This window comes from Podarcis pityusensis (assembly GCF_964106645.2).
Source record: "Podarcis pityusensis genome assembly, chromosome: 12".
Classification (NCBI taxonomy): domain Eukaryota; kingdom Metazoa; phylum Chordata; class Lepidosauria; order Squamata; family Lacertidae; genus Podarcis; species Podarcis pityusensis.
Genome location: NC_138037.1, coordinates 11664552 through 11729350, shown reverse-complemented (window position 1 = coordinate 11729350; position 64799 = coordinate 11664552). Strand labels below are relative to the sequence as shown.

The 64799-nt window shown below is 42.7% G+C and overlaps 1 long non-coding RNA gene across 1 annotated transcript; it reads right to left on the bottom strand.

The window, feature by feature from the left end:
- Positions 1–14074: 14074 nt before the first annotated feature.
- On the bottom strand, positions 14075–53659 carry LOC308459193. Its single transcript, XR_013977882.1, has 3 exons — positions 53460–53659; positions 30639–30760; positions 14075–14240 (listed from the first exon to the last, which is right to left on the bottom strand). It is a non-coding gene; the product is annotated as an uncharacterized lncRNA (long non-coding RNA).
- Between the last annotated feature and the right edge of the window lie 11140 nt (positions 53660–64799).

Below are 64799 nucleotides of genomic sequence, written 5' to 3'. Positions count from 1 at the left end.
CTGGTCCATGGGGTCACAAAGAGTCGGACACAACTAAACGACAACAACAAAGGGGTAGAACACCTGCTTTGTATGCAGAAGGTCCTATAGGTACGATCCCTGGCATCTCCCCTATCTGAAACCCTGGAGAGTCACTCCCAGCCCGTGAAGACAAGACTGAACTAGATGGACTCTGTAAAAGGAAGCTTTCTATGTATATTGTTCCAGAAGGTCCCTTTCATTTAAAAATGCAGGGGGGCAGGAATACCAATATGGCACCCAAACAGAGGGTCCTGTACTTTTAACAGCTGTGTGGCAGTTATCAAGACTGGCAGGTTCTCCACTCACTCAGTATTGCCCAGAGGCTCCTTTGCATCTCCTCACTGACTTCCCATGTCCACACAGGTGCATCCTGCAAGGCCTGGTGATGGTACTGCAGGGTGATCAGTTGTGAAAGAGAGAGAAGGCTCCTGTCACAAGCATTATGCAGAATATGAGATGTAGGTAGGCACATCCTGTCACGAGCAAGAGTTTTCCCTCCTGGTGCCAGGTTTAGCAACGCTTCATAAAGTATGTCACATTCTTTTGCCTGCACCCTTATTTAGGAGTAATTCTGATTAATGGGGCAGTGGTGGGTCTTATTTCCGAGTATGCGTGCATAATATCGTATTGTTAAATACCCTTGTGACCCCTAATACACACACCCACACCCACACCCACACACACCAGGTCACACTGTGCCCCATTCCAGCCAGTGCCCACATTTCTAACTTGTCATGATTTTGTTAACTCAGTCTGCCCCTTGATGTACGTCATACTCTGTGGACGATTCTTGAGGAAAAGCTGCATCTTCTGTGCAACCACTGAAAGAACAGAAATCCTCTTTTTCCCAGATGGTTGCCCTAATGGCAGCAGATTTTCTAAACCCTAGATGACAAACTGCATCTGCTGAAATGCCATGTTTAGCACTCCTGCATGGGAATCCCATTCTCCTTTGGGTTCCCTCACCATGAGAGCATAGAACCCTTTCCAACCCCGCCAACACCACAAAACATTGAACCTTTTCCCTTTTTTTGAGAGTAAGCCAGGGGTTGTCAATCTTTTGGGGCCCACAGGCAAATTTGTAAAGCAGAAAAACTGTTGTGTCACATACACATAACAACCAAGCACATACCACAACCTATTCTACTAGCTGCAGTAGAATGCTTCTTTTAAGCGTGATTTTTGCAAGGGGAAGGGAGAAGGCCTTTGTAGCAAATAGATGCATCTATGGACACCAGGTTGGTAATGCCTGCTTTGAACTGCCCACAAAATGCTTTTTTTTCCAGATGAGAAGAATAAGTGTCAATTTGAAGAGCTGAGTTGAAAAGTTGAGTTAAAAAGAATACCTTGACTTCCCATAACTAAAACATTCAAGTTGCCATTGTCCCCCAATACAGACAGATGCCAACTCAACTCATCAGTTGTTGACTCAAAAGTCCCTTGATAGCTTGGGGCAGAAAGTGCTTTTACAGTTGGAAAGTTCTCTCTAGGCTGCACTAAGCACACTTACTAGTGAGCAAAATTGCACCCAGCTTGGTGAAATTTACTTCTAAATAAATAAGCTAATTTTCACCTTGAAATTATCTCTTTGTAAGGTAAAACCACTGGGTATGGCATGAAAGGCTGGAAATATTTAGCCATGCCTGGATAGCCCAATTGGTTAGAGCAGGGTACTAGTAATGTCAAGGTTTCAGGTTTGATCCCCATATGGGACAGCTGCATATTACTGCATTGCAGTGGCTTGGACTAGATGATCCTCAGGGTCCCTTCTAACTCTACAGTTTCATGTTTCCATGCCTGCTATAACTTGTTAAAAGAAAACAGATAAGTTTCACATGAAAACCTTGGTCAATTCACACAACTGGGGCTTGATTCTCCATCCAAACAGAATCTGCCCCACCTCATTTATTCACCATAGTTTGAGTGATGGGCCCATGATGGGCCGTCCTCTTTTTTGTGAACAGTCTATTACACACTTAAATATATATATTCAAATTACTATATCTTCACAACATCCACCACTTCATATTCCCAAACATCTCCAGAGACAATAGTGATTATGAGAATATTCAACAGAGGAACTACTCATAAACAAGGGGGCTTTGTCAAAGCCTTCCATGACTGTCAATCTCTTCTGGGAAAGTATTATTAGTTTCAGTAATACCCAAGCAACTACACTTTGACCAATAAATCCAGTGGTGGGATACACAAACTGAAAGACTGTGCCATAAATTTGGCGGTTCCTCCCTTCTTTGTACACAGTGTTGTCGAATCTTAGTTATCTGCCATCACCCAAGATTTAAAGTATGCTGCTCTGGACTCATAGTTTAGTGGTTTGGTATCCATACTTTACTGAGCAAGGTGGTTACGTGGCAGTAAATCAAGCCACAGGACTTTGTGAGCAGCACGTCTTAAAAAAAATATTATTTGGTTGAGGTTGTTGACCATGAAGAAGCAAATACAATATGCCTTCAAGGGCGGGCAGGATAGCCATTATGGCTGAGAAAATGAATTCGCACTTAGCGCTCTGTGGCTTACTCTCAGCTAAATGGGGTTTGCTTCTGAGTAGGTATTTATGGAATCAGGCTGTACATCAGTGGTAGGGAATCCCGTGGCCCTCCTGGTGTTGTTGGACAGAAACACCCATCAAATCCAGTCAGAATGGCCAACAGCCAGGGATGATTAGAGTTGTAGTCCAGCATTTTCTGGACAGCGAAAGGTCCCCCATGCCTGTTGTGTATGCTGGGTTAAGTCATAAGGCTACAACAATCACAATAGGAAATGAGAAGCTGAACAAGGCCTTGCCCTTGATGTTTAGAATAGTAGCCTTAACTCTGCAATGTGATATGGGACAGTGAAAGACAGAGGTAATGAACCTCAGCGGCCAAATGTGGTCCTCAGGACTGTGCTGAGGCAACACACCCCACTGGCTCTACCCTGGGCCTTTTTTTTGCTAGACAGGAATGTGTCTGTGAACTGTGACAATGGCTCTTTCTTAAATGGATGGAGGGGCTTGTGTCCAGAAGCCAGCTTTTCTGCGACTGGATAGCCTGCTGTAGAAGTCAAGAGCTGTATCCATTGCTCTGCCTACTTTTCACGCTAGCTCTTCCCGTCACCAGCATGCAGCCTCTGGATGGTTGCCCATGAGAGAATGCAGACTCAAAAGGGTCCCCCACACCCCTTCCTGAAAGGAATAAACATTAATTGGCTGGTGTCGTACTTAAGGCTCAGGCATAATTAAATATATCCATGCCTTGAGAGTACATAACGGTTCTCCAATCCTCCCAAATAGTCATAATATTGATCACAACACAATATAAGCTAGAGACAGAAAATGCTTTTAAAAGAGCTGGAAATCGCATTTTTAACCTTGGTGCATGCCGAGCAACACAAACACTGGGTAAAAGAACCCTGCTGTGAGTGCCAGTCAGACAGGTGTTTTTGAAACACTTCGAAACCCTACTATCAAAACCTGTGTGATAGTAGAATGAGGGAATACACTACGAGTAGTGATGTTTTCATCGTGCCACCTCCAATACTCAGGGCGGGGTGTGTGTCTCTCCCATATTTATCATGGGCACCTGCTTTTTAAAATCATCCATTTTCTTTATCTATAGTTAACAACTCCTATAAAAAAGGCAGGTGCAACCAGGGATCACCTTATCCTCATATCTGCAGGCTTCCTTGCTTACACAAGCACATCCTTTCACAGGTTTGTATTTGACTTTGATTTTCTGACAAGGTTCTTTAGCTTTGACTTTGTATTTAGAAAACTAGGGAGCTTTGGAAACTGGAGAGTTGCCTTTTATTAGGAAAGCCAATGATGCTAGACTGCAGGGCATCATGACAATCAGACCACATGCTTGTGCACATGGCAGAAGTCTGCCCAGAGCGCTGTTTAGCTTAGGCACAAGCCCTTTCACACTTTTCGTCACAAAGTTCAAAGGCAAGTCTTGGGCCTCATGAGGCTTCAGGCTAGACAATGTCCCAAAGTCTTGCAGTGTAAGTCTCAATGCCACCTCTCCTCTCCTCACTGCCCTCTTTCTCCCCACAGGCTTAATTATGGTAGAAGCTAATTATTCTGTAGGGAAAAACCCTGCTTTTAACAAGACATGGTGTGCATGGGGTTCAAACATACCATTGCCCCACAGGCAAACCCTGTGGGCAACAGCAATATTCCCTCATGCCTAATCCTACCGTTTTGACACCAGTGGCTGCAGGAAGACAAATGCAATTTAGCAATACCTTCAAGTAGTAGTCAATGAGTAATGACTTTAATCCTATACACAATTTCCTGGGAACAGGCCTCACTCAAAGCACTGGGGTCTAATTCTGAATAATCATGTATAGCAGGCCTGTCCAACCAGTCGATCACGGTCTACTAGTCGATCACAGGATGTCCCTGGTGATCTTCCTTGAGCAACATAAAAAATTTGAACAACTGAACAACTCTGGCCTCTTTCCCTAAGCTCAACAACTCTGGTCAGTCTCCTCAAAAAAAAAAAAAAAAAAAAAGTCCAACAACTTTGGTCAATCCAATGGGTAAATCACCGACAATTTATTTATAGTGGGGTAGATTGCAGTCTCTTGGAAGTTTGACACCCCTGATGTATAGGATTGCTGTTAAAATATATATGCAGATTAAGGGTATAAAGCAAGTGCGACAAGCCATTATATAACTTTAGGAAGTATCAGACATCTTCAGAGCAGTATGAGGAGGTTTTTGTTCAGCTCAGTCTTCCAAGCTTGTCCCTCTTCAACAAGGTTCAATATTTTCAGGGTAAGGAATCTAAGGAGGTGAGGCAGATCCCAAAACGACTGAGCTTTCTCATGAGCCTTTTAGCTCAGTGGAAGAGCAACAACTTCACATGTAGAAAGAACTCCCTTCTATTATATATCATCCAGGCACATTCTCTATTGCTTTTTGGGTGCCTGTGCTGAAAACATTTCTCTTTTAACAAGCCTTGTAAATGGCAATCTTTATTCCAGTTAGTTTCTGGATTGAATATGAATTGATTTTATGTCTGTGCTGTTGTTGTTTTAGTGTGTGTGTGTGTGTGTGGTTTTTAAAAATGGTTTTATATATGCAATTGTTTTAACTGTAACTGTTTTGTATATTATATTGTGAAATGCTTTGACATGCCTCATGGGAAGCAATTCATAAATGGAATTATTATCATTATCATTATTATTGCTATTATTATTAGGAAGAAGAAGAAGAAGCTGAAGTAGCAGCTGCAATTCCCAGCTTTTCTGGGTAGGGCTGAAAAAAACTCCTCTCTGAACACTTGGGAGAACTGCTGTCAATTATGGCAGACAATATTGATTTAGATGGGCAAATGGTCTTCCTTAGTTCCTATCACATAAATATCACTCACAGGTTGCTTGAAAAACTGGCTGTTGTTTGGATCAGCCCATACAGGCAAAAGGAGAAGAAGTAGAATAATTTATCAATTATCACAGGCTGGCTGAACAGCAAAGTGCAAGAGAGCAGAGCAGAAAAGTGCTCTCTAGAATACCTTGTCTTGCAAACATCCTAAGGCATTATATTTTGTGAAAAGGGTTTTACATCGGCTCAGCTAAAAGCAATATTAAAGCAGAGGCAAGGAACATTTTACAAGAGAGAGTTCAAGGATCAGCTAGAATTATATATAACAGCCCCAAGAAAACTCAGAACTTATATAAAAGCAGAGCTGCCTGTTTCATGGGATCCTGGTGAGCTGCAATTATGGTATGAACACGCATGGACCTCATGTACACATGTCCAATGTGACTGGTGGGTATTTGGTGATTTTGCTATCATTTATGGTTTGGATTGATTGATTATGTGTGTTGCATTCTTAATGCATCTTTCTTTTGTTTGAATATATTGCTCACCACCTGGCCTGGGGGCCAAAGGAGGAACATATAAATAAATCATATCATAAAAGAGCACGTATTCCAAAACCTTGAAAGATTTCTGAAGAAAATGCCCATTTCTTTAAATATTTTAGAAAATAACAAGTTAGCTGTTAGTATAGTTTCTAGCTCTTGAGTCATTTGAGTGTGGGTTTTTTGTGGGGTTTTTTAGTATAATTTTACAAGTGATGAGTACTTAGCACTATATAATTTAAAAGGATGAAATAATAGCATAAATTATTACACAATCATAAAACTTTAAAGGAAAAGCAAATCTGTTCCATGGTTTGTGTTAGACTGGAAAAGTCATATTATTTATCATTTAGGGTTAGGGTTTCAGTTTAGCTGGGTCACTTCCAGAACCTCATGGAACAAGACAGCTTCCAGAATCCTTAGGGAAATATAATGAGTGAACTTTCTGAGCGAACTTTCTCAATAGTCTATAGCTGTTGTGGTATTGTCAGGGACTAGACTTGACATCAGGGAGTATAATGATGATGATGATGATGATGATGATGATGATAAATTTATCATTTATACCCTGCCCATCTGACTAGGTTTCCCCAGCCACTCTGGGTGGCTCCCAACAGACTATTAAAAGCACGATAAAAGATCAAACATTAAAATTTTCCCTAAACAGGGCTGCCTTCAGATGTATTCTAAATGTCAGATAGTTGTTTATTTCCTTGACATTGATGGGAGGGCGTTCCACAAGGAGGGTGCCACTACCAAGAAGGCCCTCTGCCTGGTTCCCTGTAACCTCACTTCTCGCAGTGAGGAAACTGCCAGAAGGTTCTCGGAGCAGGACCTCAGCATCCTGGCTGAACGATGGTGGAGATGCTCCTTCAGGTATACTGGACCAAGGCCCTTTAGGGCTTTAAAGGTCAGCACCAACACTTTGAATTGTGTTCAGAAACATATTGTTCCTTGGTGGAACAATATAATGGCACCAAAGCTTCATCTCCCACCAGTAAGGAAACGCATACCCCACTGGAACCCAACAAGAATGGAGCAACAGGATCAATGGCTAGAGCACAAGTTAAACTCAGCCTATATGAAAGCTTTAAAAATCATACACAGATTTGTTTAAAACATGGGCAGGCAAACTAAGGCCCCGGGGGCTGGATGTGGCCCAATTGCCTTCTAAATCCAGCCCGTGGATAGTCTAGGAATCAACGTGTTTTTACATGAGTAGAATGTGTGATTTTATTTTAAATGCATCTCTGGGTTATTTGTGGGGCATAGGAATTCATTCTTTTTTCTTTTTTCTTGTCAAAATATAGTCTGGTCCCCCACAAGGACTGAGGGATAGTAGACCGGCCGCCTACTGAAAAAGTTTGCTGACCCCTGGGTTTAAAATAATGCTAGCTTTCACCTCTGCTGCTGCTGGAACTGTCCCAGGTGCTGAACCGCCTCCTAAATGTAAGCTGCTGTCTTTCGTATATTTTTAAAGAGAAATATGATCCCTAATCAAGGGTTTAGAAACCGAGTGTGAAAACATGCCAGCAGCCCTCAATATCCCCTCCACAGCTTCACCTCTGACCTTTGCTCATTCTTTGGGAGGAGCAGGATGAAAATTAATTGCACTTTTAGCTAAACACATTGAGAACCCTGACTATGGGGACTATGCTCATCTGAATGCACAAATCATTCCCCCTCCGATTGAGAGTGAGGGGATTGAGCCAATGGGAACATTGGGAGCAAGGCTGGTGTGTGCTCCACATGTTCCCTCTACACCAGGTGTGGGGAGCCTTTGACCCTCCAGATGTTGTTAGCCTACAACTCCCATTTCCCCAGCAAGCACGGCCAGGGATGACAGGAGTTGTCATTTAGCAACATCTGGAGTGGCAAAGGTTCTCTACACCTGCTCTAAGCATTATTCCTACTCATATTCTTTGAATGTCCAAATAACCTGTATGATACCTGGGGTGGCATTTACATCCCAAACCAAAACAGCTAGCTTGCCTGTTGAATATGAGTCACAGAGGACTTCAGCCATTTCCTGTTTTTATAACTTAGTTCCCATTTATATTGCCCATAGTTGGAAGGAATCCCAAGTACACAACATCAGGTGCTGCCTGAACCCATTGTCATCCTGCTTTCTGAAGACAAACAGGGAGAGAGAGTATATTTGGCTGATGGCCTCAAGTCTATGACTTCCAGCCATAGCCAAACAGTCTAAAATTTGTTGGTAATTGTCATACCAGGTAGCCCCACATCTAGTCCCACATCTCTTTGGGGGGATACGTTCTTATGCTGTTGAAGATTAATGTGCCCCTGGACATGTTAAGCTCCTGTACAACTGGCCTAGTCTAATCCTGTTTTATTGTTGCTTCTGTGCTGCTTTGGGTGATTTTTTTAACAGCAGGCATGATCTATAAATCAAGAATTTCTGAGCAACTAGTAACTCAGGCTTGAGCTATGGCATAGTTGAGCTGGATCTGGGTTTTTTTATTCCTGAGGGCTTAGTAACTTTGAGGGTATTGTAGAATTATGTTGTGTTTATATATCATGTATTATAGATATTGTATTGAATTATTATTATTCGAACTGGCTTCCATGAGATGTACCTATAAAGTATAGGCACCTATAAAGTCAGCCTACAAATATTTTATTAAAAAAAATACCTATGGAGAAGTTTTAGGTGTTGGCCTTGATATTTGTTCAGGATTTGTTCAGGAATGCCATCAGAACACATTTCATAGAATCACGTCCATAGTGTTAAGAAATTATGGTTAGTCCTGTTTAAGACCTACCTACCATAAAACTGCATTCTTGTTAGATGCTGTTCCAATATATTTGGCCAAATATATTCCAATATTCCATTATATTCCAAATATTCCAAATATTCCAATATATTTGGCCATTTGACCAAATAATGATGGCATTTACTAAGAGTGGGCACAGGCCCCAATATTTTTCTTCTATCTGTGAGGTCCAGTTTGTTTCTGAATCACCCTCTGCTTTCTCTTCCTCAGTCTGTATTCCCATTCACTATGGGAATGAGAATCTAAAAATGGGAATCTAAAAATGGTTGTAACCCACCCACCCCCCGTTGCCCAAAGTGTATGAAATTTGCAGGCATGAGAGCTCATCTAGAATTTCAGACAAGTAGGTACAGGAGATTTTTCAGGAGATTCACTTTCCTCCATTATCCATCATTGTTTCATATCTTTGAGGAAGAGGGGGTTTATCCCTTTCTCTTTCTTACCTTAAAATAATTATTAAGTGGCCAAGTCATGTAAATTCTTGCTTGTGCATTAAAAAAACCTTTGCCATTTCACACCAGCCTTTCCAGTACTAGGCCGCACAGGCTTCCAATAGAGTTTACAATGTGAGACTATCTAGACTGTCTAGCTTTCCAAACTGTGTGTTACGACACAGTGTGTTGGCTGTGGTGTGTGGATGTATCGCACAAACGCTCCCTGCACTCCTTCCAGGGCAGGAAAGGGTTAGTTTAGCCTCCAGTTAGTTTAACCTCCAATAAAACCAAATTACTGTGTCTTGAAATGATGCATGACCAAAAAATGTGTCACCAACTTGAAAAGTTTGGTAAGGTCTGGTCTAGAATGTTTCCTACAGAGAGCTGGAAAGCTCTAGGGATTGTATTATATTGAATTGAATTCAATTGAATTGTACAGGTGGTGACCATTTTAGGATCATCCAACTGATGCATGATGAATGAGACACAGGTCCTTTTGGAGTTGGAAGGGACCACGCAGGTCATCTAGTCCAACCCCGTGCAATGCAGGAAATTTTCGCTCAAGGTGGGGCTTGAACCCACAACCTAAGATTAAAAGTCTCATGAGCTATCCCAGCTGTTTTGCACTATAAGGTACAAAACATACAGGAAAAAACCCCACAGCAACAGAAAGACAAGGCTTTAGAGGAGTCCTGATCTGGCCAGTGGTGGAGTATTGACATTGCACAAGGTGGATAAGACCCCTGAATTATCCTGATTCACCTAATTATTTGGCCCCCATATAGAACTGATGCACACCCCTGTCATAGACATGGATATTCTCATTTGTCCCTCAACGGTTTTGAAACCCAGAAGATTCACTAAAGTCTGAGAATTTTCTGGAAGCTAAGAAAGGCCTTTTCCATCTATTGTTTACACAGAGAATTGAATGCATGCAAGATCATTTCGTTTTTGAATATTTGATGTCTAACCTTTTTAAAATGTAGTAATTCATCCTGAGCCCCAGTGATAGGGTGAGTAATAAATCTAAATACTATACACAGATAAATAAAGCACCAGAGTTCCAAAGCAATGCTCTTATAAAGAATTATTTAAAGCCTTTTGATGAAAACCTAACTTTGATGTTTTGCATTACTGTTATTCAAAAATATGGAGCAGGTTTTGGATTCTTTTCTTTTTCATCATTATCCAAAATGTTATCCCCCCCCCCTTCCCGTTAAGGGATGCATTTCTGCAAGGGCAATCTGTTGGGGGCTGCATGGCAGAGGTGGGTGTGCCCAGAGCCAAGAGTGAGTACTTACAGCGATTAGTAGGTCTCTGTTAGCTGAAGTGGTATATAGCCATCCAGGGCCAGCCCAAGGCATTTTGGCACCTGATGTGAACCACAAAATGGCACCCTCCATCCATGCCAGGTAAGAAGGGGTGAGTGAAGATCTACTGTGAAAAAACTATCACAAGGGGGGAATAAAGATCTACGTTGGTATCTGCTGCCCCTGTGGATCCTGCACCTCCCCTTGCCTTGTGAGCCGGCCTTGTAGCCATCATGATGAGCAGCCACATCCTTTATAAATTTGTCTCATTCTCTTGCTTAAAGCCAGTTGGTGGCCAACACCACATCTTGTGGGAGAAACTTCCATAGTTTAAGCATGTGCCGTGTGAAGTACTAGTGCAAGAGCACAAGCTTTTGCATGTATAAAGTTGCTGGTTGGTACTTTCACTTAAAGGCTCCTATAGAGATGGCTATGGAAAACCCTCTGCCACATACATGACAAAAATTACTGGCAGTTAGAGATGACAGCACTGAACCACACAGACCAGTGATCTCAGGCGCCACCTGGAATTTATCTCAAGCAAGCCCCACTGAATTGCAATAATGTTATTGCTCAGCTTTGATTTACTTTAGTAGGGTTTGCACAAGAAACATTCCCAGCGGTTTGTACTAAATTTAGCTGATGTTCATAGTGTAATATATTTTGCTAATAAAATACCTTTCACTTTATAAACCCTTTCCTGGGGATTAATGCTCAGTCGCCTCAATCCCAAGGCTCACGCAAATTTACTGACATGTAATCGTAAAAGATCTACCAACTAGCTTAACTAGCCCGTGGGACAAATTAGACCAACCCCAGCAACCAATAGGGACCGTGTGACTGTTTTCTGATGACCAATGCTTTTCTTTTAAAGAAAACAAGGTTCCGGTACTCACCATAAAGTTGTTACAGTAAGCGCCACGCTTTTAACATGGGGGGGGGGGAGGTGCCAGTACTGTGAACCCTTGAGTACCCCCAGAAAAAGCACTGCTGATGACCAAACTATGTCCCCCACCTGATAGCATGCGCAGGGCACATAAAACCTCTCCAGGTTAGTCACAGCTGGCAAGGAACGATTGGAGGCACATAAAAGAACATTAGCGTTTCAGTCCAAAAGAATGCATAAATAGCCCTTTTGAAAAAAGACTGAAGTCCTTTTGATCAGCTGTCAGACAGGGAGCAGGAGGATCTGGATGCGATCTCCTCTACCTCTCAAACACCTGATCTCTGTTATGGTTCAACCTCCTTGAAAGGGCTCCATATGCACAGCTCTAGCTGCTATATCAGGAAGGATCCATTTGCACGGTGTTTGTGCGCATGCAGGGCCCTCCGCTGAGTTTGGGGCACATGCACAGAAAACACATATATTGTTTCTATCTGGATTGGGGTATTTATGAAGTGGGTTTCTCTGCTTCTGAGACTAGAAATCTTAATCTCTGATGGAAAGTAAAAAGCAGTTGGGGACTCTGGATCCTGTGTGTGTCATGAATATGATACAAGAAGATATGAAAAAGTCGGTCATAAAATTTGAGAGTCCTAATCCTGCCATCTGCTGGAGACTGTATTTTATCATTGTAGATGCTGTCTTTTTTAAACAAAAAAAGCAAAAAACCACAATTATATCATTTGTTGCCTGGAAAGAAGATCAAAATGCAATGCAACTGCAAGGGCATGTCACTATAGAAAAATCAACTTGATCACAAATATAAGAGCATAAATAGCTGGGAAAGTGCCTTAGAATGATCACCCCTACTGCTTACCTAACCACACCATGCCACACATATACACATCTTGTGGAATTACCTTTATTGTAAGCTGCTCCAGGAGCTAATTGGCTGAAAGGTGGAGTATAAATATACTTAGCTGGGCAACTTAAATAGGGAAGAGTTGGGTGTGTCCAGAATGCCAAGCAAGGTACCTGTTAGCATCCTAGGCAGAGAGGTGTGTGCAGTGCATTCAGTTTCCTTTGTTGTTAAGGTCAGGCTATTCTGTGCAGAATGTATTTTGTATATTTGCTTGCTTGCTTTTTTAATAAAAACATATCACCAAAATGCAACCTTGAGAAGAGAGGTGTTGGGCAGTATCCAGCTAACGTATGTATCTCATTAGCACAAGGATTTTCATTTGTGCAACAGGACTTGCCCATGCCCTGCACTCTCCTCAACACTGTCCCAGGGGGTTTGGGGACAGAACAGATTTGCACTGTTGCACAAGTGGAAAACCTTGTGCCGACAAAACCATGACTTCATGCTGGTTTGGGTACAACCTATAGTCTCATGTAGCACAGACTATCATATTGAATTGTGGCAGTGGTGCACTGTGATTGAATGCTGACTTTGTGGCAATGTGGGTAGGGCAGCTTTTTAAAAAGTCAGTGGGAGGGACTTCTTTTTGCATCAGGTTTCAAGCTACCATTGACAGGGGCACAGCCATGGAGGCCGTAAGAAACAGTGCAACTGTCTTCTTCCTTCATGCTGCCCACATCCCCATGACCACACCAGGTTTTAGCTGTTTTGCTAACATATCTTTGCCAGCATGTCTTGAGTCTTGTCTTGGAGGGATCGTCAGAGAAGCTTGGAAGAAGAAGAAGAAGAAGAAGAAGAAGAAGAAGAAGAAGAAGAAGAAGAAGAAGAATAGTTTGGATTTGATATCCTGCTTTATCACTACCCGAAGGAGTCTCAAAGTGGCTAACAATCTCCTTTCCCTTCCTCTCCCACAACAAACACTCTGTGAGGTGAGTGGGGCTGAGAGACTTCAGAGAAGTGTGACTAGCCCAAGGTCACCCAGCAGCTGCATGTGGAGGAGCAGGGAAGCAAACCTGGTTCACCAGATTACAAGTCCACTGCTCTTAACCACTACACCACATTGGAGACCTTGAGGACCCTGTGGAGGGTCGCAGCAAGATGGGGTAGCAGAATCTGAGCTCCAAGACATGCTTTATCCCGGGCAGGTCCCAGCTGGTTAAAATATGGAGATCCACTCTCCAAAAGAGACTCAGGCTCTTGCCTCCCATTACCTCCCTTCCAGACATGCCTGACTCAGCTTCTCTAGCCAAGGAAGCACACTTCTTCATCATTTAAATGCAGTGCAGCACTTTTGCTGCTAAGCCACTGGGCATGCTCAGTCTTCACTGGACTGTTGAGGTGGGGGCTCCTATAGCTCTCCCCCCTAAATAGGTCTGTACCTCTGAAAATCTGGGGGCTCCCCCAAGCCTGATCCCTCCATCTGGTCAATGGGTGGCACCATTTTCGTTCCATAAGCAATTGCACTCACTCAGGAATGGATTCCCAATACAAATCTGTTGGGCTATAATTAATCCTCTTTTTTCATATACTGGGTAGGAGCAATAACCTTTGGCCTTTAAGATTCCCTTCTAGCTGTAATATCCTATATGCTACCACATAATGCATGCAATAATTGCAGAGAAATACATTGCCTTCCGTGTATCTTAAGTATTTTACTATGCAGAGTGTGGTACAAATTGCATTGGGTTGTACATAATTTATCTCATAATTATCTTAAGAGATACTATTGACTTTTTTCTTCTGTAGTGCAGAAAGCAACAAGAAGTGTGGCTTACCACTGAGGCTTTTTAAAAGATGACAGAAGACAAGATTTTGACATTAAGAATTGTAACTAACCCCAAAACCCAGTCCCTTTGGTTTTTTTTAAACTGCATTTCTCATTTCATTTTAGGTAGCCTTTGTAAACACAACAGAAAATCTGCCGTTCGACCTTAGCAGGTATGCTTTCAAAGTTCTTCACATCCAATTTCTCCCTGGGTGTTGGATTCCTTAATGGTCTCATTTCTGAAATGGAAGAAAAATAATAATGATACACTAAGAATTGTTCTGGCTTTTATCTCATTTGTTTAGAACATTGTGCATGTGGAATTTGCTCCAATTTCTGTGGGTATGCATTTGCAATTATCACTGCTAATATTCATAGGTATGCATACTCTGCAGGTATGCATGCAAATGTTTATCTACAAATTATTCAGAAACAACAGTTCTTGACTGTTCAAAGGCACCTGGAAGATGGAGCCTTTCTGTGGACTGTGGGAGGGTTAAGGGTATTTTATAAAGGTGTTCAGCATTAAGTTGCAAAGAACTAGAACAGAGAATGGAAGCTATTATAAGAAATTCAGGCAACGCCTCCCCTTCCTGGTGAGTTAAATGTAGTGATCATCTCTGAAAAGTCCATTATATTATCAGTGGAATTAATCAAGTGTCGCATTGTTACTTGCTATTTCAAAATGGAAAGAAGAGATTCATTTGCACTTTCTCTCTCATCTGTTCATTTATTCCTGTGTATTAAAGGAAAGAAACCCCTTGCAGATGCATTCTGTAGAAGATCAGGTTTGGTTCATCTTCATCCTTATCCATAACACTTGCTGATTTCAGAGTATCAGCTCCCTAAACAGCAGCTGCTTTACACAAAATTCAATCTTGATTTCTTCCCAGGCACCAGAGATCAATAAAGACTAATTTGCATTAAGATGTATAAAGCATTCAGGGGAACACATCCAAATGATGGTGTGGGAAAGGAGCAGATAGTATCTAATTCTAATTAATATTAAAAACGAAATGGCCCCAGCTTCCAGCCTAAAAATTTTCATATAACATTTTCCATGGCTAAAATTGTCATTGGCAATTCGAGACAACAAAGAAAGCTGAGGTAGAGCTCCAGCAACAGACTAATTGCTTTATTCGGGAACATATTTTTCATAAGCTGCTTTAGACGATGCATGGAATGGGCATGAGTGTTCTCAATTAGCGCGCTGCACCGCGACGCCCACAATGAAGAGACGAGACAACAGTTGGGGATTTAAGCTGAGCAAGAAATTTGATTAAATACAAAGCAAAGGATATGCAATAGGTAATGAGAGCTAACTACTGACTCCCCCCTCTCCTGTGCAAGTTCCTATTAATTTGAAGCTTTGGACCACTTCCCTTTTAGCTCAAATTCTTCAGATATCCCCCCAACCCCCCCAACCCTTGACTGAGGGTTTTGAAATAGTTGCCTCCTTACTTAGAGTATGTTCACACTTACATTTAATGTGTTTCTAGTGTTGCATTTTAAAGCCATGTTCACACAGCATTCTTAGTAATGTGTGCGCACATCCTGTTTCTGCCCCCCCCCTTTTAAACCAACTTTACAGCAATTGGAAACCACAAGCCCATGCAATTTAGGATTGCCATGTGTCCTTTTTTTCCTGGACACATTCTCTTTTTCATGGGTAGAGTCATCAGACCAATCTGTAGTTAAGAGTAGAAGTCAGCAAATATGTCCTCTTTTTTGCTCTTCAAAATATGGCAACCCTACACCTTTAAGTATACCTGAAGGAGCATCTCCCCACCCTCCACATTGTTCAACCCGGACACTGAGGTCCAGCGTTGAGGGCCTTCTGGCGGTTCCCTCATGGCGAGAAGCCAAGTTACAAGGAACCAAGCAGAGGGCCTTCTCGGTAGTGGCGCCCGCCCTGTGAAACACCCTCCCATCAGATGTCAAGCAAATAAACAACTCTGTGACGTTTAGAAGACATCTGAAGGCAGCCCTGTTTAGAGAAGTTTTTTATGACTGACATTTTAATGCAGCGCCGGTTTTATTTATAAGCTAAACAAGCTATAGCTTAGGGCCCCACTCTCTTGGGCCCCCCCAAAAAATTAAAGGGAAAAAAACCTGGGTGTACATTTCCAAAATATAAGATAAAAAAATAAAAATAAAACCTACATACAGTAACAGTGTTGTGTGTTGTGTAGGCTCCTATTTGTTATGTGCAAATGGCTTTAGATATCTATTAGGTCCATAAATTACCATATAGCATATATTCAACACAAAAACAGCGACAGTTTGTTGTTGACAAAGGACAGCTGGACATATAAAGAGCCCCATTACCTTCAGTAGCTTGGGGCCTCATCAAACCTAAATCCGGCCCTGTTTTAATGTATTTTTAATCTTTTGTCGGAAGCTGCCCAGAGTGGCTGGGGAAACCCTACCAGATGGGCGGGGTGTAAATAATAAATTATTATTATTATTATTAAGCCTTGTGAGCCCCTTTACCAAAGCCACCTCTTCTGCTGTGGGGGGTCCTATAGTGATGATGCCATTGTGGGAGTGAAAGGACCAAATTCAAAAAGCCTCTCCAGAGCGCAGGCACAAGAAGGGCAGTCAGATTGCACATGCTCAGATATGTACCTGATGCCTTCTAGTATTTCCCTGCAATGTCATATCCAGGTAACCACTGTTACTGTTGAACGATTAAGTGCACACAGGTGAGTTCAATGGTACAAACGCACATCAGCTACGGATGAGTTAAAAATAGCACCACCCTGTTATCCTCGGTTGAAAGGCAGTATAGGTATTTAAATAAAGAAATAAATGCCCCCTGCATTGGGGAACCTGTGGTGATTTGGGGGGAGGAGGGTGCATTTTGCAGCACAACGGGAAAATCAGACTTATTGCTTTCTAAGGTGAAAATGTGAACATTCCCTTAGAGGTGTATGGGCTAGCCTTCTCGGTTTCCCCCCTTTTTTCCTTCCCTTCATTACCTACTTTGCCCAAGGCAAAATCTCAGCATTTTCCTCAAAATGTTGCATTAGGCATAATTAGATGATAGCTCTAAAGATTTTATTTTTTTAAAAAAACCTAGCAGGGGACCCAACAAGTCATATGTTTTATATGCAGTATGGAAACTGCATCTTTCCTTTTCTCTAACCCACTGACAGAAGGATGGGATCCTGAGTCTCACTGTGAAGGCAACACGTAGGAATGGAGGACCATCTTCTTCATTAATGGAAGGTAATGGTTGCTAATCTTGAATGGCTACATGCAATATGAAACTAGGATACAATTTGCAGGGAGGTAACAGTGGGGAAACTCCTAGAAAGTCCTTTGGCCTCATCCAACAGGGTCCTTTCTGTGTTCTCATGTAATTTGCTGAAATGTTACATTTCTTAGCCAACAAACGTGGCCTTCACACAGTGCAGACTATGGGATTTTCTCCCACGAGATGTATCAATGGCCACCGACTTGGATCACTTTAAAAGGATATTTGACAGATTAATGGAGAATAAGGCTTTCAGTAGCTACTAGCCACGAGAGCTACGGTCTCCTTCTGAAGGCCAGTTTCCGGGTAGAACAAATAGGGAGAATGCTGCTGTTCTCAGTTCCTTTTTGCAGGCTCCCAATGTGAGAACAGGTTAATGGACTATATAAGTATTTGGTCTGTTCCACCAGGGCTCTCCTTGTTTCTTAGTTTTGTCCTACATGGATCTTTGCCCTCTATCTCTGTATTTTGAAAAGTGACATCAGAATTCCAGCCTGTGTGGGGAGTGGAGTTTAGTCACATAGGGCTAAAAAGGTGGTTCACTTATTTTATTTTATTATTTTAAAAAAGATTGATGATACTGTAATCGCAATTCTGTGTAAGAGTTCAATGCGCTAAAAATTGTCACTGTAACCGTTACAATTACAATAGTAGTTTTGAATTGTTTATGCCTTAAATTACTGTAGTCCCACTGCTTAATTAATTAAATTTATTCCTGCTCTGCCTATTCTTTTCTGCATGGAGTCCTTGAGGGATTTAGACAAATTAATAACACTTTCCGTATTTATGAATATCATATTGCTGAACTTTCAAAAACCGTGCCTCTGTAATTCATTAGTCCTTCAGCGACTGGGCCCTATTCTGCAAAGGCTGAAACCTACAGTATCTTGATTTTAGGTGCTGCGTGATGTAGACAGCTGCCCTTTTGATTTGCAGCTTCATTTGCGAATGCTTTGTAGAATAACTGGGGGCAAAAATACTTGACATCTATAAAATATGTTCAGAGCATTTACAGCACTTCACATAGGTCAGTCCCATTTACGTGGAGATACCCTTGTGCCTGGTCTGGAAACTCCAGCTGGTGGAGAATTCAGTGGCTAGACCACAGCTTTCCAAACTGTGTGTCGCAACACGTTAGTGTGTTGGCTGCAAATGCTCCCTGCGCTCCTCCTGCGGCTGGAAAGGGATCAGTTTAACCTCCGGTTTGCTAGCAAAACTGAATTACTGTGTCGTGAAATGATGCACGTCTAAAAAAGTGTGTCACTAACGTGAAAAGTTTGGAAAGCTCTGGGCTAGACTGCTGTCAGGAGCAAACAGCGGGCAGCATGGGACACCTCTGCTAAAACATCTGCATATGCTACTGGGGCAAGTTCAGTGTCTTTGTGTTGATATACAAAGCCTTGAACAACTTAGTCCTAGCATATCTTAAGGAGCACCTGAACCCGTATAATCTAACACGATCACTGAGATCATCCAGAGGAGTGCTGTCAGTTGTTCCCCACATTGCAGGGCCTCAATTAAAAGTTGAGCATTTAGTGTTGCTGGTCCCTTCTGTGGGACGGACTCTTCCAGCAGAGATTTGGCAGGCATCCTTGCTGTGGACTTTCAGGCATCTCTTAAATACCTTTTTACCCCAATAGGCATTTTTAGCTGTTAATTTTCAATTTGATTAGCCAGTCACCTTAAACATTTTATGTACAGTGGTACCTCGGGTTACAGATGCTTCAGGTTACAGACACTTCAGGTTACAGACTCTGCTAACCCAGAAATAGTACCTCGTGTTAAGAACTTTACCTCAGGATGAGAACAGAAATCACGTGGCGGTGGCAGCAGGAAGCCCTATTAGCTAAAGTGGTGTCTCAGGTTAAGAACAGTTTCAGGTTAAGAACGGTCCTCCGGAACAAATTAAGTTCTTAACCCAAGGTACCACTGTATTTTTATTTTATAATTTTTTATTTTATAATTTTTTTATTGTGTTCTGTTTTTAACACTATACACTGTCCTGATATTTTATGATATGTGTGATGGGACGATGAGCTGCTTGTGTGTAAAATCCAAGTCCCTCAGAGTTTGGTCAAGTTTGCAAACCTCTGTCTGTAACGGAGCCCCTTAAACATGGCTCCGTCAGTCGCTGGCAGATTCCGACAGTGGTTGCTTTCGGAATCGCTTCCAACATAAAAGCTCCTTAACGGAAACACGTCTTCTGGACTCTCTGCGTGACAGTTTCCGGCGAGGAGTGGGTGTCCCTACAGGAGGTCCTGAAACCTCCCCACTGTTTTCGCTGGAAGTGTCTCTGAGCCATCCCTCCAGCTCACTTTCCCTCAGCTCACCTCCTCTCCCCCTACTGGTTCCCTCTTCAGCTGCTGAGTCTCTCCCAACCTGTGTGAGCCCTTTCACCTCCCTTCCTTCCGATGGCAGTTCCCTGACATCCACCTCCCCTCCAGGGCCCCCTTCACCCCCTCCCGTCCCCTCCCCTTCCAAATATTCAGGTTTGCGTGAGAGAGCGTCCGCCCTAACATTTTCTGGACCTGGCACATAACAAATTTCAAAGTGGAATTTGGAGAACTCCTGGGCCCATCTCACTTGCCGTTGGTTGAGCACTTGTGCCGTTCTCCAATACTCTAAGTTCTTGTGGTCCGTGCACACTTGCACCTTATGTTGTGCCCCAATTAATAAATGCCTCCATCTCCTGAACGCTTCATGAATGGCTAGTAGTTCTCGGTCATACACCGTGTAGTTCCTCTCAGATTTGTTCAGCTTTCGCGAAAAAAAGGCACACGGTCTCCACTCCGACTCCTCCTTGCCAGGCTGCAGAAGCACCGCCCCCACAGCCCGGTCTGATGCGTCCGTTTCCACTCGCATCGGTTTTTGTAAATCCACATGCAGGAGCTGTTCTTCCGAAGCGAACGCCCTTTTCAGCTCCTCAAAAGCTCGCTCCGCCTCCGCCGTCCAAACGAATTTCCTCTTACTGCTGAGACAGTCCGTAATGGGCGCCGTCAAGTGGGCAAAATTTCTGATGAACTTCCGATAGAAGTTTCCAAATCCAAGGAATCTTTGCACATCCTTCCTTGTTTTCGGTGTTTTCCATTCCAGTACCGCTTGGACCTTGCCAGGATCCATGGCCAATCCCTTGTCCGACAAGCGGTACCCCAGGAATTCCACCTCCTTGGCATGAAACTGACACTTCTCTAGCTTCACCCACAGCTGATTGGCTTGCAGTCTGCCCAACACTTCCCTGACGTCTTTTACATGCTGCTCCTCATTCTCTGAATATACTAACACGTCATCTAAGAAGGCCACACAATTCTTGTAAAGCAAAGGCCCCAGGACGTGGTTCATAAACGATTGAAAGCACGCGGAGCCTGCTTGTAAGCCGAAGGGCATAACTAAATATTCAAATGCCCCCAAAGGGGTGAACATGGTGGTTTTCCATTCATCCCCCTTCCTTATTCGTATCAGGTTGTACGCCCCCCTCAGGTCCAGTTTAGTAAAAATCTTTCCCTTCCTGACCCTTGTCAAAATGTCATCAATTCTGGGCATCGGGAAAGTCACTGGTTCTGACACTGCATTTAAGGCCCTGAAGTCCACTACAAGTTTAGGTTTGTCCGTGTTTTTTTTATCCACAAAAAACACTGGGCTGCCCCCCACCACCCTGGACTCTCTGATGAACCCTCTCTTCAGGTTCTTGTCAATGAATTCCCTTAGCTCCTGCATCTCTCTGTCTGACATGGCGTACAGCTTGCCTACAGGGAGCTGTGCCCCAGGGAGTAAATTGATTTGACAGTCAAAGGGTCTATGTGGGGGTAGTTTGTCTGCCTCCCTCTCGCTGAAGACGTTGCTCAGGTCGGCGTATTGTTGGGGAACCTTCCCCTTCTCCGTTACTTCCGTCCCTGCTAGAGTGGCTCTGGCCCCTCCTTGAGCCTCCCGCTCTTTGCAGTGTTCTAGACAATGTGCTGACCCAAAGGAGACCACTCTCTGATGCCAGCCCACTAGCGGATCATGTAACGCTAGCCAGCTCATCCCCAAAATAATGGGAGCTCCTCCCAAGGTAGCCACATTAAACGCTATTAGTTCAGTGTGTCTTGCTACCCTCATTATCATTGGGACGGTCTGCTGGCTGACTTCTCCTCCCAGCAGCTCCCTTCCATCGATCGTGGTCACCTGCAAAGGGTTACTTAAAGGGATAGTCTGTATCTGGTGCTCAGCAGCAAACTCCTTACTCATGAAATTGCAGGAGCTGCCTGAGTCCAATAGCGCCTTTATCTTTAGTGGGTGTCCGTTAGGCAGCTCTAGTAACACCTCTATCACTAGGGCGGGTTTAGGAGGTTCCGGCGTGGGCACTTTCACTGCTCTTTGGCCTGGCTGCTGTGCCCTGACGGTGGCAGCCAGGCGTTGGCTTTTACTTGCTCCGGTACCTTTTCCTCCCTCTCCCCAACAGCTCCCGCCATTCCTTGCCATTCCTTTCTTTGGGGGCAGACTCTGGCAAAATGACCTGGCTGTTGGCAGAGATAACATTTCTTGGCGCCCTTCCCCTCCTTCTTCCGCTCTTCACTGGGCTTTGAAACTGCGCGCGCGGGCGCTGTTCCAATTTCCATCGGCTCTCCCGGCGGGAACGGTGGCTCTGGAATCTCTGGAATGCGAAGCTCCCTCCAACGTTCCCTCTTCCCTTCCCGCCTCTCCAAGGCTCTCGCCTCTTGGCGCGCTCCTATGGTCAGCGCTGATTTGGTCAGCTGGTCCATAGACTCCGCCCTGGGCGCCCGGGAAAGTTCGTCTTTCACAGCCGAAGAAAGCCCTTCTTCAAAGAGCATTTGAATGGGTTCCGCCGATAGATCCCACCCCAATTTATGGATCAACATGGTAAACTCAGTCCAGTACTCATGAACAGATCGGCTCCCCTGTTTGCACGCCATTAACTGTCTGCGTACCACTCCCTGCTCAATATCGCTGGAAAACATCAGATCCATGGCACGAAAAAACTTCCTCGTGTCCTTCAGGATGTCATTATTCGTTGCCATCAGGGGCCTCACCCAGTCTTTCGTCCCCTTTTCGAGATGCCCAATCACAAAAGCCACCCGCGATTCCTCGTCGGGAAAGTCATCAAACTGCAGATTAAGGGCATGTCCTAAAGGCATGATAGTCCTTGGGCTCCCCCCCAAACTTCTGTACCAATCCTGGCAACTTTCTGGCGAGCGGGGTGGTTTTCCCCTTCTCTGCATCTTGAGCCCTCCTCTCCTCAAGCCTCGCCGTCTGCAGCGCTAGCTGGACCTCCAACGCCCGGTACCTTTCTTCCAGGCTTGGACCCGCTCCAGCTCCTGCTTCTCCGGTTCCGGCTGGGTTGCTCATGATGCCTTCTCCTGCACAAGCTGCTCACGGAGACTGTCGGAATGCTGTGATGGGACGATGAGCTGCTTGTGTGTAAAATCCAAGTCCCTCAGAGTTTGGTCAAGTTTGCAAACCTCTGTCTGTAACGGAGCCCCTTAAACATGGCTCCGTCAGTCGCTGGCAGATTCCGACAGTGGTTGCTTTCGGAATCGCTTCCAACATAAAAGCTCCTTAACGGAAACACGTCTTCTGGACTCTCTGCGTGACAGTTTCCGGCGAGGAGTGGGTGTCCCTACAGGAGGTCCTGAAACCTCCCCACTGTTTTCGCTGGAAGTGTCTCTGAGCCATCCCTCCAGCTCACTTTCCCTCAGCTCACCTCCTCTCCCCCTACTGGTTCCCTCTTCAGCTGCTGAGTCTCTCCCAACCTGTGTGAGCCCTTTCACCTCCCTTCCTTCCGATGGCAGTTCCCTGACAATATGGCAGCGTAGCAAAAAATAATGATGATGCAGATGCAAAGGGATTTCAGACGGTATATAAATTGAAATAATAATAATAATAATAATAATACTTTGAGTTAGTCTTTGCCATTATGCTACTAAAACTAAACCTTGTTGTGTTTTAAGCTTTATAATGCTATCTTAAAAATTCTATCTTAAATAGGCAAGAAGTTGTTAATTTTTAAAATGCTCCAGGGACTTAATAATACCCCTTTACAGCAGCCACATGCAGAATTGGTCTTGCAAGACTATGTGAAGTTGCTAGTTAGTTGAAAGCTTGATTCTACGCATGTTTATTTGGAAGTAATAGCCGCAATATTCCTTGGTAACAAAGCAACCAATCACCCAAGTGATACTTAAAAATTAATACGTAATATGTGTATGGTTTCATTAGTGGCAATGGAAATTGTTGCCTGCTAAAATAGTTATCTGCCATATACCTGCCACAAGCAAATGATATTACCTGCTCTGCCAGTTCAGCAGTCAGATGTGGAAGTTATCGGGTCTTGTCAGAGGGAGCAGCTCCCAGGATTCTTACAGATCCTGAAACCTTCCTGTGGGATAATTTCATAGATCTCCCACAGCCATGTCTTCTGCCTTAGTTGACACAAACCAGCAGGGCTTGGGGTATGTCAGTAGATCTGCCTTCCCCCACCTCCCGTTGCAGAATAAATAAATCGAGCCGAATGGGACTGGAATGCCTTTAAGTGGTTTTGGAATGCTAAGAAAACTGTCGGAAGTGGCAATCCATTCCCTTTATTATAATGTGAAATGTAGTCTTTAAATTAAAGAAATACGAAATATATATTTGGAAGTCGCATTTGTAGTTGGTTTTACAAGCGTTCACAGATGGAATTAGAATTAAGTTGCTGGTGTCCTTAGTATGATATGCAAACGACAGCATTTTATGTTTAGTGTATTATAGGTAAATATTAATGCTGTCTAAAAAGCATCTGCGTTTTTAATGGTACCATGCTTTAATATTTAAGAGAAGTCTTAACATTTTATGCCCTGGAAATTGTTCCTTACCTCAGATTTATATTTCTAATAAGTGTAAGTTTTCTAACACATAGTGGTAGGAATTAATGTGTTGTAGTTACGATTTACGTATAATTATGTACAATAATCCTGATTAATTATGTATGATTATGTATAATAATTATGATTAAATCAACGTTTTAGTAAACATAGCACATATGTGTGGGAAAAGGATGGAGAATCCTCTCCCAGAGGTGCTAGGGGTTTTGTTTGTTTTTTACACAGAGGGAGCTTTTTATGTGAGGGAATATGAAAAACCTCACCACACACACACACACACACACACACACACACACACAAAACCATAGGCCTCATCTGCTCTATACCTTAAAAGCAGTATCATCCCAAAGAATTATGGGAACTTTCATTTGTCCAGAAAGATAATGGCTGTTAATCCTTGCCAGTCTACATCCAGCTGAGGTGTATCAACTCCTGACAACTTCAAACCTGAAAATATTCTACAGCCTTGTACATTTATGTAATTAATTTAAAGAGGCCATGTTATTTCCCTAGAGATGGAGCTGTTTGTGTGTGCAGGGATGCACTAGTGTTATAGTTCACTGGCCACAGTGCCCAGAATCAAAAGGTTAATTATTACCAGTGCATGGTCCGAGATCTTCTCGAGACCTACCCAGGCCTCCTTCAAGCCATCCTGGAGAGAATAGGACATACAGTGGTACCTCGGGTTACGTACTTAATTCATTCAGGAGGTCCATTCTTAACCTGAAACTGTTGTTAACCTGAAGCACCACTTTAGTGAATGGGGCCTCCTTCTGCCGCCGCGCCGCCGGAGCATGATTTCTGTTCTCATCCTGAAGCAAAGTTCTTAACCTGAGGTACTATTTCTGGGTTAGAGGAGTCTGTAACCTGAAGCGTATGTAACCTGAAGTGTATGTAACCCAAGGTACCACTGTAAACCCGAGGTACCACTGGAAAGGGACCCATAGCGAGAGGAACAGAAAGTGAAACATGGGCCATCAAGCTGTCTCTCCTGCCATCAAGCCATGAGAGACTAAAAGATTTGCAGATTTGCACTCCCTAGATGGAGAAATCAGGGCTTCCTGGCCCTTCCTGTCCAAACCCTCATGACATATAAAGCGTCCCTGATTTAGAGAAGCTGTCCCAGTTTCTGATTCGGTTCTGGAATGTCCCGCTTTTCCTTAGGATGTCCCTATTTTCATTGGAGAAATGTTGGAGGGTATGTAGTTATCCGACCCCCGAGCCGTTTGAAGGCAATCCTGTATAGGGAAGTTTTTTTAAGTGTTTAATGTTTTATTATGTTTTTGTATGTGTTGGAATTTGCCCAGAGTGGCTGGGGCAACACGGTAAGGTGTTGGGAGGTATAAATAGTAAAATTATCATTATGGAATGGCACGTCCCTATTTTCATCGTAGTAATGTTGAAACGTATGATAAAGATCACCACCAATCAAGACAACACCTTCCTTAAATTTCTCCAGAAGCAAAAGAGTACACACTAGAAACTTCCACTGAACACTGCTGCCTTGAGTTCATTGATGGAAAGGCAGGATGAGAAATTCTCCTGCTGTGGAGGGTACGAGATATCTAAACTCTTTCTTACCTTTCCCTAATCGGTCACAATGTATAATAATTGACTGAATATCATCCTTGAGAGGCTCTCTTGTGCATCTACAGGGCCTTGATAAAGCCATAAGTATAAAAGAAGCAGCTACAGAGACAACGAACAACCAAGAGAGATTGGAGCAGGGAAACAGAGAGATTAACCCCTTTTAAAATAAGGACAATATACCAGGAGAGAAACTGTTGCATCCATCTGCATTAGCAGCACCAAAGTGACATTCCTGGGGCACAAGCTTGGGCAGGGTGTATGGAGGTCATGGGCTGTGATCCTCCAGCCATGAAAAGTCTGTCCCCAGTTCAGTAAGTGTCATTGAAAGCCTAGGCTGGTCTGCTGGGAATGCCAGTGCCCTCCCATGAAACAGGCCACCAGCACAAGCAAGTGGTGGATATACAGCAGCTGTGTCTGGAGGATTGCTCCCTTTTATTAACATACTCTTCATACTACAAAGGAAAAGCAGTGACAGGTTATATTCCACATTCTGGCAAAAGATGCTCCGTATGAATAGAAGCAGGAGGGAGGCCCTAGGCAAAAGATGTTTCTTCCCAGGTAATGACAAATAACTTATTTATCCTTGTATTGTGAAAGGGGAGGGGGGAGTTTTCTGACTGAGCAAGTCACAGCACTGTTTACCTTCTCTCCCTCCCTCTCTCTAGCACATCCTTCCCCCTTACCTGCACAAAGAGAGAGAGAGACAGAGAGAGGCTACAATTGCGCATTCAAACTTTTCAGAGAATGCAGATGCTAGTGGGAGGTGAAATGAAAAGCCAGAGAGCAAGAGAGGCAAGCAAAACGTTTTCACCCAAGTGATGCACAGGTACCCACAAAGCAGCATTGCAATGCTGTTTGCATGAATGTGCAGGCGGGGTAAATTGCTTGCATGCGTGCGCACACACACACACACACCCTGCTCCGAGAAACACACTTGACAATTTGTTTCTGATTACTGTTGATGCCTGAACACTTATTCAGCTCCGCCATCAAAAGAAGACACAAGCAAAAGGAGCAAAGATATTTAAGGAGAGAAACGATAAGCCAGAGACAGCTTGTTGCATATTCATTCCTTTGAAATAAGCAGGACTTAAGAGAGCTGATGCACATGTCTAGGAAGATGTTCAGTGGCCCAGTTTGCAATGATTCCTGCTGAATTTTGCCAGACCAAATAAACAAGTGTTTGGGTTACATTTGTTCTTAACCTTGATTTAGATTTTCTACTGTGTTTTATTGTTCTAAAGATGTTTTAAACAGTTTTTAAAATGCTATAATTGTTTTTACTGTATTTTAGTTTTAACTGTATTTTTTTAAATTACCGATAAGTCTGCTGTCCTGGAGACTTTTGTGAAGAGGGGTGGGATACAAATTTAATGAAACAAATATAATAAATTTCAGGAAGGCTAGGGAGGCCTCTGTGCCTGGTAACTAAGATCCAGAGCAAATTTACCTCTCTTAATTATTTTAACATTTTTCTTGTTGCAGATGTGCATGGTCTGCCCTGAAGGTCCTTCACCATCCCATGTATTCTCCCAGATTTCTGCAAAATCCACCTTAGGTAACTTATTACACATGCCCTGCTGCTTATATGGGAGAGTCTGGTCCTCCCCTCTTCCACATCATCCTTTCTAGCATGCTTCTTCCATGGCATGTGGGGAATTTATGGTGTATTTTTTTCTTTTAGAAAGAGAGAGAAGCATCAGGCACTGAATGGAAGAAAGCTGGTCTAGGAAGTAAAAGAAAAGCAGGGTGATGCACGGGTCATGTTGCCAAAATAGACAGATAGCAGATGGAGGCAGATAATCTTGGATCTGATACAGAGCAAAAAAAAATAAAAAATAAACCCAAACAAACATGCAGTGGAGCAGCTGAAGTGTCAATACATGCCATGGAACAGCATCCTGTTCCTGCCTCAAAAGAGAAATAGACAACAATTCTAGGGAAAGAATGCAGGGGAAAAAAATCATTAATGCTGGAGCCTTCCTGTATAGTCAAAGAGATATGCAGAACTTCCTGAAAATTTCCATTAATTTTAGTGGAATGCTCCAAACCCAGCAAATCCTGGGGTATTTTTCCTTAAGCAGGTGCATCTAAATTTGCTTCCAAATTCCCCTTTAGGTGCCAGCAGTATCTCTAGTTCCAGAAGGGCACGCCAGCTGTTCACACGATATGGATAATTTCTTCACCAGCAGCAGACTCTCAGATATAAACCCAGTGGTGGTAGGAAAGAGGAAGGGGATGCTAAGAGCCTAGCCGTGACTATGGAAAGAACCTCCATGTTTTCAGTGGGTCCCAGATTGCGATATGTGAACAACTCCCCTTCCCTGCTGAGATATTTTGCTAGCCTTACTTGGGGAAATTTAGATCAGTTTGCTTCCATCTTCTCTCTTTCAGTTTAAGCTTTTGAGCCTCTTCACAGACTATTTAATGCCTGTTTCAGATTATTTATGTCCTCCCCTCCCACGGCATGCACAGTGCTCAGGGCAGCTTACAGCAATATTTTAAGGAGCAAAATAAAATAATGAAAAACGTTGCATGTAATGCCCATCTTAAAAGGCCAAAATTGGAATTTATTTATATGTTTATAAAACAGGTTAGTTGCTTGTTATACAAATGACTTGCAGCATTTTTCAAAAGAACAAGAATAAGTAAATATTAGATTAGAACATGGACACTTTCACATAAACATATGAGGAATTTAGAAAAATGCACAAAAGTCTCCCCTCCACTCCAAGAACAGCAGAAGGAAGCTGTTGTAGCGCACAGACAGCAAAACAACATCATCATAGTTTATCAAAAGTCCTGAAAAAGAGGTGTTGGTGGGGAAAGATCCTGACAAACATATACAGTGGTACCTCAGGTTACATACGCTTCAGGTTACATACGCTTCAGGTTACAGACTCCGCTAACCCAGAAATAGTGCTTCAGGTTAAGAACTTTGCTTTAGGATGAGAACAGAAATCAGGCTCTGGCGGCGCGGCAGCAGCAGGAGGCTCCATTAGCTAAAGTGGTGCTTCAGGTTAAGAACAGTTTCAGGTTAAGTACGGACCTCCGGAACGAATTAAGTAATTAAACTGAGGTACCACTGTAGTGCCTTCCAACTGTCAATATTTTGCAGGAGGGATCTGAGTGCATGTTAAGTGTAATTATTTAACTGACACTGAAAGGGGAATAGCTATGTGTATTGCTGAAAGGTTTGACATTGGAAAATACCCTTGAAACTAAAGAAAACCAAAAAGTGGTCTCTGAGTTCCTTAATGGGTTGATAACTAATTCTCTGGTAGATAACATGTGAGTGTTTAACATTAGATCAGGGAAGAAGGGTATTTGGTTGCAAACTAAAGTTGCCTTTAGTCTTTGTTCTCAGCCTCTGTGAGAGTAAGATGTGATAACTGAACTCACTCCAAGAGCATGCAACTTCAGGCAAAATGGAGGCTGTAAGGAGACACACCTTTGCTTATAGGTGTGTTTGAAATTTTATTTTATTTTTAAGATGCTGAGCCTGTGCTGGACAGCACAAGAAATTGTATGGAACTATTTGGATGCATCTTTGATGTTTGTGTTCTGTTTTGAAGAAAGTTCTGCAAGTAAAGTTTTGAATAATATCTAATGGGTCTGGACAATGCTTCGGTCCAAAAGCAGTCAGTTTTTATGCATCCAGTTGCTTCAAGATGTGCAATATTAATATTTGCAATAGTGCACACCAGAGCTTTCAGTTTATGCGTTTGAAGTGGATTAAGGTGCTCTGTTGTCCTAGCACAACAAATCTACATTTTAAAAAGCTGGACTTTTTGCAGTTTGGAAAGTGATGGGGAAATGCATTGAAAAGTTATAGGGTGAGCGAATGACTAACAGGAAGATTTGTGAACACCCCTCACAGGCAAATCGGGATAAATGCAGCCTCATAGTCAAATAAACACCATGCAGACAAATCAGAATGAATGATCAAGAAGAAGAAGAAAAGATCAGACATAATCTCACCTCTCCATAAGCAAATCAGAATGAATGCTTAATAAATAGATAATCTGCAAGGATCTATAGACAAACAGACTGTGTACACACTGTGCAGCACATTCAAAGCACATAGCCATGCAAATAATCCTGGGAACTGTAGTTTAACTCCCACAGAGTACAATTACAAATGGTTTGTGCTTTAAATATGCATTAAATGTATGCTATGTATGCAGCCACATATATAAACACAGGTGTTATGAAACTAGGATTGGCTGACTGTGGCAGACCCGGGTTTGCACTGTGCAAAGTGTGAAATGGCCCTGTGAGAGTCAGATCAGAAAACATTCCCTTCTATTTCAATCATGGCGGTTTGCAGAAACATTGCAGGAAAAGTGAATTATTGCCACTGCTTTTCTCCTTCATTTGATTAAATATATTCCACAAGAGATGTAGGATTTGCTCTGCAAGTCCTCTGCTGCTGTGATCTCCCTACTTATCCAGAGCGTTGCGTCATATCAATGCAACTCAACCTTCCTGTTTAGGGATTAGAGTACATTAGGGACTCGGATGAGGCTGCTAAGACTCAATTCCCTTTGGACATCTCACGGATAGTCGGTAATGATTTTCACTCGCTTGGTTTAGAAGGGGATATGAAGCAGGGTCACCATCTAATCCTGCAAATCAGTGGATCCCATTTGTATGGGGATATATTGTAAATACAGCACATGTGGGCTATTATAATAACAAAGTAGTTCCTGGCATCTGCATCTAGAAAAGAATAAGGCAGACGTGTGAGGAAAAGAAACTCTCAGGAGTGAAATAAATATCTATAGGAATTATCTCCAGGGCGGTTGCCCTGGTGCAGCAAATCTGGCAAGAATCTTGTGACATGACTAACAAATATATCAAGAAGGGGGGAATATTTCTCAGCTCAAGGGCCACATTCCAACATAGGCAAGCTTCCAGGGGCCACATACTTGTAGTGGGTATGGCCAGAGGCAAGAAGTGGCTGGAGCAACAGGTGAAATTCTTCCTTTTGTACGTAAACTGCATTCGACCCATGTTTAATCCAGAGGTTTCTGTACACACTTCTCTCCATCTGGCAAGTAGAAGAAGAAGAAGAGTTTGGATTTGATATCCCGCTTTATCACTACCCGAAGGAGTCTAACATTCTCCTTTCCCTTTCTTCCCCACAACAAACACTCTATGAGGTGAGTGGGGCTGAGAGACTTCAGAGAAGTGTGAGTAGCCCAAGGTCACCCAGCAGCTGCATGTGGAGGAGCGGGGAATCGAACCTGGTTCACCAGATTACAAGTCTACCGCTCTTAACCACTACACCACCTCAAGTAAGAGGCATGATCACATTTCAAGGACAAGCAGGTGGAGCCAGGCCCATGAGGGGTGTGGCATGGCCTGGGGAGAGTCCCAAGGGGCAGGCAGAGAAGCCTGGATGGCAGCATTTGGCTTCAGAGCCTGAAATTCCCCAGCCCTGAAATATATCAGAGCATAAGGTTTTGTGCACCTTGTGTCCATAAACTACTGAATTGTGATTCATCAAGTGGTTCAGTGTTTGCACCTGTAGCTGCTGCAGGAGAGGGACAGTGAGCAACATCTCAAGAGGGTTGTTTCTTGGACTAAGGTGAAACTGCGAAGCTCCCTTGTTATTTTTGCAATTGAATGTAGCACATTATTTACATCAATAGTATTGCAATGTGGGGTGGGGTTTTTTTTTGCACATTATTAAATTTGCTATTGTTTTGCTATGTTATTACGAAGTTGTTTTTGCAATGTTTGTTTGAAATGCTTTCCTGTTTCCTTTGAGCATGATTTGGTTTTGTGGGAAAGCAGCATGCAAATATTATGAAGAGATGAACGTGGCTAGAATTGGGATAAAGCGTTGTGTGTCGGAGTGTCACTTGGCTGGCAGTAAGACTTCCATCAGTGGAGTGGAGAGGGAAGCAGTTTTCAGTGATTCCTCCCTGCTGGAGGCCCTCTCCCCTAAAACTGCTCCAGAGGGATAACCATGCATCTGATAATACTTCATGCATCTGATGAAATGGACTTTAGTCCATAAAAGCTTGGGCCATAATAAATGTGTTCTTGCTTCTGCTGCAACAGACATAACACAGCTCCCTTTCTGGAAGGGGTGCAATAAGTCTTTCCCCTGAAATTTCTTGCCACCCACACAGAGCCAGGGGCTCCTCTTTTCCAGAACATTGCCTTCTGTTAGCAGTTACATGTTGTAAATTTGTCTGTGTTGTGTTTTTGTCTTTATATTTCGGAAATGAAAAATAAAAAAGAAGGCTCTTGTTTATATCTGTTGAAACACATTCCTTAGTCACCTTGTGCGAGAGGCAGGGAAGGGAGGAACTCCCAGGGCATTCAGAAATGCATTCTGTAGTCAACACAGAACATGTCAGGTGGAAGCTTACAGGTGGAACTGGCTCTGGGGACTTCCGTTCACTTGGTACAAAGAGGATTCCCAGCAAAGAGGAAAGGGTTCTGCATTGCTTCAGAGGCTGATCATGGATCAAAGAGGTACCAACAATTTAGTCTGCATTTTATATAAGGGGAGGAATAGGACACTCATTAATTTTTTTATGGTGGACAGGATCAGATGAATCGGGGCTGAGATGTCCACACTTGCTCAGCATAAATGATCAGCACTGGGACTGGCTTGAGCTAGAAGAGCTTGGGAAATCAGAAGTATAAGGAAAATACAAAATCCAATAACAAATTATTATTAGAAGTGGGAGCCAATGGCAGCCTTGGAGATGATGAAGCAATAGATGATGCTTTTGCTTTTGGGAATGACCAAAGGCTCAGCTTCTGCTACTGGGCTTAAATGACTCTAGAAACTTGTTTCCAGTGAGGATGCAGCAGTTGGATCCCAGCAACCAAGATCATTTTTCAGTACCTCTGGTACTTATGGGTATAAAAAGGGCCTTTCAGTTATGTGTTTTTCTAAAATGTCCACCATGTTCCAGTTCCTTTCCAGTGTGGGGGGACATCCCCCACCATCAGGGCTACATTCCATTAGTCTTGCCTACAGAATACTGAAATGGACAATACACATCTCAAGAAACAGCATTATCTGACAATGATGCAACAAACCCAGGCACGGGCCTGCATTAAACAGACATGTTGTTAGAAGACTGTTGTGCACACATACATATGGGACAAGCTCTTAGGAGTTCACAAAAGCACATAGCAATTCAAAGCTATCAGGCTGTCCACTTCAGTACTGAGTGCTTGAATGGACCCTGTAGAAAGTCGAGGCTAATGCATAATTGAAACAGCGCAACGATGCTTTGATGCTCTAAATATGTCTAAATCTGCCTTTTCACTAGGTACGGGAGGTCAAATTCTGGCAGAGCCAGTATTCATCATTAGCAGGAATTGTGGCTATTCTCTACTGTTTTTTGAACTTTCTGCACTGCTTCAATCACTTTGCCCTCACTTACACCTGCTTTCAATTGCCATTGCTTGCTCTCAGTGGCACGTTGAGTGGTGCAAGTGAACTCTCCATAGCATTGCAATTAATACCCCATTCACTATGTGAGTCCTGTTTGGGTGGGAACACTCATTTGATTAATGCAGAGAGAGCAGAGGCAGCAGCTGGGGTAGAAAAAGTGCCAGCACTGCAGCAGTCAAGAAAAGCAATTGTGCTCAACACAATTTTTGAAAGGTAAATCTTTGTACAGAGTTGTCCTTGAGGAGGGGGGAAGATCTGACCAGCTCAAATGGCTAATATCTGCTCTGAAGTGGCATCTATTCACTACAGCTCAAATATTACATCCAAAAAAGCATGGTCAGAATCTTCTGCAAATCACATGGAACATAAAGGATGTTGGTTTTTGTTGGTTGAAGAATTGCAACTACAGTGGTACCTCAGGTTACATATGCTTCAGGTTACAGACTCCGCTAATCCAGAAATAGTGCTTCAGGTTAAGAACTTTGCTTCAGGATGAGAACAGAAATCGCACCACGACGACGCGGCAGCAGCAGGAGGCCCCATTAGCTAAAGTGGTGCTTCAGGTTAAGAACAGTTTCAGGTTAAGAACAGACCTCCGGAACGAATTAAGTACTTAACCCGAGGTACCACTGTATCAAATACTTGTCTACTCAGTAAGGTGGCTGGTTTTGTATTGCCTCAAAACAAAAAACGAAAAGAGGATTATTACCACCAACAGAAAAGCAGACAAAAGATGGCACCAATTTGCAAGAAATTTGCATATGGTACTTTATAGATGCAAACTTAGAAATAACCAGGGCTTTTTGTCAGCTGGAAGTCACCAGAACTCCGTTCTGGAACCTCTCAGGTGGGTGCCATTATAAGAGAACAAGGGAGGTGTTCATAGTGAGTTCCAGCATCTTCTTTGCTAGAAAAATAGCACTGGAAATAATAGCTGTCACCTCTCTCTCACCATACTGATGGTCAATTGCCAGGCTCCTGCTCGTGAGAGGAGGGCTTCAAACAGAGGGCTGTCCTCTGCAAAGTAGGACACATGGCCACCCTACTACTCAGAAGTAAATCCCATTTGTTCATCTAGGGGCATGCTACTCACTATGGATGTGAGAAGTCCTGGATTCAATTTCCAGACAAACCCAGACACTAGGAGAAAAGAAGGACCCCACGTTAGAGGAAGCAGCCAACACTCAGTAGTAGAGCACATCCTTCGCCTGCAGAAATTTAAGCCCTGGCATCTCTAGTTAAAAGAGTCAGGGAGCAGGTGCTGGGAAAGACTATTCTCTAATGGAGCCTCTGGGTAGCTGCTGACGCCAGCCAAGATAGACAATACTGGGCAAAAGGACTGAGAGTCTGAGCTGGTATAAGGGATGCAAATGGGTCTGACTTCCCCATCAGTGTGTTTAGGATTGCAGCCTTAGGCTCTAATCCATGCTCAGCAATTAAACTTTGTGGGTGGCCTTGTGACTGTCGTTCCTGGTTTAATGCACCACACAGAGATTGTTATGGAGCTGCAGCGGAATTGCACTGTACCAGTGCTCTAGAAATGAGGAATTGGTTGTAACCCAGAGCACAGTTTGACTGCTTAAATCTCAGAGACTTTGCTGGGATTTAGGAAGCCTTAATGTAGGCAAGATTGCAGCCAGAAACGTTAACATGAAAATATGCAAATCTCATTCACATCTTCAGCACTGCTTAGTTCTTTCAGAAAATCAAGTTAAGAGGCCTATTTTGTTGCATTGGGATAGAGTACTTTAAGTATAAGTATAAAGACTATTAAATTGGAGTGTGTGTACACACACACACAAACTATAGCTGTCAAGCGTCCCTTATTTGGCGGGACAGTCCCTTATCCCAGCGCCATGTCCCGCTGCTGTCCCTTATTGATGATGTCCCTTAAATAAGCTACTGAACATAATGGGGCCCTTTCTATGTCCAGCTGTCCTTTGTCAACAACAAATTGTTGCTGGTTTTTGTTGTTGAATATATGCTATATGGTAATTTATGGACCTAGTAGGTATCTAAAGCCATTTGCATGCAACAAAATATGTATTTTATCAAAGTAATTGTTGATCCCTTATTTTGGCTGCTGATCCCTTATTTTCAAGGCTGCTGGTCCCTTATTTTCAAATCTGTAAGTTGACAGCTATGACACACACAGGCAAACCAGCATGTCCCCATGATTGAGGGGGCTTGCGCCATGTGACTTGCTCACATCATGTGCACACGCCACAAGGCCCGCTTGCGTGTTGTGTGCACACTGTGGCTTGTGCAGCATATGTGAGTGAAGTGAGCATGTTGGGTGGTGTGAACGCACAGCGTGTACATGTTGCTGTGGGGCCCCTCCTTGAAAATTTTGAGGGGGCCCAAGGCATCTCTAGGTAAGGCTGGGAAAGATCCCTGCCTGAAAGTTCCAAAGAGCCTCTGCCGGTCCGTGTAGACAATACTAAGATAGATGGACCAGTCATCTGACTCAGTATAAGGCAACTTCCTAGGTTCCTATGCTTTTTCATTCCAGGAATACTGTTTTTATCCGTATGCAAATGGATGGGAACGGTGTGCTAGATTCACCAGCTAAAACTCACATGAATATTCAGTTAATCAAGTTGCAGCCCTATAAATTATGCAAATCAATATATGCATCCTTTACATACTGTCAGTTTACCTGCTTCCTTCTATTTCAGACATAACGTCTGAGCTCTGGACCCATACAGTGGTACCTCGGGTTACATACGCTTCAGGTTACATATGCTTCAGATTACAGACTCCGCTAACCCAGAAATAGTGCTTCAGGTTAAGAACTTTGCTTCAGGATGAGAACAGAAATCTTACTCTGGCGGCGCGGCGGCAGCAGGAGGCCCCATTAGCTAAAGTGGTGCTTCAGGTTAAGAACAGTTTCAGGTTAAGAACGGACCTCCGGAACGAATTAAGTACTTAACCTGAGGTACCACTGTACTTTCTACCCCATCCTTCCCTTGTTTGCCGGCTTTGGCACTCCTGTCCTGGACTTTTAAAGCGATGTTTCCACCTTATACTTGAAATGGGGAGCTGTGGCTTAATGTCACTTTGCTAACCAAGATCTGAAACCACATTTGAACAGCAGTCTGGTTTAGAAAAGGCGGGGGGGGGGGAGCAGCCTGGTATTACTAATTTACTTTCAGATTTTCTATAGGCTGTGAGAACCTAGACTGTGAGAACCTAGACTGTGAGAACAGGTCTAGGGGACTGATCTAGCACTCTTATGCCTCTCTCTCTCTCTCTCTCTCTCTCTCTCTCTCTCTCTCTCTTCTTTCAGGATTTATATCCTGACCCTTCAGCCAAAAAGGCTTTCAATGAAGGCTCCAAAAATGGGAAGTAAGTACTTAAAATACCGAGACAAGAAACCCTTGCTAATCTGCTCCAAATAACTCAGGAGATCAAGGTATACATTTTGCATTGGTATACCCAGGAACCAGTTTAATCCTATAAACGAATAACCTGCAATATTATGCAAGAACACTGCAAAAAAAAAAAAAAAAACCACCACAAAATAATTCACTTTTTAAAAAAATAAAATAACAGAAAATAGAATGCAGAGTACTTAAGAGCAAAGAATAAAGTGGGAGATGAAAAAGACTGAATGCCGCCAGAACACTCAAATCTTAGCAGTTAGGAATAGACAAATGTTCCAGTCATGTTTGTCTCAGTTTCTCATTTCTCCAGTCTTAATAACATCGGCCACCTTTCCTCACTAGTTTGTGATTTCGTTTTATTTTTTTAAAGTCCTCACAAATTTTCATCAGGATTTTAGTGGTCATATCTCCTAGCATAGAGATTTTTGCAAGCAATTTCCCTTAATGTTGGGCTGCCATACGTCTAGGATCTTCCAGGCATACCGGAATTTGTTTCCGGATTTTCACTTTTTGAAATGTGGCAACCGTACCCTTAATGCAATGCTTTTTTCTGTGCCCCCCACCGCACAAATATAATCTTTTAAAATGCTCCCTTTCCCCTTATATAAATATTTGCACTCACATATTTGTTTGGCCAGAGAGCTGCATTGCAAAAGCCAAGAAAGTTCATGTTTCGAAGGATAGCTGTGTTTTTGGCCCATGCCTCGTTTCAGGAAGTGAGGAGGTTCACAATAAAATTAAAACTAGACTGAATTTATCCCCAATTACAGCGCATGGAATTTTGGTTGCCATGTGCACATTAGCCCTGGCAAGGAGGACCTGAGATTTAGTACTTTTAATAGCATTTGTGTTACAGAACACCCCCCCCCCCCCATAAAGCAAGCAGGCCCAGCAGAAAACGCTACTTGCAGCGCACTCTGTGCTGAATTAACATTTACGCAAGATAATCAAGCCTTGCAACTTTCCTACACAGGGGCCCGCAATAAAGGGATTTTACATTTATCATCCCAGTTAATTGTAATGAGCCTAAAACTAATGAGCCGTACCTCTAAACTCCATTTAAGACAATAGCTAATTGCTTCATTTTAATAAGTGTTGACAGAAAAGAGGGCAGAACAATGACTGAACGCTCAATTACTACACAGGCCAGAAAATGAAGATACAGAATATTAGTGATGTATACACACAATCTGAAACGCAATTAGAACCCAGAAAGTAAGAATGGGGAATACTTTGGGAATGAGCCCGCAAATAGACTTGTCTGCTTTCTGAACATATCGCTGGGGTTGAGAGGAGGAGGCAGGTCCCTTAATGAGGAAGTGTGCAACAGGGGAAAGGGTTTTGGCTCAGCAACACAGTGCAAGCTCAATTCCTGGCGTTTCCAGTTAGAGATGGGAAAGACGCCTCTTTTAAACCCCAGAGAGCTACTGCCAGTTCATGCAGACAGTACTGGGTTAGATGGACCAATGATCTGACTAGACATGGGGCAGTTTACTATGCTACTGTGCAAAGCTCAAGGTGTTACAATCAGTATAAAGATAAAGGGACCCCTGACCATTAGGTCCAGTCATGGCCGACTCTGGGGTTCTGGCGCTCATCTCGCTTTATTAGCCGAGGGAGCCACGTTTGTCCACAGACAGCTTCCAGGTCATGTGGCCAGCATGACTAAGCCACTTCTGGCAAAACCAGAGCAGCACACAGAAACACCGTTTACCTTCCTGCCGGAGCGGTACCTATTTATCTACTTGCATTTTGATGTGCTTTTGAACTGCTAGGTTGGCAGGAGCAGGGACTGAGAGATGGGAGCTCACCCCGTCGCAGGGATTTGAACCGCCGACCTTCTAATCCGCAAGTCCTAGGCTCTGTGGTTTAACCCACAGCGCCACCCGCATCCCTTTACAATCAGTATATAAAGCCCTTAACAGCTTGGGACCAGTTGACCTGCAAGATTGCCTTGCAGGTTGGCACGATTGCAGGTGACATAGAACACTCATTCTGAATTCATAAGAAACTGATATTTTAGTGTGGCTGCACCAACTGAAACCCACTACCTTCTGACGTCAGGCAGGCTCCTTCACTGTACTCTTTTGCGGCCAGCTGAAGGCACTTTCCAAACATGCAGAATGTCGCCGTATGTTTTCATACATGCAATGTAGAATCATACAACTGTAGAATTGGAAGGGACTGTCAGTATTTTCATCCTTCCCATTGCAAGGATCACCAGATCATGTTTGTTTCACTTTCTGTCTGAGAGAAAGGTGGGAGCAGAAGCTACTTTTCCAGACTTCTGTCCCTAGTACTGTGTGGTTCTTCTTTGAGCTGTCTAGAGACAAGATGGCAGTATGAGAGAGCTGTTTCTCTCGTACATGTTTGTTATGTTCTTTTATTTGTTTAATTAGAAGAAATAAATTAGGTATGCAACAAAACCTCCAAAGCTTTGCCACCATTACTCTTCTGCATTTGAGGTGCTCACATGAGCTAATGTGAGTCCACTGCACCAAGACCTATTCCTCCGGAATGCTGTGTTGCTGTTCCTACGTTCCTGTGATCGGAAGATCGGAGAAGGTGCTCCCGACACCCAACCCATGCAGGCGCTGACGACGTGGGCTGTACAAGGGTGTACAGAAAGGGACCACGGGGGTCATCTAGTCCAACCCCCTGTAATACAGGAATCTTCTGTCCAATGTGGGGCTTGAACCATGACCCTTAGATAAAGAGTCTCTTGCTCTGCTGGCTGAACCGCCCCAGTTTTTAGCTTATTGTTGATTTTAATTATTTTTGATTGTTTTGAATAGCTTTTTTAAAACTTTTTTTTACTGGAGTTTATTGAGGGTTTTTTTGTAAACTGTTTTGGGTGGTGTATAAACTTTTGTGAAATAAATAAACAAAATGTTCTTAAAAGAGCAAATCATGGCATGGAATGAGTGGTGTGGTTGCTGATTCTGATGCATCTCCACTTCATACGGCTCCTCTGATGTGAAGCCTGATTTATTCGTGGGAAATACTCCACAGCGATTTCCCCCCATCCCTCTCCTAGGATACCTGGATGGAAGAGTGGCTCCTTTGCAATGCGAGAGATGTATGATCTGAGCCCAACTGTCAAGGGTGCTTCTCAGTCAAAGGAATGTGCACAGCAGATAGTTAAGTATTTACTGTCAAAAACAACACAGCCGCTTCTACAGCTCTGGGTATCTACACGCATCAATCTGACAGCTAGGCAGCTATTCCCAGGTCTATGCTCTATGGAGCAGTTGCAGCAACAGGGGACCATTCCTCTCCCCTCCCCCAGTTTACTCGATGGGCAGCTAGAGACTGCATCTGTGTGGAAACTTCCTCTGCTCCTCCCTTTTCAGTTCCCTCCTAGATCTGGGATACAGTGATGCAGAAGGTAGGGGAAGCACCTGACCCTTCACTTGCCCAACCTGCCTCTTCCTCCTCTTCTTCCAACCCATCCTCTGCTCCACCCTCTAGCTCTGACCTTCCCCTGCCTCCAACTCTTGCTTCTTGGCTGGTACAGGCCCCTACAAAGCACTGCCACCCTTCCTCTGAGTCCGACTCCAGGCTCCCTTTCCCCAGTGCATATTCCTCAGCATCCTGCCAGCCCCTGACATCAAAGGGGAAGGCCAATGGTGCCTCTCCCATCAAATTTTGTCCATTCTGAGGTGGGACGGAGCCATGGGGACAAGGCCAACCATTGGACTCTGGTAACAGAATAAAACAGATGTATGGAAGTGAGAGCTGGACCATAAAGAAGGCTGATCGCCAAAGAATTGATGCTTTTGAATTATGGTGCTGGAGGAGACTCTTGAGAGTCCCATGGACTGCAAGAAGATCGAACATATCCATTCTGAAGGAAATCAGCCCTGAGTGCTCACTGGAAGGACAGATCGTGAAGCTGAGGCTCCAATACTTTGGCCACCTCATGAGAAGAGAAGACTCCCTGGAAAAGACCCTGATATTGGGAAAGATGGAGGGCACAAGGAGAAGGGGACGACAGAGGACGAGATGGCTGGACAGTGTTCTCGAAGCTACAAACATGAGTCTGACCAAACTGCGGGAGACAGTGGAAGACAGGAGTGCCTGGCGTGCTCTGGTCCATGGGGTCACGAAGAGTTGGACACGACTAAACAACAACAACAACAGAAGGCTTCGGGGCAACCTGGATAAAATAGTGAAACACGACCCCTATGCCTGCCTGCTCACAATCTCTCCCTTCTGTTTCTGGGGTCTCCACACTGCTGATCTCCCTTGTCCAGTGGATTGTGAACCCTCCTCCATGTGTGTGCTTTTCACAGTTGCATGACTGCCAGCTGTCCCCTGTTGGAAACCTCCAGTTGCACACTTCTCCCACACGCAACTTGCAGAACTGATGTATCTTTATTTGCAGTGATTCCACCCTCTTCTTCTCCTGCAATGCAGGCTTCTCTTTGAAGTAGAGCTTACTGAATGGAATGTGTTTCCCGTGTCTGTTATTGAGCCTACAGGGACTGTTAGTTTCGAGGTGTTTCATCAATACTGATTGAGAAGAAAGCCCTTCAACTTTATTAACCATGCAGTCTTGGGGCAATTAAGATATAATAATAAAAAAAACACCTACACACAACTCCCTTTCATTTTTTTTTTTTATTTTTTTTTAATTATCATTTAGATGTGTGGCTTTAATTATTTCATTATTTTTTTTAAAGCAATTTATTAAGTTTTACAATAAAAATAAACACAATAAACAATGTAACATTGATCTTAACATATTTTCACATTTTCTTTAGACTTCCTCACATCTCCCGCTCCCATTTTCATCGTTATAACGTTTTGTCAGCAATTTATCATCTTATTTAAAATTCTTATATCCCTTATATTTCATAATCTTATAATTCTCAAAAGGAGCTAAGTTTCACAATCTTACTTATTTTCTTAAAAACTTCTAAATTTAGTGGTGCTCAGTTATTTTGATCTAGCGTCTTGTTTAGCATTCACTCAAATTACAATACTTTTGTAAATAGTTCTTAAATTTCTTCCAGTCCTCCTCAATCCTCTCTTCTCCCAGGTCACGGATTCTGCCGGTCATTTCAGCCAGTTCCATGTAGTCTATCAGTTGTATCTGCCATTCTTCCAGTGTGGGTAGATCTTGAGTTTTCCAATGTTTTGCGAGAAGTATCCTTGCTGCTGTTGTTGCATACATAAAAAATGTCTGGTCCTTCTTTGCCACCCCTTGGCCGACAATACCCAAAAGGAAGGCCTCTGGTTTCTTAGTGAAGGTATATTTAAATACCTTTTTCAGTTCATTATAAATCATTTCCCAGAACGCCTTCACTTTAGGGCAAGTCCACCAGAGGTGGAAAAACGTTCCCTCACACTCTTTGCATTTCCAACACTTATTATCAGACAGGTGGTAAATTTTGGCAAGTTTGACTGGGGTCATATACCATCTATAAATCATTTTCATTACATTTTCTTTCAGAGCGTTACATGCAGTAAATTTCAATCCATTGTTCCACAACCTCTCCCAGTCTTCAAACATGATATTATGCCCAATGTCCTGTGCCCACCTTATCATAGCCGATTTAACCGTTTCATCTTGTGTATTCCATTTCAACAGCAAGTTATACATCCTTGAAAGTACCTTAATCTTTGGTTCTAACAATTCTGTTTCTACTTCCGGGGGCGGCGCGAACGGCAATGGCGGTCCTCTTCTGAACGGGAGAGGAGGCTCCGCAGGCAACGGGTCGTCCGCTACGGCGAAGCGGAGACCCACTCTGGAAAACCCCAGGCGGCAAGAGCCTGGGGTCTTGAGGCTCGGTGGGCGCCTTGAGCGATCCTCCAAGTGCAGAAGGAACCCCGTAAGGGGCTCCGGAGCGCGGAGGGGGGTTGCGGCGCTGAGAGCTGTTTCACAGCCTGAGGAGTGAAGCCGCGCTGCTACTGTCGGTGAGCGCTGATCCCTTTTCCTGCTAAATTACGGATTCGGACGAAAAAGCAACTAACTTGTGAGTAAAAGACTGAGTCACTTGAATTTGAGACTTTAAAGGGAAAATTTAAATTGGCTTGAACTTGGCTGAAAGCGGAGAGACGTGGAAGCAGGAAGTCCGTCTTCCGCAGCCATTGAACTTGAAAAAAGCAATTAGCTGGAGGAGTGGAGGCTGAAAGAAAGAGATTTTAAGTTTTACAGATCTAAGCATCTATTGAACTTGCATCTTAAAGTAAAGACTTTAAGCTAAAGATTTGGGATTTTTACTTGCACTTGACTTTCCTCCTTTTATTGGATTACAAATTAGAAGGTGAAACCCAGAGTCAGGAGCTGCCTGAGCACTAAGGGAGCTGTCAGCACTGCAGATTTGGATACTGTATATTGGAACTTGAAACAATCTGAGGGTATTGAGACCTTTTAAATTTGAAACATTCTTTTTGGAGATAAATAAGCACTGTCTGCAACAAAGTGACTACTTATAAACTCTGCTAAATATTTGTACTTGAAGGTTCTTGGACATTAAATTAGACTCTGAAAGACAGATTAAGCTCCCTCTAGAGGATTGGACTAAAACAGTGACTTTACATGCGCTTTTTACTTTCGATTCCCTTGCTGTTTGCTTGCTCTGGACCTTTCCATTCCCATGGGAATAACTCAGTGTGACCTTGACTGACAGATAACGTTGGAATGAGTGGCACAAGAAAAAGAGGGAGAGCTAAACAAACAACTTTAACAACTCTAACCTCAGCCTCACAGACACGTAGATCATCTGTGCCTACTTTGCCCTCAGAAGTGGAGGGAGAGGGCGAAGCAGAGCAGTTACAATTGGAAGATATGGCCTCAGGAGCATCTGTTTCTGTTCTAGACAAAATTTTTGAAAAATTGGAAGCTTTGGACAAGAAAGTGGATGCGCAATCAGCAAAGATTGACAAAAACACAGAATGTCTAAATAAATTAACCACACAAGTGGCACAGAATGCACAAGCAATTGGACAGTTAACGGAGGCCTCAGCAGAAAATCGGAAATTGACTGAGGACACTAGACAAAAATTAGAAAATTTAGAGCAAGAGGTAAGACCACTCACTAAACAAGTTGGGGAACATCAGATTTATCTCTCTATGATAGAACTGCGAAACCGTGAGAGCAACTTAAGGATTAGATCACTACAAGAGGCAGAAGAAGGACATCTAACTGAGTTTTTGACCAAAGAATTCTCCAAGTTCTGGAACTTGGAAGAAAAGGACTTTAAAATCGTGTCAGCTTTCAGACTTGGAAGATTCATAAAGAAGGAGAGGCCCAGAGACTGTTTGATAACATTGAGATCAAAGGAGGAAAGGGATAAGATTTTGGGACTACATTTTGTAAAATCACTGGAGGTCTTGGATAGAAGAATTGAAATTTATAAAGATATCCCAAGACTACTGCTTGATCTTAGAGCCGCCTATTCTGAACTTGTTAAACTACTAAGGAGCAACGCAATTCCATTCAGGTGGGAATTTCCCCAAGGAATATCTTTTACCTTTAGAGGGAGAAAGGTTAAAGTAAGAACATTGGAAGAGAGAGACAAATTCCTGTCTACATACGGAGAGGACCTTCAAAAAGGAATTGAACTACCTTCTGGGCCTGAGGCAACGCCAGTACCAACATCAGCATCTGTGGAACCTGAAGATCCTGAGAAGATACCACCCCTTGAAAAATAACCAGATGGTTCAGGATGTCTCTGCAACTGTTGAGCTGGAATATTAATGGTTGTAACATTCCGGAAAAAAGGAAGAAAATATTTCATATATTAAAAAAAGAACAATTGGACATTATTTGTTTACAAGAAACACATGTGACGAGGCTCCACAGAAAAGTGTTAATAAACAAAAGATTGGGCCAGGAATTTGTATCGTCCGACAAAGTTAAGAAGAGAGGTGTGGTGATATATGCAAAAGAGAGCCTGTCACCTAAATTCCTATTTAAAGATGAACATGGAAGAATTTTGGCTATTGAGATACAATATCAAGGAGAGAAACTGCTGATATTAGGAATCTATGCACCTAATGAAGGGAAATCGGAATTTTACAAGAAGTTGCAGGAGACAATGCTGGACTATCTAGACTACAACAACATCATAATGATGGGAGATATGAATGGGGTCGTATCAACTAACATGGACAAGTCACAAAGTCAAAATGTTACAAAAGACGGCAGACTACCTAAAACCTTTTTTGAAATGACTGACAATATGGACTTGATTGACATTTGGAGGACAAAGAACCCACTAGGAAGAGAGGGAACATTCTTTTCTGAAGCCCAACTGACCTGGACAAGAATCGACCAAATATGGATTTCTAGAGGCCTGGCACCTAAGGTCAGAAAAGTGGAAATCTGCCCAAAGACCTGCTCCGACCATAATGCAGTAAAGATGGATATGACACTATTACCAACTGGATCCTTTAGATGGAAGATGAATGACAATTTGTTTAGAGATCAGGAAATTACCAAGAAGGCCCAAAAAGTTTTGAAGGACTATTTTGAGATAAATATGAATAATATGGTGGAAAAAAGAATAATCTGGGACGCAAGCAAAGCTGTAATGAGGGGATTCTTGATACAACAGAATGCAGTAAAGAAAAGAACACAAAATGAGAAAAAAGATAAGATTTTGGATAAAATAAAAGAATTAGAGAAAAAATTAAGAGTGAATCCGAAGTCACAGCCAACTCTGAGAGAAATTAAACTTTATCAAACACAATATTCTAAATTGATAAATCAGGAAATTGAATGGAAGGTTAAATTAATGAAACAAAAAACGTTTGAGTCGGCGAATAAATGTGGAAAACTGCTAGCTTGGCAGCTGAAGAGAAGACAAAGATTAAATACTGTTACAAACTTAGAGGTTGATGGAAAAAACATTCAGAATCCAGTGGACATCAGAAAGTGTTTCCAGAGATATTTCAAAAAATTATACACCCAAGGGCCGCAAGATGATGCTGAGATTAAACAATTTTTGGTAAAAAACGGACTATCTAAATTGTCACAAGAAAATAGGACAATCCTGAATTCTAAAATAACACGACAGGAGATCGAACAAGCCATCCAGAACATGCAACTTGGCAAATCTCCAGGACCAGATGGGCTGACCTCCAAGTACTATAAGACATTAAAAGACTATTTGATACAACCTTTGATGGAGGTCAGCAATGAAATTATGGAGGGGAGGAGGGCACCGGAGTCGTGGAAGGAAGCGTTTATCACATTAATACCAAAGTCGGAAGCTGAAAAGACACAACTTAAGAACTACCGTCCCATCTCTCTTTTAAATGTGGATTACAAAATATTTGCAGACATTTTGGCAAATAGATTTAAAAAAGTTTTAAATGAAGTAATTCATAAGGACCAGGCTGGCTTTCTCCCAGGAAGACATCTGTTTGCTAATACAAGGAACATTATTGACATTTTGGAACTTTTGCAAACAGACATAAATACAAAAGCAGTTTTAATCTTTATAGACGCGGAGAAGGCCTTTGACAACATCTCCTGGAAATTTATGATGGGAAATTTAAAAGAGATGGGAGTGGGACGGGGTTTTGAGAATGGGATCGGGGCGATATACTCAGAACAGAAAGCTAAACTGATAGTTAATAATGTGGTTACAGAAGAGTTTAAAATTGAAAAAGGGACACGACAAGGTTGCCCTATTTCCCCTTTGTTATTTATTTCGGTTCTGGAAGTGCTATTGAACATGATTAGAGAGGATCGGTTGGTGGAAGGAATTCAGGTCGGTCAGAAACAATATAAATTAAAAGCTTTTGCAGATGACCTGGTTTTGACCTTGCAGAAGCCAGAGCCCAGTATGAAAAGAGTATTACAACTGATTAATGACTTTGGTCGGGTGGCTGGATTTAAACTAAATAAGCAGAAAACTAAGGTTTTGGGGAAAAACTTGACTGATACAGAGTCAGAACGGTTTCAGAATGAGACGGAACTTAATGTGGTTAAAAAAGTAAAATACCTAGGGGTAAACATAACAGCAAAAAATCTAAGTCTATTTAAGGACAATTATGAAAAATGCTGGACAGAAATTAAGAGAGACTTAGATAGTTGGTCAAAATTGAAACTTTCTTTGTTAGGCCGAATTGCTGCTATCAAGATGAATGTATTGCCAAGGATGTTGTTTTTATTTCAAACACTTCAGGTCTTGGACAAAACGGGGTGCTTTCAGAAGTGGCAGAGAGACATTTCTAAGTTTGTCTGGCAGGGCAAAAAGCCCAGAATTAAGTTTAAGATATTAACTGATGCAAAACAAAGAGGGGGCTTTGCCCTGCCAGACTTAAAGTTGTATTATGAAGCCGCAGCGTTCTGCTGGCTAAAAGACTGGCTACTTCTTGAGGACACTGATGTGCTAGATCTGGAAGGGTTTAACAATGCTTTTGGATGGCATGCATATTTATGGTATGACAAGGTTAAAGCAAATAAGGCCTTTAAGAACCATATTGTCAGAAAATCATTGTTTAATGTCTGGATAAAATATAAAGACTTGCTGGAAAATAAGACACCAAGGTGGCTTTCACCTTTGGAAGCCAAGGCCCGAAAAAGACCCAATATGGAGGCTAAATGGCCAAAATATTGGGAAATACTAGAAAAGGATGGAGACAATTGGAAATTGCAGAGTTTGGAGAAAATGAAAGACAAAGTGCGAGATTGGTTACATTACGCTCAGATTAAAGAAGTTTTTAAAAATGATAAAAAACTAGGGTTCCAGGTGGAGAAATCGAAATTAGATACACACAACTCCCTTTCAATTGCTTTGTTCATTATTCACAAGTGTTTCAGGTTCCTGCTTCCTCCTTGTGCCAAACTGTGAACTGTATTCTTTCCAAGGTGTTGCGAAGCGAGAGTTTTTCTAGGTGACCTAGAACTGGTGCCTTTATACAGCAGTGCTGCTTATTATAATCTCCTTTGATTTAGTGTATATTAGGTGAGCTCAATGGTGTGCTTTCGTTAATAAAGCTTCAGAAACACTCTTCAGCACTAGACAGGATGTGATTTCATTGCCTCCTCCCAATTCTCTTTTCTTGGCAATCAGCAACTGTGCATATTTGTTCTGTGATTCCTGTTTTCAATACTTCGTTCCAGGACCAATTGCACTGTGTTTATGCATCCTTAATTATATTTGCCATATAAGATATGACTTTGGAGTCCCATTTTGAAGCTCATACTCATCTGCTGGGCCCCAGCATAATTTACAAACCTGGAAAAATCTGGATTCCAGCATCATTGTACATGATGGTGGCACGAACAATGGCAACAAAGGTGTCCGTCCCGTGTTGATTCCTTGTAAACATTTATCAGCCAGTCTTTTACAAGCAGGCACAGAAGGGATTTTCTGTTTCAAGCTCTAGCTAATTTTTAAAGATCTCTGCTAATGCGTTTCAGCTCCATGACTGTGTCTTCTTATTATTTTAATTAGCAACTGAAGAATTGTGTTGGGAGCTTAATGGATATCTGAGTACTTTGTAGTTTTCCATTTCATTACAGAAGCATTTGAAATTAGGGGCTGCGTAGAATATTCTCCCCTTTTGAGTTGAAAATACGCTGCTGAGGAGTTAAAATGTTCACCAAAAATTCCTTCCCTAATGGTGGTGATATCTGCTTGTTTGTTTGTTTTTGCCTGTTTTCCACTATTTGTTTGTCCTCCTTATAGGGTTGCCATATGTCCTCTTTTTCCAGGACACACCCTCTCTTTCATGGGTATGTAAAATGAGAGTTGTCATAGAGATCTATAGTTAAAAGGAGAAGTCGGCAAATGTGTCCTCTTTTTTGCTCTTCAAAATATTGCAACCCCACCTCTAGTTATGTTGCTTCCTGATGTGATCCCCGGCAATCAGGGAACACAGAGGAAGCGATGATATCACAGCACTGCATAGCAGATTGGGCTGTGTAAAAAGCCAGTGTGGTGTAGTGGTTAAGAGCGGTGGACTGGTAAGCTGGTGAACCGGGTTTGCATCCCCGCTCCTCCACATGCAGCTGCTGGGTGACCTTGGGTTAGTCACACTTCTCCGAAGTCTCTCAGCCCCACTCACCTCACAGAGTGTTTGTTGTGGGGGAGGAAGGGAAAGGAGAATGTTAGCCGCTTTGAGACTCCTTCGGGTAGTGATAAAGCGGGATATCAAATCCAAACTCCTCCTCTTCTTCTTCTTCTTCTTCTTCTTCTTTACTGAGGGACAACAAAGCTGACTGGGAGGGTGAGGGCAGTCCTGGTCACATGAAGGATCCCAACTAATCAGACCACTGAGTGTCCTCATCACATTTCACAATCTTTCACAAGACTTTGCAGAGGTATCACTGGGTTTTGCAGATCCTAGTCAAAGTGCAGAGAACTACCCAGGGAAGCAAGGTTTTTAATGCTGTAAGCCTCTCCATCATAGGATCAGGTTGTGTATACAGTCGTACCTTGGAAGCTGAACGGAATCTGTTCTGGAAGTTGAACGGAACTTCCAAAACGTTCGGAAACCAAAGCACGGCTTCTGATTGACTGCAGGAAGCTCCTGCAGCCATTCAGAAGCCGCGGAAGCCCCATCAGACGTTTGGCTTCCAAAAATAGTTCGCAAACCAGAACAGTCACTTCCGGGTTTGCGGCATTTGGGAGCCAAAACATTCGAGAACTAAGCTGTTTGACTTCCAAGGTACGACTGTATATGTAAATAAACCATGTATCCTAAAGACACCACAGCCTCCATTGTGTCTCATGCTGAAGGAAACATGGTAAGCGCCTGGAACCCATGGAATCTCGCAATGCTCAGAGACTGGGGTGGCATGCAACAATATAGAAAAATATATTGTCCAGACATTTGTGGTGTCCATTAAAAGAAACAGCATTAGTGTTCCCGTCCCACTGCAATGTATGGTCAAATGGCCAAACATTTCATCTCTGGAGATTAATGATCTTCTTATCTTCAGAGAGACTGTCCTTAATGATCCTATAATCTGCTTTAGGCTGCAGTCGTATGCAGACTTATCAGGAAGTTAGCCCTAATAAACCCAGTAGGATTTACAGCTCGTGGTAGTCCTAGCAGCCCCCACCAGCATGGCCAATGGCCACAGATGGTGGTGGTGGGGTTGTAGTTCAACAACATCTGGAGGAAACCCTATTGGCTAGCCCTGCTATATATACAACTTCACAGTTGGTGTCTCTGCAAGTGTGAGTTGTTTCCTTACTCCCAGAACCTAGCTTGTGATGGATAAGAATATGAAAGTAACAGAAGAGAAGCGGATAAGATAGGGAGAGTAATCACAAGTGCTTGAGGTGGTAAGCTGTTTTCTGAAGCATTCAAGCAGTAAAATAGCAAATTCTAGAAAAAGCAAAATAAATTTGGAAGAAAACTATAAAGTGCCATGGAGTTTGCATCCTGAATTTTGTAATATGATTAGCCAAGATGTACAACCAAGCTGGCTAAAGTACTGACCCCAGCCTTTACTAATTAACACACACACAGAGAGAGAGAGAGAGAGAGAGAGAGAGAGAGAGAGAGAGAGAGAATCAGTGGTCTGTCATACTCAGTCCCCTTTCATTCTTGACTACTGAACATGCTGGCTGGAAGTTCAAAAACATCTGGAGAGTCCCTATCCTGTCCCTAAAGTAAAAGATTACATTTTTCTTTTTCTAGGTAGAAAACAATGAACAACTGCAGAGCTTAGCATCTCACAAATGAAAACACCCACAGGAGCCTTCCACATTTTTCCTTGCAAGCTTTGTTTATACAGATGAATCACACATAACATTTACGTTTAATAAACTATGCTGATTCTAACACCTGCATTTCTTCTCTATTTTGAAACACAGAAATCTGCGGTGGAGGATTGGACTAAAAAGGTGGGGGGAACTTAACTAAAAACAAAGCCGACTCTCTGGCATATGCTGTGATGATGCACAGAGAAGAATGTGATGATATTTCGAGAATAACACCGACAAGTGGAGTGGAGTTCTCTAGGTGTGACACGAAGAATTCATTATTGCTACCAGTGGGATAAAGGGTGATTGTGACTATTTCTATAGGAATGTTGCCATGTCCCCAGAGTTCCATTCTGCATCCAGTGCCACATTCTGTGATTTTTCTGTGCTTGCACAGGATTGTGACAGTCAAGCACAACTTTCATTATAAATGTCTGGGTGAGCTCTGTGTCAAGAAGACCGGGAGCGCAGTTGGTGAAGAAAGGAATACACTAAGAATATTAACTTCTGAGGGCTTCCAGGATTAACTCAGAATCCACCTTACCAGCAGAAATGGATTTTTTATAATCCAAACAAACAACAGCAACTGTCAAGTATATTTACTTAAGATGAAATAACCCAAGCTCATAAATAAATAGGTAATTCTACAGAGATAATCATAACCCTGCCATTGCAGAGAACCGCTCGTGAACTTTGCTTCAACTGTGGCATTAGACAAGATTCTCAGTAGGGTTAGCCACAACAACAAGGACACTTATTTTCATGCAAATGGGTCTATCTTTCACTAGAACAACCTACTCAGAACAGATGGAAGTAATTTTCTTCCCAAGGAAATATTTGAGGAGGCTTAGGGGACAAAGTATCAATTTGTTTATTTATTACCTCCCAAAGCCAAGGCAGGCTTTTTCACACACAAAGGAACTGAAATGCATCGCCAGAAGCATTGGCCTGCCCTTGGTTTTTATAGGTTAGGAAGAACAACTCAGTGGCTAAGGGTGGGGACACCCACAAATGTTAAAATGCTTTTGCTGCCTTCCTCAGACGCATTGTGGTCAGGGCCCTACATTACCACAATCACAAACAGAGATGGGGAACCTTTTCAGCTTGAGGGCCATATTTCTTCATGTCTATGATTCCAAGGGCCAGATGCTGGTGATGGTTGCAAAAAGCAATCAGGGCAACATCAGCACACACTCTGACACACACACATCCATACATATGTACACATCACACACACTTTCTACTATCAAATGCACCTGGGAATAATATACTGTATTTTTTGCTCTATAAGACGCACCAGACTACAAGACGCACCTAGTTTTTGGAGGAGGAAAACAAGAAAAAATATATTCTGAATCTCAGAAGCCAGAACAGCAAGAGGGATCACTGTGCAGTGAAAGCAGCAATCCCTCTGGCTGTTCTGGCTTCTGTGATAGCTGCGCAGCCTGCATTCGCTCCATAAGACGCACACACATTTCCCCTTACTTTTTTTTGGGGGGGGGGAGTGAGTCTTATAGAGCAAAAAATACAGTATTCAAGTCTTTATTATGTGTTTGCTATCTTATTGGCAGTATCAGTCTCACAGTTTCTTTCTGGCCTTCCAAGAACCCATAGAGTTCATATAGACAAATGCCACTAATGTCCTCCCCACTGCTTCATTCATCACGATTGTTTTACTTCCTTGGTAAATCAGAGAAGTGAGAACTCTACCTGGTGCACAGTACACAGTACTAAGTTTCATCAATAGTCTACCCCTGGGAGAATCACTGATTGATGACATGTCTATTACCCACCCATGGTCATTGATTGTGACTAATTTTGGGAGAGTTTGCAGCAGGCTGGTGTAAAAAAATCAGAGTTTCTGCATGGTGAGTGATGGCTTAGATTAATGGCTTGTCATGCAAAGCATCTTTCTCCCACGCCTTTAGCCAAATTTAAAGCAGCAATAAAACAATTGGCAGCATATCTGGAGTTCTTATGCAACTTTATCAATCAACACTAATGTAAAGGAAGCATAACACAAACTCTCAGTAGGCTGTCCATTATCCCGCTGCAAGGCTTCATCTAATACTACCAAACAATAGTCAGAATTTGGGAAAGGGGTGTGTTCATATTATTCAACTTTGGTAGGGATGTCAAACAGTGCAAGGATTTTGAAACATGGGGTTGGATCCAAGCTAAGCTAAAGTTTCACTGAAATCAATGGGGCAAGTTAGTCAAGACTAAATGAAGTCCCATTGATTTCAATGGAAGTTAACTTTGCTAAACTTAGTCTGAATTGCAGATTGCAAGAATAAATAAATAAATATGTGAACTTTTTCCACACTTGAGAGATCACTAGATGAGCAGCAACCAACAGATATAGAAATAATTGTTGAGAAGTAAGGTCAACATTGGCACCATCAAAAATGTATAAGATGCTTAGCATCAAAGGTCATCAGTTTGCCAACAATAATGTCAATCTCCATTACAACCCGCTTCCAAGAACTTGCATACATAATTACACACCCATCACATCTGCTGATATGCTCCTTGTCCCTTACAATCCCATGAGCATAAAAACCAAAGTTTTATTTAATTCTGTTTCCTGGTGGATCTCTAGGGTAGGCTTTTAAGTATTGTTTTGTTTGTACTGTGTTATGTATTGGGGGGGGGGGGTTAAATCATAAACCACACTGTGATCTTCGGGTGAAGGACAGTATAGAAATTTAATAAATAAATAAAATAACTTATGTCCATTTATTTCAGTGAGTCTTTATCAAGCCTAAGCACAATGACAATTCAGAAGAGTAGTCACGTTAGGAGGAGTCAATTACCCTAGCAAGACTAGGATGATTGTGCTGTCACCAGCTGCTTCAACTGAGAATGGTCACCATGCTTATCTGACTCCAGACTGTAGTCATGCTGTCCCTGCAAGTTGTTGTTCCTTTCATCAATAGTTTTATCCAGATCTATAGTGATACATCCACAGTAAAGTGAGAGATTGTTTCAAAGAGAAATAAATCTCACCCGCACTATAAGATCAGGAAATCTCAGTCCTGTAACAGAGATGGTTAAAGGCACTTTTGAGTGACACTGAGCTGTGCTTGAGAAATCCCAGCTAAGCCATTTGCATCCTTCCCTGTTTGCCTGGCTTCTCTCCTAATGCTAATCCTTGGAAGGATTCAGAGACAGCCATGGGGAAATAGAGGATGAGCCCTTGTAAGCAAAGCTCGTTTAGATCCTAAAGACAAGCAACTCATATTGAATCTTACCTGCCTGGCTGACCCATTCGTTTTGATGCCAGCTTTGCCTTTTGCCTTCTGCGTGCGCAGAAAGAGAAAGTGTCTTCAGCAAACAGGATTTACCAAGCGGGTCGTTTCCATAAAGACAAATACAGGAAGTGTAGAGCTACCCTCAAGACATTTTGCTGCCTGAAGTGGAGCAGCAAATGACCCTTCAGCAAACTGGTCAAGTGATTTTTGCACCTGAGGCAGAAAGACTCTTCCCCTCCCTGGCAGTAAAAATAAATAAATAAAATAAAGAACTCTTTCGTGACAATGCTGGGTCTTTTGTGACACTGCTGGGTGAATCAGCAGCTTACAACAGCTTCCTTCTTCTGTCCAACAGTAGGGCCGGCCCTCTGAGAATGACTAAGCCAGGCATAGGCAAACTTGGCCCTCCAGATGTTTTGAGACTACAATTCCCATCATCCCTGACCACTGGTCCTGTTAGCTAGGGATAATGGGAATTGTAGTCCCAAAACATCTGGAGGGCCGAGTTTGCCTATGCATGGACTAAGCTTTTGGGAACTGACTGCTTTTAAGTAAAGGAGTGGTGTAATGCTGATTTTATTGTAATTATTTGTATGTTTTAAAGTAACATGTTATATATGCATTTAGTTTTAAATAGATCAGTAGAATAATAATGACAATGACGGTGATGGTGATAGTAGTAGTAGTAGTAGTAGTAGTAGTCTCAAGCCCTGAAAACTTTATATCTCCCGAGTGGATTCCATGTTCATCCTGTACTTTCCTGAATGATCAGCATCTGACTACCCTGGGACCACAATTCTCTGTCATATGCTATGTGATCTGGCGGCACATGAGTCTGTCACCTTGCTAACTCTGGTCAGTGCCTAGATCGGAAACCACATCTCCCAAATTTGCTGAGCTCAAACTGCTCTTAAAGGCATGGAGAAAAGGTGGCAGCCTTAACCCTCTGCCTGTTGTTGCATAGGGGCTGCTCTACAAATTCACTGATCTTAAAACATTGTTTTGCCCTGTTCTTAAGGTTCTTTTAGCCTAAAAGGTAAAGGGACCCCTGACCGTTAGGTCCAGTCGTGGACGACTCTGGGGTTGCGGCGCTCATCTCGCTTTATTGGCCGAGGGAACCGGCGTACAGCTTCCAGGTCATGTGGCCAGCATGACTAAGCCGCTTCTGGCGAACCAGAGCAGCGCACGGAAACGCTGTTTCATTTAGCCTAATAGCCGAAATCAAGGAGGTCTCCTAGGAAGCAGCTGCAACTGGGGGCAGGTAATCAGGAGCCCTTAGAGGACTGGGTCATTCTGTACCAGACCGTAACAGATGGGAAGGATGACATTCAGTTTTTCCCGGAGAGCTTGAGGAGGATTTATAGTATCAAAGCGCATAAACATTATTTCACTCAGCTCATGCTCTCCTGCACAGCTGGCTTTAGCAGCAGTGCAATGACATTGGTGTGCTTTTCTTCTCTGGCTTCAGTTTGATTCATTGTTGCATTATTCTTGGATAGTCCGTTAATCTGTGAGAAATAATCTTCAGAAACTGGTAGAGATTCAGAAACCCTGATTTAAAACTCTGTATGCATGTGCGATCCCAGATAGTTAATAGGAGGGTTTTACATCTGACTCGAATGAATGCTGAGCTGAACTGGGAGTTTTGTCAGTGGCAAAGCAGGATGTCCCCCCTGTGGAAGCACGTGTGGATCCAGAATTGGCCTCCACAGTCACCTACGGACTCAATGTTAAAACCGTGTTTTTGGAAGACACTCTTACTTGGCTATGAGTGATAGAAGAAGAAGAAGAAGAAGAAGAAGAAGAAGAAGAAGAAGAAGAAGAAGAAGAAGAAGAAGCTGTATGAGGTGGTAGAAGTCAAACTGGGGACCCCTAAACCATTTTGTAGTGCTTTGGGGTTCTAGATGCACCCATAAATCTGCAGAAATATCTCCTGAAAGTAGAACTAAATTTCTCAGAACTTGCATCAGAGCGGAGGGATGGGGGAGGAAGAACAAATACAGTACCAAGGTGGAGAGAGGGCAGGGGGGAAAACCTCTTGCAAATTCCTTTTGAGGCTCCCCCACCCTGCCAAATCAACTTTAAAGATGCCTGGCACAAAAGTCCCTGGACCTTTTTGTCTGCAATCTTTGCAGTTTTCTCACCATTTGCCCACAAAACACGAGCTTCCTTTCTCATCCATGCCAAAACTGTAATGGTTGTCTTTCTGGAATTATCATTGCCACTATCCTGCTGGTTTTTTTTTAAGGATTAATATGCTCAGAAGAGGTGACCATTCCTGTGAATTTCATCCAATTCTGTCCCCAACCCAATCCTTCTAAAAAAATACCAGCACAATGGTTCAATGCAGCTTCAACAACAACAACCAGTAATACTTGTTCAGGTACTATGCTTGCAGAATATCGCTGTAATGGTGTTCCCTACCTGTGTTTACATGGCTCTTGTTTTGATTTAGGAGAGCAGAATAGTTGTATGCTGAAAATAACCAGTGACCTCCCAATTCTTTTTTATTTTTTAGGGTGGGGGGGAGCTATTACATCTGCCTTCATTCCCTACAGCAAAATCAGCCACATGTAAAACAGAAAGGCAGAGAGGAAAGGTAACCTCTAGCTACCAGAATGTTTCTTACGATATGAAGACGCTGCTTACCTAGGGGCAAGGGTATATGAGTTGCTTCTGAGTGGGCAACATGCCAGGCCAGCATATGGTGATAGAAAAATGCAAGAGGCGATGTGTAAAGTGAAGGTGCCAAGGGCAAGAACATTTAAGCTGATTTATCTGCATGGAAGAAGCAGGGGTGTGCTTTGGGGTATGAGACAGATTGTGCTTTGGGCTAGTTCATCATTATTTACTATCATTTTGTTACCCATTTGCTTGGGCACAGAGAGTTGCAGAGCGGCCTTCCTAGGGTCCAGGCAGCCCAGGAACTCGTGCCTTTGAAAAGAAACATGAAATCTGCTTGCTTAACATATATCTGCCCATCCTCTCCCCAAGGAGCTAGGATAACTGTTTTAGTCCCTCAAGAACCCTGTGAGGTAGGGTAGGATGAAAGACGATGCCTTGGCCAAGGCAGTTTCATAGCTCCGCCAGGTTTTGAAGCTGGATTTCTCACATTCACACCCAACACTCGCATGTCTGCATCACACGGCCTTTTCCACAGCTATGTTATGGCAAGATCAGGAATGACAGAGGAGCAACAGCCAGTACAGAAAATGTTGGTCTGCAGACGTTTTGCTCAAATTCACACAACCTTAATCATCTCAAAATGAGAGCAGGTTGCCCTTCAAGTCTACCTCAATGGTGTCTGGTTGTTGTTTTGTCTGGTTGTTGTTTAGTCGTTTAGTCATGTCCGACTCTTCATGACCCCCTGGACCAGAGCACACCAGGCACTCCTGTCTTCCACTGCCTCCCGCAGTTTGGTCAAACTCATGCTGGTAGCTTTGACAACACTGTCCAACCATCTTGTCCTCTGTCGTCCCCTTCTCCTTGTGCCCTCCATCTTTCCCAGCATCAGGGTCTTTTCCAGGGAGTCTTCTCTTTTCATGAGGTGGCCAAAGTATTGGAGCCTCAGCTTCAGGATCTGTCCTTCCAGTGAGCACTTAGGGCTGATTTCCTTCAGAATGGATAGGTCGGATCTTCCTGCAGTCCATGGGACTCTCAAGTGTCTCCTCCAGCACCATAATTCAAAAGCATCCATTCTTCGGCGATCAGCCTTCTTTATGGTCCAGCTCTCACTTCTATACTTCCATATGGCATTGCCAAAAAAAAAAAAAAAAGAGTGTTTCCATTACGAAAACATTAGGACAAAATGGGACACCAAGTTGCATAAAATTAGAATATATGACAATTTATATGTATAGATGCAAATGTAGAATTAAGGACTATAATTCAAGTAGAAATGAAAGAAATTCCACCACAGTGGGGAAGGCATGAGCTATGTGCCTCTTCAGTCTGAGGATCTGGTGCTGCAAAATAATGGTTTAGGGATAGCTTCAAGGCTCCTGCTCTGCCTTCTTATGGTTCCTTACCTTTAATCTAGACTTGGACTGGATGGTTCTCCAACAGAGGGCACCTTCAGAACAAAAGACTGTCCTCTAGGGTGACCGTAAACCACTCCAAAGGATGAATCCATCATCACTTTAAGCTATAATTGATCTTTGCAGCCTTGCAGTCTTTCAAATAGCCATTTGCAAAATAATCAAAACAGCTTTCCAACCAGTAAATTGTAAAAATATTTAATGAGCACCTTGATAAGAGGGAGGGAACTTTGGCTAATAAGTTTCGACCAGGGTTGTCATGGACACAAAAATTCATTATGGACCAATGAAATGACTCTTCAAATCCTGCCTATTTTACAACCCGTTGATAATATATTTCCCTGAAATTCAAGTACAGAAATAAAATTTGATTTACCGCTGCACTAAAAATATTGAAATTTTATACAAATCATTAATAGTATTTCACATTGGAGATTCATTGTATTAGAAAGCTATAAAGGTGAGACTCACTGAGTTCCTTTATCCAGAATACCAAGATGTAATTAAATTTGTATGTAAAGGGGACGTTTGTTAAAAGACCAGTTCTCTATGCTGTGCTGTACTTTGGAACTTGATTCAACTAGCAGTTTTTTGTTTTTGTGTTTTGTCTATTTCATAATATTTTGTGCTCCAGAATTCCACACAGGAACTGAAGTTAATTCATGATGTTATAATTCTGAGATTTATGGTCATGATGGCTGTGAGAGCTGCACAAATTCTATATAAAGGGGTACAAGCTTTCTTTGCAGAAAGTCTGTAGCAAGGAAGAGAATGTATGTGGATATGGAGGGTCTATAATCTATCATCTGTCTATCTATCTATCATCTATCATCTATCATCTATCTATCTATCTATCTATCTATCTATCTATCACTAATCTGAGGGACATTTCATTATGATATATCTATTTGAATAGTTACATTAACTCATCTCATCACTGCACAGTTTTTACAGAGATAAATTTCTTCCTGATATAGTTAGTTAGGTGTGAACATGAAAGGAACATTTACAACTTTTGAAGTTGTGATAGCCACTTCATAGAAGATTCTGCACAACATGAAAACACGTATTTTCCTTCTCCTTCCAAGAAATTGTAAAGTGTTTACAATAGAGTAGGGGGAAGGTGCAGACTCTGCCCCCACCCAGAGCTAATCATGAGTAGCCCCAACTCTTACAGGTTTGCATTAATGAATCAGGGAACAACAGGGACACAGACAGAGGGACAGAGATGCTGAACTACCACCAAACCTGAAGCAAGGTCCACTAGAAAAGAATATTCACTTTTAAAAATACCTTCCCAAATTTCCATTTTCAAATTTTGATGTAATATTTAACTTCGAAACCTAAGCAATTTAGACTGGCTGGTATCTCTTGACTGTTTTGATTTTGGTGGGCAATAAACAGGTAATCTCAGCAACTGCTAGTTGTCAAACACTATATACCACTGCATGTCATCTTTCAGATCCTGTCAGGTAATGAATACTAATAAATTTACATGCCGACTGTCAATTGCTACTGAAAACTAAATACCATTCTAAGCCAGCTATTGAAAATAATCAGATACTGAATATTGATAGGCTTCGTATTTCACAGAGCACTGATAAGTTCCAACAACAACCTTTAAGGGTTCAATCTGCAATTTTAAACACACTTACCTGCAAGTAACTCCTATTAAACTGAGTTGAGAAGATGTGTATAGAATTGGTTTTTGAACGAGACAGGACTGGAGATTTATGGCAATATTATAAATCTTTGTAATATTTGTTTTATTTGTAAATATTCAATCAGAGCCAAGTGGAAGCAGGCAGATGTGAAACTCCTATTTACAAATACTCAGCAAATAATCAGAGACCATGCAATTAATATTCAGTATAAAAAAACTTGCTGCTCATATATGCCTAAAGATTTATGCGACTTTCTTGTGCTCAAAATAACCTTATGACAAACTGTGACCGTTTGAAAATGAAAACTTTAGACTGTTGCCAAACACCATTTTTTAGAGCCAGTATTTTAAAGAAAAATGGCATAATAATAATAATAATAAATAAAATAATAATAATTAAAAAAAAACTATAGGGTCCCAGGTTGCTTGTCTCTGGCATTGGCTAATAGTGCTGCTTTTTAATTTCATTTTTCATTCATGGGAGCCAAGATACACAGCTCATTTTTCTTTTCTGCACTGGCAATAGTACAGCGACAAGATTAAATACTTCTCAAAATAAATTAATATGCTGTCTGCTTGTTGATCCATTGATTTTTAAGTAAGCCTGGCTGGCTCGGTAAGACTGATGTTTAAGTCAAAATTTTCAGAATTAGTGAAACATCACTCCATTTGGGTAGCAACAGATGCACTGATTAGACAAGAAGCTCTGTTCAATAACTGTCAGAACCATGTGCAACTGTAGTAATCTAGTTATAGACAGGAAAGTAATGGAGCTAAGGGATCGTACTGCTTGAGGTCAGAGAATTACATTGTTAATCCATTTAAGTCATAATTTCCAGAAGGCAGAATTAGCGTCAAATCCCCATCACTCAGCACAGATTCTAAAGTTTCTGTGTCCCCCATATGACTAATCATCACAAGTAAAGTCCATATAGTAAAGTAAAGGGACCCCTGACCATTAGGTCCAGTCGTGACCGACTCTGGGGTTGCGGCGCTCATCTCGCTTTATTGGCCGAGGGAGCTGGCGTACAGCTTCCGGGTCATGTGGCCAGCATGACTAAGCCGCTTCTGGCGAACCAGAGCAGCACACAGAAACGCCGTTTACCTTCCCACCGAAGTGGTACCTATTTATCTACTTGCACTTTGACGTGCTTTTGAACTGCTAGGTTGGCAGGAGCTGGGACCGAACAACGGAAGCTCAGCCCGTCGCAGGGATTCGAACTGCCGACCTTCTGATCGGCAAGCCCTAGGCTCTGTGGTTTAACCCACAGCACCACCCGCGTCCCCCCCAAAAGTCCATATAGCTTGGTATTATTTACACTGGTTAACAGCGGACCTCCAGGATCTCAGACAGAGTTCTCTCCCAGCCGTACCTGGAGATACCAGGGATTGAACCTGGTATGTTCTGCTTGGAAGACAAATGCTCTAACCCTGATCCATGGCCCTTTCCTAATGATAAATGTGGGTGGAATAGTTCTGATATTCTGTAACATTGTTTTCTTTTCTGTAACCACTACACTCACTGCTTAAGGGTTTGTGATTAATGTCCTTATCCAGTTGTGGTGAAGGTGGGAGTCCCAGTGCTACTGCAGAAGGTGGCAAAGCTGAAGTTTAGTGTCCAGATCAAGGGAAGCAATAGTCCCACTCTATTCTTCCTTGGTCAAACCACACCTGGAATACTGTGTCCAATTCTGGGCACCACAATTTAAGAAGGTTGTTGACAAGCTGGCATGGGTGCAGAGGAGGGCAACCAAGATGATCAAGGGTCTGGGAACCAAGCCTTATGAGGAATGGTTGAAGGAGCTGTGTAAGTTTAGCCTGGAAAAGAGGAGGCTGAGGGGAGATATGATAGCCATCTTCAAATATCTCAAGGGCTTTTAGATGGAGGAGGCAGCATGTTTGTTATCTCCTGCCCTGGAGGGTAGGACTCGAACCAATGGCTTTCAGTTACAAGAAAGGAAATTCTGACTAAACATATAGAAAAAACTTTCAGGCAGTAAGAGCTGTTCAACCACCTTGGGAGGTTGTGGACTTCATTGGAGGTTTCTAAGTAGAGGTTGACTGTCCTGTATGATCTAGCTGAGATTTCTGCATTGCAGGGGGTTGAACTCGATGACCCTTGGGGTCCCTTCAATTCTTCAATTCTATGATTTTGTGAAGACCAATTCCACATAATATCACACCCTTCAAACTGGAACAAATTAGCATGAAAAGGGCAGGGGAATCATTTTTTACACCATTTATTCAGACTGTAGAATTTGAGGTGGTCCACCTGCAAGACTAGGAGTGTATTAGCCAAGGTTAGCCTAAGATTTTGCTGCCTGAGGCACAGGACATACTTTGAGCTTCCATCCAGGCACTGACCACACTGCTTAGTTTCAGAAACGCTGCCATATACTTTGCACCTTCAGACCATGCCTCCGTGCCAATGAAGGCTGCTAAATAATGTTGCATTTTCTTGGTACTTCATCAAGGCGTTTGCCTTCTTCACAGCAAGGTGGAGTGTAGGGGAGTTAATTGCACTAAGAAAAATGGAGATTTGTGTTTGTACAATCTATCTAAGCGCCATCTCACCCTTGACATTGCAGACTAATAGGATTTCAATAGTATAATGGCGCCCAACCTCTTTTAAAAGATTGGATCTAAATTATGGGACAAAGGATTCAAGGACATCACTTTTGTCCTTGTGTGTATATATAATGAAACAAGCCTTTCAGGTACAGGACAATTGGTTCTGTCTAGTTGCAGAGATTATCCCAAAACAATAGTTTAGGTTATCATAGAGAGAATTGTGCTGTGTGGCTTATTAAGGGTGAGTAATACAGAAAATGGTTTTCTTTTTCAGCCAGTTGATGGAAAGACTCCGCACCAAGGTCAGATTCCTACACCACGTTTTCATATATGCAGGCACATAACCTTGCGCGGGAATATGTAAAGTATTCTGATGATTTTATTATTAATCACCTTCTATACAATTGTCTCAGGCAAATGTACCATAAAAACTGCTAAACACAACCACACACAGCTGAAACATTAAAAACTAAACTTGCCCATGGCAAGGACCCATTTATCCCCCTGGAAAAGCCTGTTGGAAGAAAAATGTCTTCCACTGTTTCCATAAGAAGAGCCTGCTGGATCAGGCCAGTAATCCATCGAGGGAAGCATCCTTTTCTTGCAGTGGCCAACCAGATACCTGTGGGAAACCTACAAACAGGACCTGAACATAAGCACACTTTCCCCTGCTGCGGCTTCCAGCAACTGATATTCAGAAGCATGCTGCCTCCTACTGTGGAAGCAGAGTGTAGACATCATGGCTAGTAGCCTTTGAGAGCCCTCTGTCCTCCATGAATTTGACTAATCCTAAAGCCATCCAAGTTGCTGGACATCGCTGCCTTATGTGGGAGCTAGTTCTATAGTTTAACTAGCTTTGTGTGAAGAACAGGGCCGTCTTTACCAGGGGGTGCAAAGTGTTAGGATATTGATGTTCCCTTCCACCTCAACAGATGTGTGGAATTGCTGTATGCCACATGTCTGTTTACACTCCAGCACAGCTTGCTGGCAACTTCCGGTTGTGTGTATAGCTTTTGCTTATGCTGCTTGCTCTTGGACACGAAAGGGAGAAGACATGTTTTTTTCCTTTGTCCTGTGTAAATATGCTTTACACAGCCTCTATCTGCCCTTCTGTTGCGTGTCAATTACTCTGCTGATTAGAGCGTGCTCCAGCTTCTGAAGGCTTCTGAAGCTGCGGGTCGCTGTTTCATGCTGAGCCAAGGACTGGAGATCGCCTGGCTACCGGCCGGTGGGCTGGAGCGAGCTGGGGGCTTGCCAAATGCCCCCAATTTCTTGGAAGCATGCTGAATTCTGGGGGGCGCCAAATGTATACCTACTGTATACCAGTCCCTCTTGATCGGTGGCAGTGAAAAGCAATGTTACAGGTGAATGATTTTCCTCCCCAAAAAAAAGGTCAACAGCTTTGAGTTCAACCCCCCTAAAAATTTTGGGGGCGGCTAAACTAAATTTGCTAAAGACAGCCCTGGTGAAGGAGTACTCTCTTCCAGAAAGTGGAAACAGTGGGTGCCTGTTGCATCTCGACAGGAGTGCTGTTCCGCAGAACAGGAGCAGCCACATTGAAAGCCCATCTCTGACTTACAGACTTGGGTAGTCTTTCGTAATATGTCCACTGTGCGAGGCCAAAATTTGGTGCCTCCAAATGGATCTTTTCCATTATGGGTCTTCTCAATTTTGTGCCTCCTCCGCTCGGTACCCTATGCAGCAGAACCGACTTCACTGCCCTAAATCCAGCGCTTAATAGACCTGTATATTTCTCCTCTCTCTGACCTGAATAATGTGCTGGGAAACTGATCCCTGCATAGATCAGGAACTGCCAGGGAAGGAGTGCAACTTCTAGTGTGGAGGGAAACCTTCTTTCCTTCCTATGTCATCCTGTCCTGCAAAAATATCTGATTGTTAGAATAATTTTGAAAGATTTCTAGGCTTGGAAGTCTTTGATGTGAGCCATAGATGATTTGGTTTAGCATACCGAAGGTACTTTGGGTCTTTATGGTGAGAAGCAAAGGCCTCACTCATTCTATGATGTGATCTGTGCATGAGAAATTGGGCCGTGCTGCTATTAAGAAAGGTTAACAGGTTTGATAGTAAAGCTACTGATGGATGAGAACAGTCAAATCTCAGAGGTTCATTTTATGGTGCCACTAAAACTTTAAAATGACCCAGCTCCTCTTTCTGAACCCTCCAATAAATGCAACAAAAAGTTTATATTTCATCATTGTAGAAAGATTTGTTTCTCTCACCCCCCCCCCAAGGAACAGTCATCATTGTCAATAAATAATTTCTGAAGCTCTGGTTACCTTTAATAATAGTACTATTGTGCTTAGGTCTGCCTGCTAACTGATCTATTTTTACAGGGTTGCTTAGTGATGCAATAGAAAATGCTACCGTGTGAAAGAAGGGCTGCCCTTATGGAGAGCAAAAGTGGCTGATGTATAATGACCGATCCCATTATATCATTAGCTGACTTATTCCAAGCAATTATAGCTTTTCACATTTACAGATGGTGCTAGTTATCAATTGCAATATGTTGCTCATAAATCTGCCCCCTCCACATCTTACATTGATAGATATCCTTCATCCATTTTATCCAGTTCTATTTGTGATTTAGTGGGAAGGGGGAAAGGCATTGCTCACAGACAGGGAGGGGCAGACTATTTCTTATAGCTCCAAGCATCTGCCCTGGAGCAAGTTATCCTGTACCCAAAACCTTTGGAACAGGCACCTGCCCAATTTTTAAAAACAAAGTCCAAGAAAAGATATTCCACAACCACCTTAGCTAGTTTATTGTTCAAATGCTAAACAGCTGCAATAAGGAACTTTACCTAATCCTCAGCCTATATCTCTATGAGGTTTAAAGCCATTGTTCTTGGGCTGATCCTTTGGAGACTGAGAGATCAATTGCCATCCTTCTCTGCTTACTTGCTGACTCTTGAGTTCACCTTCATTATTTGGCTGGCTTGGCCAGTTAGTAGCCACTCTGCACCTTTAAGCAGTCCTGTTCAGCTTGGTTTCATCCATGCTCAAGGTCAGCCCAACCACATGAGAATCCCAAGTATATATTACAAGACG